Below are 64,982 nucleotides of genomic sequence, written 5' to 3' on the forward strand. Positions count from 1 at the left end.
GTTTTTCGATAGTGATAGGATTATTATTATAATCAAGGGGGAAGCGCTAAACCCAGAGGATTATACAGCGCCTGGGGGGGGGGGGATGTGGAAGGCATTCAGGCTTAATTTGGGAAACTGGAGCACAGATCCAATTCCCTAAATCAAGAGCCCCTCACCAACATCAAGGAACCTTCCTTGAGGGGATAGTGATAGGAATAGTATCGATATGTGAAAGAAGAGAAAGATCATGAGCTTGGGTAGAATTCTCGACTGTGATGATGCACGTACCACTCTTAAGAGCATAAAAGGAAATATCTCTACCAACGTGGCATAGGAGCGCTTTGGCAATACTATGGTCGGAAAGATAGGCAGTAGAAGAAGTCGGTCTTAATGTAAAGAATTTAGTCTATTGTGTGGTCCGAAACTGAGTGTGGAGAGGGAGTGCATGATGTGTCGGTCTTTTCCGAGTAGAATGGGAAGGTAACGAAGTAACATCATCAGGAGATTGTCGTTGGCATTTAGAAGTGGGACCAGAGTCGGTCCGATGTGGGACGGGCTGGCGATTCGAAAATCGCCGCATCATAGAGGGAGAAGCCGGAAGCATAGTCAAGGGAGAGCGGAGGTTAGACAAATCGAAGGAGTCAGTTGAAACCCCGGCACCTGAAGCGGGTGACGAAACAGCACCAGCAAGAGGTACAGGGGCCTTAGGAATGTCCGAAGAGTGGCCAAAAGACGAGGCGAGGTCAGAACGGGGTGCGGTAACAATAAGGGCCCCTGGGGTAGTGGGGTCATGGATCGGGTACTCCATGGTTAGGTTACTTTTTTTTTTTTTAAGAAAAAAAAGAAAGAAAATAAAAATAAAAAAAAATAAAAAAAAAAGGAGGGGGGACCAGGGAGGGATAGTTCCTAGGAGGAATAAAAGGGCCAGAAATCTCCCTCCGCGCCCAAGAGGACCTCAGCACCACAAGTAGCGCAGATGCAGCATGGAACCTGTGCCATACTCTACCCATCATGCCAGTAAACCAGCAATCCGGGATAGCAACCTCACATCTGCCGAGCTACCTCGGTGGACAAAAGAGAGGGTGGCCGGATATCCGCCACAAAGCATACCTCCTTCGGCCACCACCCCCGGAATCCGAAAGGTGGCTTCCAGAGATACACCCGTCGCCCGAAAGACACCCAAAGCCACCCTCCAGGATACTGGAGAGGGATCGGGACATCCCGAGGCGATCCAGATTCCACGGCAAACTACGCCACTGCCAAGAACCTCAACGGAATGGGATGGACCCTGGTACCCTTTCCCCTACCTAGGAACTAGCGTGCCTGTGGGAAAAAATCCCAATGCCAAAAAAGGAAGGGCAAAAGGGAGGGGTGGGGAGGAGGAGAAAGGAAAAAGGGGAGGATGGGATAGGGAAGGGGGGTTTGGGGGGTAATTAGGTTCGGTCTGAGGAAGGAGACCGACAGGTCTAATTTCTCAGACCAAGAGCCTCTTCACCACGCCAAGGAGCTCCCCTTGAAGAGGAGCAATCAGGATAGCAACCTCACATCCACCGAGCCACCTCAGCAGACGTGAGAGAGGGTGGCCAGAAACCTGCCACAAAGCCCACCCAGAGCAGCCACAACTACTAAGCCCATAATTCCTTAACAGATATGTAAAAGTAACTGCCATTAAGGCATAAAAAATGTAGAGCACAGCATGGAACAAGAGCAATATTATACCTACCTGCCATAGGCTGACATCTCATGAATGCTGAGGAAAGTTAAAGAAGGGCTACAGACTTTATTAGTATGAGAGGTAAAATTGAGTGGAGCAGATTCTCTGTACTTGTGTACATAATTTAAGGATAAAAACAAAACAAACAGAATTTTTTTTTTTTTTTATTTTTATCTTGCTTCAAAACCACCATATCCTGTGCCCAACCTTAATGCTCAAGTCAAAGGAGTATTTCTTAGAATGACTGGTGTGGGGTTGTTTTATAACCTCATATATAAATCACATGATATGTAAGAAATGACTATAGAAACTTTATCCATATGATATGCTACCAAGTGATCAAATAAAAATTGGGGAAAATGCTAAAATGCTCTTGAAATACACAATACACACACACACACACACACAAATATAGATATTTATTATATGGAATGATATATGTTTTTTATTAAGATATGGTTAATTTCAAATAAGTATTATTTATTGGATATGGCCTGCAGGACGAAATTCAAGAGGGAATAAGATTACGTTGAAGTCTCACGACACATGAAATCTAAGTAGTAATCCTTCTTATACATATTGTACCTTCCCTCATGAGCAGTTTTACTTAAATTTTATGAAAAATTAGCAATTCATTATTTAAAATCCTACCATCCAGTTAGTGAAGAAAAAGGTAAATTAAATACGAATGTTTAAAGCACACAATGTACTTAGACACTGGGTTATCTGGAAACTACTGTATTTATGAAGAAAGTAAAACTTTGAATAATTTCTACATAATCAACTAAACAGCAAATAAGCTTAAACTGTAACAGTAACTTGGCAACAAAATATTAACAAAAAATATTCAGGTTAAATTTCATTCAATTTACAGAATGAAATATATTAGATTGTAATCAAGTTTATATTAAAAATTGCACAAACTGAATAACTGAAGTTTGGAATACAAAAGTACTTCTCACTGCAGTAAACATTGGACATGGACATTGCATGTGCCTCAAGGCAAATCGTGACCAGATCCCTCTCTGTATTACCTCTTAAATATTGATAAACTTTTAATCTGAAGAAAAAATAAAACTTTCAGACAAAAAAAAAAATAAAAACAGGTATAACATTACTATTTTGTCAGCTTTAAATTAGTGAGATTTTTAGGTTATGTCTTGAGACTGTAGCCTCTAACCCCATATTGCTTTGTGTTACTGGTAGTTGCACTATTCTAAATGATATCATGTGACTGCGATATGGTACATCAGTGGCAGGATATGTGTTGGGGGCACAGGACATGCTGCTCATGAACATTTATAGCCATGGATCTACATTACTGTACTTGACTGAATGGTGCTCTTTAATTCATAATGACAATTCCTTAGTTAAAAATGCATTAATCTGATATAAATTTTTCCCATACAATACCCATGCCTGTTTATCTATTTTTTTTTTTTTAACAGAGTTCAATATGCAAGGCATTTTAAGACCAGGCAAGAGACTTAAATGATACAGTGCAACCTTAAATATGGCTGGTTACTTGAAGAGATTCTGATACTTTAGTGGCTGTATCATATTTTGTATTGAGAGAAAAACTGTCCACATTAAATTAAGTTATATTGCAACTGTTTGACCATACATCCAATGTCTTGATTTGTATTCATTGAAAACTTTTACTAAAATTAAATGAGACTAATGTTTCAGAGTACTAAAACACTACCTTATTCCATAAGATTTTAATAAATGTTGCTGCATGAGGTTTGTAAATATAAATTTAGTTTAAAAGGAAAACAATGAATTTCTTTCTTTCTTTGTCTTTGCCCATAAAGTAACCAGGGTTGCGTATCACCGGTTTTTCTTATCAATGAGTTTAAGAAATTATCATATATTGAGGTGATGTACAAGGATGCCACCATCATAAATCATTGATGGATACCATGACCCAAGTCCTTTTCTAATTGTTTATCAGCACATATTATATACAATGAATGGGCTATTTATAAATAAATAATGCAATACATGTCTTGCCTGTCATGTGGGAATGTTAATATAGAATCAGAAAGGGTCTACCACAATTTTACTATTAATAAACATAAAGCTATTTTATGGCCACATTCGATATATGACAGTGCATTGTTTATTACCTGTCTCAACTAAAACATCAGATGATTTACATGAAATATAAAGTTGAAAAATCCAAGTGATACTATCAAACTACAATAAAATTTCAGCTTTCACACATAAACTCTGAGAAAAGGAAACGTATCTGGACACCAGCTTTAAGATAACATGTGGGTTAAGGCACTACTAGGTGGAGGTGGAAAGTAGTCACTAAGCTGATTGTTCCCACCTCCACCTGTGCCCCTCCACTCAAAATAAAAAATCATAGTCACTATCTAAAGATTAGAATCACCCACTAGTGTGAACCATGAACTAGCTGTAAGTGTTTTACAATAATCCACATCTGGTATTCAAAATTTAAGAATATGCTACACTTTCATGACCCATTTTAAATATAACAATCCTTTAAAGAAAACATTGTTACAATTACATGCAGAATTAGGCAGAAATTATGAGATATTATCTAAAAATGCTATTTAAGAACAATGCAATTACTGTATAGTTGAAGACTAAGTTAATGCAAATTTTTCTTTAATCATTAAGCCTGTAGTTTCAAGTTACCTTCTTTTATAATTTTTTTTTGTGCAAGGATTAATCCCATACCCTGGAGAAAATTTTTTTTAATAATTAGACAAAATATCTAATCAGGAAAGATTTTTTATGGCCTTGTAATTTTAAGATTGCAATATTTCCGTTAATCATCAAAATAACATACCAGAGTGACCATAATGAGCACATAAAGGTGGAATGGAGACTTAACTTTAGATAGCAAATCTGTTCCATCTACTTAAAAAATATTCCTAGTTATCTCCACTTGCTTGATTTTTTGGAGAGTTCAAAAAATGAACACATGAACTTTTCCAGGTATCTAAAATGTCCTGGATTTCTTCCAAAATCTTTAAAATTAATTTTTTATTTATATATTTTCAATAGTTTCCCATAAAATTTAAAGCACAAAGAGAATTTCCACTTCCATACTAATCCAGTAATATTCAACAAGAAAAAACTTTTTGGAAAACCACCATTTTTCAAACAGCTGATGCCATTTTAGTGCCAAGAAAAATATTGCCAGTCAAGCACACAATTACACTGCAAACATTTAAATATGGATTACAACAATTATTTCAGTATTTAAAATTTTATATACTGTATTTTGCAATAAATCTAGAATACACAGAAAATTATAAAGCCTATAAAATAATTAACCTCTAAGGGCTGCAAAGCAAATAAATGACATTAATGCTCAGAAAAATTAAAATTAATGATATGTTAGCCAAGACTCTACAAAGATCAATGATGACTGCCTAGTTTCAATGAACTACATTTGTTGATATTAAGCAGTGCCATTATGATTATTGCTAGAAATTAATACAATAAAACCAACATTATTCCCCATAGTTTAAGATATTACTTGTAAACAAAGACTATAACAATATCAAATAATTTGTGTTGCTCTTAAAAAAATTAATTACTGTACATATAAATCTTACCATGGTTGAGCATTTAAGGCTGGTTTTACAGTATGTGTGTAATTACCTATTTGAATGTGTATGTAATTGCTTATTTGAGTGTATGTAATTACCAATACAGGTTGAGGGTTGTATGTATAATTAGCTGTAGGTAATTACTGTACCTGTTTAAGGGGGGAGTGTGCTCTAGCTCTTGGTCCTCCTCCTGTTAACTTTTGACAGACTGATGTGAAATAGCCTGTTATACATGCATGTGAATATTCTAAGGGAAGAAACTTACAGGTACACTTGCCTGTTCACTTAAAACCCATGGGATGTGGAGAGGACTTCCTACAATAAAAAGCGACGAGAGAAAAATGGCAATGCATTAGCAGTCTATGATGCAACTGTACCGGCTTCTCACTCATATAACAACATATCCTTTGGTAGCTAAGGGGGTAATACTCTGGATTCTATACATTAAGTCTTGTTCATACAACAAGGAAAACTCCCACATTATCTCACATGATACAGACAACATTTAAAGACATGCCAATGCCAAATTACGAGGAAAAAATATATAGTAAAAATCTGTAACACTGTCCACTTACACCTAAGCTAAAAATTAACAAAAATTTTCATTTGATGTAAACCATGTTATAAAATCTACAGAAACACTGTATCGCACACTAAAGTTTTTGTTTCTGGTCTGTACTAATTCACTAAAATGATCAGCCATTTTGTGTTTCACGCATGATTTCCTCTTAATTCTAGAAAAATGCTATTCTAATTGGTTAATGCCTTCATCCAATTAAAATAAAAGTGTGAAAATACTTTTTAAATTATAAAGTAACATCTGCATCCTCAATCTTTGGTCATGCCCAGAAAAAAATTGAGAGCCGCACTATATGTAAAACAATAAGAAAACTGTCCCACAGAAAGAAAGGCAAACTATACAATTACCCATAAGCTCACAGATATCACTTTCAAAATATTGTGACAAAAACTAAGCAAGAGAGAATTGGCAAGGTGCCAATTAAATATAATGTAAATGATTTTGCTGCACTGGTGAAAAAAGGGGCGCATTTAAGAACTTTTAAAAACCTACAATCTCTATGACTATACTGTTGCATAGAGGTTGGAAGAAGCTGAACTGCCCTTTATAAAACTATCAGGGTACTGGGGTCCGGGTTACCTTTTCAAATGCAAAACTTCGCAGAATGAAGCTAAGTGAAATAAATTATTCTGCTAATTTTTAAATTAAAGATTCTGAGCTTATTAATCTGAAGGTTAATTTCTACAACACAAACTGGAAAACAATTTAAATGTGACTGTTTTTAAAAAGATAATAAACAAGATTTAAATGAGCAAGACACTAGTGGGCAGAAGCAGTAAGTAAAGAACATTATTGCCAGCCAGACAACCCGGAAGAACCCCATGATACCTGGACGAAATGTTTTGAATGAACACTGTAAGGACTTGCTACCAGACCCATGTGGACGCAGCTAGACTGATCATCACATTACTCTATGCCAGTTTCCAAGGTTCTTGCTGAAAAGATTGGCAATTTTATGTCTCCAAGGAACCAATATTTTTTATAGCTAACTTAAGAATTTTTAAGACAAAAATTGCCAATCCTAACACATCCAATATGGATGGAATGTGGTTAGCTGAAGAAAAATAAAGATAAATATCTTTTTCTATATGCTGCAGCATCACAACAACCTACAGAATTATTGGACAAAACACTGTTGTTAGAACATTCCCATATCATACCTAGGTGAATGCTTAACTGTTATTTATGCATCTTGCAGATATTACATAGTTTTGAACTCCAATGTTAAACACATTATTCAGACTGCATATCTATGCAGAGTTTACCTAAAATGCCTACTAAACTTCTAAAATGCTTTAATTACTGGACCAAATATTCTCATATTAAAGTAATTTGCTTATGACCAGGTTATTAACTCTACTCTGCATTTTAACTAATGTGGGTTTTGATAACATTCAGGAAGACTGGGAATTCACATGATCTCAGCGGAGTAGAGTTGCCATTTACTGCCGCAAATGAATGTAGCTGCACCTTGCCTCATGGCATCACACGAGCTATGTTATACATGTACTTATATGGCACCCAAGCCCAGGCTGCTCTTTGTGAATTGTAATATTCAATTACTTGAACCAAAACATGCTGCCACATATTGTCTTGAAAAAAAATCTGGTGTCTAATACATATATCTGTGGCATTTATGCATGTTCAGGTTTTAGACCAGTACTGCTGACCTTTACTTGCAGTTTAATGGTAAGCTGTGTATTAATAAATTAAAATACCCTTTAAAGAAGTTTTTGCAAAACTGCAAATAATATATACTGCAAATCCAACAACAATATCAAACCTACCTCCCACTTGAAGCAACAGCCTGCAGTTTTGGCCCAAGACTAGGAAGTACACAGTTGAGGGGAGGGTTAAGGGGTAAATAATGCTATGAAAAGTATAATCAACTCAGACTTTAACATCAGGATTTTTTTTTGAAGTGATAATCAGGGCTATATTAAAAATGCCTCAAGGAGAAACTCAAGATGCCTAAAATGTACAAAACCATTTTTCCTAAACAGTATTCACCCCAGATCCTGGGGAGATCACAGCACCACCTCCACAATGAAGGTACACATGTGTCTGAGGGCTATTTTAGCTCTCTATAAAAAAAAAATGGCAGTAAAAACTTGACTGCAGAAGTCTTTAACCTTAAATAATTAAAAAACCCATGTCACAGTGGCTTTGGATTTCCTGGCTTCAGTTACTCATCTACATAAAGTTCAGTAACTATGATGCTCAAGAGAGGTGTACTAGAATACTTCTCACCACAAAAAAAAAAAAAAAAAAAAAGTACACATATAAAAGCCTCATCATTGCTGATTAGTGTGCACAAGTTTTTTTTTTATGAAGAATAGCTTACTTGAGGGAGCTGGTGCACCAAAAGAGTGCACTAATACAAAATGTGGCTTAATCCTCTTAATAACATACTAAGTATCATGATGTAATGAAAATACGCATTTAATGCTCTCTAGCAATAGTTTCCAGTGACTTAACGTGCTAAAATCGCATATAGTACACAAGCCATCACGCTAGCATGAGGTACATCAACAGGTACATCCTAAAAGCCTTTACACCACTTACTGCAGGTACAAGTGTCCTACATTACAGACATCTAAGAACGTGGCTTTTACAGGTCTCCATATGAAAACAGTAACCTTAACCTGCAATGAAGGATTAAACCTGTACCATTGAATGTAATACAAATTGTGATGGTCATCTTTGCCTACAACTTCTGCTATCACCAAATATCTTCAAGGAATGCCGCCTAAATACTTCAACCCAAATCTAAATTGGGGACAACAAGTGATTCAGCATGACCGAATCAAGTCAGTTATAATAAACAGTCATTCAACTATCAAATACACAACTACTTTTTTAAAGTAAGAGCAGCAGATATAAACTTTGTATGTCAAATTGAGATTTCTAACATAATAATTTCACACAAGAAAAAACTTAAGTAATCACAGAATAACTTTCATATCTATGGAAGATCTAAATCAAACAAACTCATTAATTAAAAAATGACCACAATAAAGACGCATCGACGAGTATATCTGCAGATGAATCTATGTGACTTCATCTTGCACAAAGATGTTTGTGAACTTTGAGCCAGACTAGGTACAGCAATCACTTAAGCAAAGTACATCACCCTGTTGGTGTCAACATGCACCGTCACTGCTCGAGCCATTGCTGATGGTGTGCGGTCCTCACTGTTACCAGACTGGTGAGATCCTTCTCCACTGTTTAGAGGAAGAGAAAAAGTTATATTAATGAAAAGTAATGGTTTATGTTAGACTTAAGACGAAATCAGCATTTAAAAATAAATGTTCACACTTTAGAACCATCGATTAAGACGCAATCTGTTAGGACATTTTAGCTATATGATGGTTGAAAAAAGTGTGCTATCATTTCAATCATGGTCATTTATGATGGCAAAAATTTAGGGGAAATATATGGAACCATGGGAGCTCTCCCTTCTGCCTGTTGACCAGCCTATAGGTCAGGCTATTACTGTCTTGGTGGGAAAGACCTAGTCACATTTAACCCTTTGACTGTTTTGGCCGTATATATGCGTCTTATGAGCCAATGTTTTCGACGTACAGTGGACTCCCAGTTCGCGATGCCATCAGTATCCGATAAATCCGGTATTCGATGCATTGTATCGCAAAAATTTTGCCTCGGTTCCCGTTACAAAACCTGGTACAGTGGACCCCCGAGTTTCGTGATTAATCCGTTCCAGAGAGCCCGCCGAAGGTCGAAATTCACGAAACTCGAAACCATTTTCCCCATAAGAAATAATGGAAATAAAATTAATCCGTTCCAGACACCCAAAAATATTAAAATAAATTTTTTTTTTTCAAATTAAATAAATATTTACAAAATGAAAACAATCAGAAATCAAGTACATGCATTTAAAAAAATAATAACAACATTACACTTACCTTTACTGAAGACTTGTGTGTGGATGGAAGACGGGAGGGGATAGGAGGAAGGTGTACACTATTGTTTGGAAGGAGAATCTCCTTCCATTAGGACTTTAGGTAGCAAGTCCTTATCTGGGGTTACTTCCCTTCTTTTAATGCCACTGGGAACAATTTGAGAGTCACTGGACCCCTGTCGCACAAAATATCTGTCCAGAGAGGTCTTTTTCTGGCGTTTCTTTAAGACTTCCCTGAAGTGGGACACAACACTGTCATTGTACATGTTGCAGATATGGCTTGTTTCAGCTTGGTCACAGTGATACTTTTCAACAAAACTTTGCAACTCATTCCACACATGTCCTTAATCACTGAAGAAGGCACCTCATCCACTCCCTCTTCCTCCTCCTCTGAAGCAAGTTCCTCGGTTGTGGTCTGATGCTGTTCCAGTTGAAGCTCTTGTAGTTCGTCAGTGGTTAGCTCTTCCCTGTGGTCCTCCACCAACTCTTCCACATCCCCGTCACTCACTTTATTTACCAAAGGGCTTGCACTAGCTTTCCTTGGGTCCATGATAACTTATTTAGCAGTTGCAAGCACAAAAAACAATGGATTATTATGAAATGTATTGTATGAACCCACGGGGTGATGGTCACGTGTTGGTAAACAATGGCACACCGAGCGTGAATGGCGTGGGAGACTGGCTTGGTGTGCACGGTGACGGGCAGTCGGGTACCGGACGGTCGCCGAAACACGAGTCTTTTCACGAAACTCGAGGCCAAATTCCCCCCCCCCCCAAAAAAAAAACTCGCCAAAGGTCGAATTTCACGAAAGTCGAGGCTGCCGAAACTCGGGGGTCCACTGTATACGCGATTTGTCCGAGATGTGTCCACGTGTGGCCTGAACTGCCCCGTGTGTGCCAGTGTTTACAAGCCAGCCAGTGTGCTCGCATCTAAGGACACATTCAGTCCATTCCATATTATCACAGTGTTTTTGGTGCTTGTTTCTGCAAAATAAGAGTGATGGGCCCCAAGAAAGCTTCTAGTGCCAACCCTTTGAGACCAAGGGTGCTAATGACTATTGAAATGAAGAGAGAGAATTGCAAAGTACGAGAGTGGAGTGCGTGTGTCGGAGCTGGCCAAGTTGTATACAAAACCCCAATCAACCATCTCTACTACAGCGAGCAGGAAAACGGCAATCAAGGAAGCTGTTGTTGCAAAAGGTGCAACTGTAATTATCAAACAGCGACCGCAAATGTTAGAAAATGTTGAGAGACTGTTACTGGTGTGGATAAATGAAAAACAGATAGCAGGAGATAGCATCTCTCAAGCGATCATTTGTGAAAAGGCTAGGCAGTTGCATGACGATTTGGTAAAGAAATTGCCTGCAACTAGTGGTGATGCGAGTGAATTTAACCCCTTGACTGTCGTGGTCATATATATATGTCATGGGAGATACCGTGTTAGACGTATCTATACTCATAAATTCTAGCGGCTTCAAATCAAGCGGAAGAGGGCTGGTAGGCCTACATGAGAGAGAATAGGTCTCAGTGGTGGGTGTGCACCCTGTGAAAAAAAATCTGGGACTCAGCGGTGCATTGTATGAACGCCATCTTGGTAGTCCATTTTCACCATGCCTCACGCTAAGAAGTTCCTCACTCCTTGGTGGATTGGAGGTCTTTTGTTCCCAAGTGATAGCTCTAACAGCGATGAAAATATCAGTGAAAGTGAATTCCCTGGTTTTGAAGCGGGTGTGATGGAAAAAAGTGCCCAGGATAACGTAATTAGTGATGAAAACCCAGATGACCCACAACCTTCCACCTCTGGTGCTGGGCCGGCTCGTTCATGTTCACCTGTACCAGGACGAAAGAGGAAACTATTTGCCCGTGTACAAGACTCAGATGTGAGCAGTGTAAGTGATAGTGATAGTGATTTCAAGGTTACTGAAAGCAGTTCTAGTTGTGACAGTGAGGGTGAATATTCCCCAGTGAAGCGGCAGTATATACGATGTCGCATGCGGTCTGGTAGTGTGCCATATGCTCTTCCAAGAGAAAGGAGTATATCTCGGAGCACATCCCGTGGCCCTACACCACGACCTGATAGTGAAGATGATATTGTTACGATGGGTATCAATGATGTGAGTGAGGCAGCAGGCGGTGGTGGTGATAGTGATGGTGGCACGAGTCATGTGACACCAGCAGCGGGCCACGCTACTACCCACGCTGATGACTCTGCACAACTACAACCAGCCTCACCCGACCCCACACTCCCACAACAACCACAACCACAACCTGCACAACCACAACCACGTTACAATATCCAGAACCCACCAGCTGACCGCATCTGGGATTGGCAGCAAGGTGACGAGTTTGTTCCCAGTCCCCATGACTTTGATGGAGGACAAAGTGGAATACGGCCATCATGTACACTTGGGAACAATGCCACTGAACTGGAATGCTTTCAGTTGTTCTTCGATGAACCCCTGATGGACACTGTCAGGGAAAGCAATACATACTTTGAGTACACCATGGCAAACACTATTCTTTCACCAAGATCACGCCTACACCAGTGGAAGGACAACTGTGGCAGAGCTGTATCTGTTCTTTGCCACAATAATGCTTATGCCCCAAGTGTATAAGCACAGTGTCAACACATACTGGACGACACACCGCCTGATTTCTACCCCTGCTTTCAGTGACATTATACCAGTGAATAGATTTGTGTTACTGTTACGTATGTTACACTTTTCAGACAAAACAAGGCCTGACAGAAGCGACAGGTTATATAAGATCAGACGTGTGTTTATGTACCTGAAACAAAAGTGCTGTATGTATTTTTATCCCTTCAGGAAGCTTGTTATTCATGAGTCTTCTATTTTGTTCAAAGGAAGACTCTCATTCAAACAGTATATGTATACCAAGCAAGAGGAAATGCTTTGGTATAAAGTTATTTGTTCTGTGTGATTGCAAAACTGGTCTGGTCTTGGATATAATTGTGTACACTGGCAGTAAAACACTGGAAGATACCAGAAACTTACTGGGTATCTCTGGTGATGTGGCTAGAACAATGATGGAGCCATATCTTGGTAAGGGGCATATTTTATATACTGACAACTGGTACACAAGCCCTTTACTCAGTGATTTCTTGCGAGTGAACATGACAGATGTGTGTGGCACAGTGCGTTGAAATCGTAAGCATATGCCTAGGTTCGATGCTGGCAGTCGTTGAGGTGAAGTGCAGGTGTTTGCTGCCAATGACATCATGGCATTTAGGTGGCATGACAAACATGATGTCACACTGCTGACATCAGTTCACCAACACGAAATGGTAGACACTGGCAAGCAGAATAGAGACCAATGAACCCACTGTAAAACCTACAGCTGTGATGGATTACAACCTGAATATGCACTTAGTGGACAAATGTGACATGCAGATTGGGTTTGCTGACTGTGTTCGCAAGAGTTATAAGTGGTACATAAAACTGTTTTTCCATCTTCTTGACATTTCCATGCTGAATGCTTATAATATGTACAAGTTGAAGACCAAGAACAAACACAAATATGGTGAATTTTGTTTGTCAGTCATCAGACAAATAATATTCAAGTATCAAGGAACAACATAGGTAGTAGGTTGGTAGACAGCAACCGCCCAGGGAGGTACTACCGTCCTGCCAAGTGAGTGTAAAACAAAAACCTGTAATTGTTTTACGTGATGGTAGGACTGCTGGTGTCCTTTTTTCTGTCTCATGAACATGCAAGATTTCAGGTATGCCTTGCTACTTCTACTTACACTTAGGTCACACTACACTTACATGCACAAGCACATATATACACACCCCTCTGGGTTTTCTTCTATTTTCTTTCTAGTTCTAATTCTTGTTTATTTCCTCTTATCTCCATGGGGAAGTGGAACAGAATTCTTCCTCTGTAAGCCATGCGTGTTGTAAGAGGCGACTAAAATGCCGGGAGCAAGGGGCTAGTAACCTCTTCTCCTGTATATATTACTAAATGTAAAAGGAGAAACTTTCGTTTTTCCTTTTGGGCCACCCCGCCTTGGTGGGATACGGCCGGTGTGTTGAAAGAAAGAAGACCAAGGAACAACACCTGCAATAGACCAGCGCCCACGAAATTATCAACACATGTCCTCTCGTCTGAAGCCTGGTGATCAATACCCCATACCACTGCCTGCTACTGCTCTCGAGAAAAATGCTCAGAAGAGGTGTTTTGTCTGTGGACATACCACAAAACGCCCACAAAAACGCAGACACACTCGTTTTATGTGAGGAGTGTAAAACACCGTTGTGCTTATACTCATGTTTCAAAGATTTCCACAAGCTGCAGCAGTTCTAGAAAAGTGTCCAGTGATTGTACATAGCTATATATATTACAGAACAATCGTAATAAAATTTTTTTATACTGTTTGTTTGTGTAAACAAGTTTTAGGAACATTATAATGATACGAGTGTTTTTGCTATAATTGTGTTACATTCAACGAGTGTATATTTGAACATTGCACAATAATTTGGTCTCACAAGCCACAAAAGTTATGTGAAAAAATAAAATAGTGAAAAAAGAAACCGTTGAATACAAGTAAATCAAAGTTTACCGGGTGAGCGGCAGTAACCGCTGTTGTCGTTCACAGCTCATTTTCGGCAAACTTCACGCCTCTATATCTCAGTAAGTACTGAGGGGAATTTTTTTTTTTTTTGGACTAAAACAATCAGAAAAATAATTTTAACATTTTCATAAGAATTTTTTTTTTTTTCCGAATATTTTGCGACACCAGGAGACACTTCAGGATTGGGCCTTTCGACAGTCAAAGGGTTAAGGCCAGCAAAGGTTGGTTTGAAAGATTTAAGAATCGTAGTGGCATACATAGTGTGATTAGGCATGGTGAGGCTGCCAGTTCGGACCAAAAAGCAGCTGAAAAATATGTGAAGGAATTCAAGGATTACATAGACAGTGAAGAATTTAAAGCTGAACAAGTGTTTAATTGCGACGAAACAGGCCTGTTTTGGAAGAAATTGCCAAGCAGGACCTACATTACTCAGGAGGAAAAGGCACTCCCAGGATATAAGCCTATGAAAGACAGGCTTACTCTTCTGATGTGTGCCAATGCTATTGGTGATTGCAAAGTGAAGCCTTTACTGGTGTATCACTCAGAAACTTCCAGAGTATTCAGGCAAAAAGAATATCGTCAAGGTTAATTTGTGTATGCTGTGGAGGGCAAACAGTAAGGCATGGGTCACTAGGGACTTCTTCTATGACTGGTTACACCATGCATTTGCCCCCAATGTGAAAAATCACCTAACTGAAAAGAAATTAGACCTTAAGTGCCTCCTGGTATTAGACAATGCCCCTGGTCATCCTACAGACTTGGCAGAGCGACTTTCTGGGGACATGAGCTTCATTAAGGTCAAGTTTTTGCCTCCTGATACCACTCCTCTCCTGCAGCCCATGGACCAGCAGGTCATTTCCAACTTCAAGAAACTGTACACAAAAGCTATGTTTGAAAGGTGCTTTGAAGTGACCAGAGATACTCTATTGACTCTTAAAAGAGTTTTGGAAGGATCACTTTAATATCCTCAATTGTGTAAACCTTATAGGTAAGGTTTGGGAGGGAGTGACTAAGAGGACCTTGAACTCTGCCTGGAAAAAACTGTGGCCCGAATGTGTAGACAAAAGGGATTTCGAAGGGTTTGAGGCTAACCCTGGGAATCCTATGCCAGTTGAGAAATCCATTGTGGCATTGGGGAAGTCCTTGGGGTTGGAGGTTAGTGGGGAGGATGTGGAAGAATTGGTGGAGGAGGACAATGACGAACTAACCACTGATGAGCTGCTAGATTATCTTCAACAGCAAGAGGCCAGACCTGAGGAAACTGCTTCAGAGGAGGGGATGGAGAAATTGAACAAGTTGCCTACTTCAAAGATTAGGGAAATGTGTGCAAAGTGGCTTGAAGTGCAAAGCTTTTTTGATGAAAATCACCCTGACACAGCTACTGCAAGCCGTGTTGGCAACCTGTACAATGACACTGTTGTGAAGCACTTTAGGAAAGTCATACAGGAACGAGAGGTACAGGCCTCTATGGACAGATATGTTGTGCGACAGAAGTCCAGTGACTCTCAAGCTGGTCCTAGTGGCATTAAAAGAAGAAGGGAAGTAACCCCGGAAAAGGACTTGCTACCTCAAGTCCTAATGGAAGGGGATTCCTCTTCTAAACAATAGGTTCGACACTCTCCCCTCCTCCCACCCCATCAATCACCACCAGATCTTAATTAAAGGTAGTGTCATGTATTCTATTGTTAGTAGAGTACATACTACAAACTGTGCATGTCTTCTTCAGTTTGTGTGCATTAAACTTAATATTTCATGTGGTAAAAGTTTTTTTTTTCATACTTTTGGGTGTCTTGCACGGATTAATTTGATTTCCATTATTTCTTATGGGGAAAATTGATTCGCTTTCCGATAATTTTGGTTTACGATAAGCTCTCAGGAACGGATTAATATTGCAAACCGGGGGTCCACTGGATTAATATGCCAAAATTCTAGCGGCTTCAAATCAAGCGGGAGAAAGCTGGTATGCCCACATGTGAGAGAATGGGTCTCTATGGTCAGTGTGCGCAGTATAAAAAAAAATTGGGGAGCCAGTGGTGCATTGTGGGAACGTCATTTCAGTAGTCTTTGTTCAGCATGCCTAGCGGTAAGAAATATCTGACTCCCTGGCGAATCTGGGACTCTTCTCTTCCCAAGTGATAACTTTAACACAGATGGAAGTGTCAGTGAAGATGAATTTCATGGTTTTGAGGAGTTTGTGACCGAAAGCAATGCCCAGGATACTAGAAGGAAGAGATAAGAGGAAGGAAGGTAGAAAGGTATGGGTAATGTTACAATTGGGATGGTATATACATGCAGTAGCAGGTGGTGGTGTAATGCTGTGTCATGTACCCATGATGGTAGCCTGGGTACATGACTCAGCACATCCACAAGAAAGGCCAGCTTCAACCACTCGCACACCACAATAACCTCCACAACAACCCGCACAACCACAACCACCTGCACAACTACAACAACTTGCACAACCACAACAACCTGCACAGCCACAACAACCTGTGGGGGGGGGGTGAAGAGGGTTGGAATAGTTTTAAAAATGCAGTATTAGAATGTGGGGCAGAAATTTGTGGTTATAGGAGGGTGGGGGCAGGAGGAAAGAGGAGTGACTGGTGGAATGATGAAGTAAAGGGTGTGATAAAAGAGAAAAAGGTAGCTTATGAGAGGTTTTTACAAAGCAGAAGTGTTATAAGAAGAGCAGAGTTTATGGAGAGCAAAAGAAAGGTGAAGAGAGTGGTGAGAGAGTGCAAAAGGAGAGCAGATGATAGAGTGGGAGAGGCACTGTCAAGAAATTTTAATGAAAATAAGAGAAAATTTTGGAGTGAGTTAAACAAGTTAAGAAAGCCTAGGGAAAGTATGGATTTGTCAGTTAAAAACAGAGTAAGGGAATTAGTAGATGGGGAAAGGGAGGTATTAGGTAGATGGTGAGAATATTTTGAGGAACTTTTAAATATTGAGGAAGAAAGGGAGGCAGTAATTTCATGCACTGGCCAGGGAGGTATACCATCTTTTAGGAGTGAAGAAGAGCAGAATGTAAATGGTGGAGGTATGTGAGGCATTACGTAGAATGAAAGGGGGTAAAGCAGCTGGAACTGATAGGATCATGACAGAAATGTTAAAAGCAGGGGGGGATATAGTGTTGGAGTGGTTGGTACTTTTGTTTAATAAATGTATGAAAGAGGGGAAGGTACCTAGGGATTGGAAGAGAGCATGTATAGTCCCTTTATATAAAAGGAAAGGGGACAAAAGAGATTGTAAAAATTATAAAGGAATAAGTTTACTGAGTATACCAGGAAAAGTATACGGTAGGGTTATAATTGAAAGAATTAGAGGTAAGACAGAATGTAGGATTGCGGATGAGCAGGGAGGCTTCAGAGTGGGTAGGGAATGTGTAGATCAAGTGTTCACATTGAAGCATATATGTGAACAGCATTTAGATAAAGGTAGGGAAGTTTTTATTGCATTTATGGATTTAGAAAAGGCATATGATAGAGTACATAGAGGAGCAATGTGGCAGATGTTGCAAGTATATGGAATAGGTGGTAAGTTACTAAATGCTGTAAAGTGTTTTTATGAGGATAGTGAGGCTCAGGTTAGGGTGTGTACAAGAGAGGGAGACTACTTCCTGGTAAAAGTAGGTCTTAGACAGGGATGTGTAATGTCACCATGGTTGTTTAATATATTTATAGATGGGGTTGTAAAAGAAGTAAATGCTAGGGTGTTCGGGAGAGGGGTGGGGTTAAATTATGAGGAATCAAATTCAAAATGGGAACTGACACAGTTACTTTTTGCTGATGATACTGTGCTTATGGGAGATTCTAAAGAAAAATTGCAAAGGTTAGTGGATGAGTTTGAGAATGTGTGTAAAGGTAGAAAGTTGAAAGTGAACATAGAAAAGAGTAAGGTGATGAGGGTATCAAATGATTTAGATAAAGAAAAATTGGATATCAAATTGGGGAGGAGGAGTATGGAAGAAGTGAATGTTTTCAGATACTTGGGAGTTGACGTGTCGGCGGATGGATTTATAAAGGATGAGGTTAATCATAGAATTGATGAGGGAAAAAAGGCGAGTGGTGCGTTGAGGTATATGTGGAGTCAAAAAACGTTATCTATGGAGGCAAAGAAGGGAATGTATGAAAGTATAGTAGTACCAACACTCTTATATGGATGTGAAGCTTGGGTGGTAAATACAGCAGCGAGGAGACGGTTGGAGGCAGTGGAGATGTCCTGTTTAACCCTTTCAGGGTCCGTCCCGTAGATCTACGGCTTTACGGTGAGTGTCCAAACCGTAGATCTACGCCATGAGCTCAGCTCACTCTGATAAACTGTGAGTGGTACATTTGGGCCTAGATATGAGAGAATACATCTATGTGGTATGTGTGCACCACATAAAACAGATCCTGCAGCACACTGTGTATAATGAGAGAAAAAAACTGAAATCATGATTTTTCGATTAAAACAGCAACTTTGCAGTGTTTTTTCGTATGTTTTTTATAGTTGTATTTGCGATTTCTTGGTCTCATTTGATAGAATGGAAGACATATTACAGAAATAGAGATGATTTTGATTGGTTTTAGCACTGGAAATGGCTTGAAACTGAGCTCAAAGTAGCAGAAATGTTAAATTTTTGCCGATATTCAAGAGTAAACAAACGACCTCACACATCTAATACACGTCAGCTGGTGGGTCTAATATACATTCACAAATATGGTGATGATATTTATACAATTATTACAGTATTGCATAACAGTAAATCTTCTATTTTTTGGTGTGAATAAAAATTCATTATGTGAATAAAAAATCAAAATGGAATTTATTTGTAAAGCCTCAAAACATAACTAATGAACAGAGGAAATGTTAGTTTAGTGCCAGGAATGCCTACATTGTTTATTCTGGACCCTATTTTGAAATTGGAATATTTTGAACTTTGTGTTAAATTGGCCAAATTAACAATTTCTGATTACTTTATTTTGTAGTTGAAACAGTTGACTTGGCGATTTCTTGTGCTCAATCGATAGAATAGAAGTAATACTAGTGAAATAGCTAAGAATTTGGTTGATTGGAATAATGTAATTGGCCTGAAATGGGAGTCAAAGTCGGCAAAATCGCCAATTCGTAAATATCGCTGACACATCAAAATTCGCGAGAGCATAATTTCGTCAATTTTCCACCAAATTTCGTACTTTTTGTTTTATTACCTTCACAAAAAGATTCTCTACGATTTCATAAGAAAAAATAACAATTTTGTCGGATTGGCATGATCACTATTGGGCCGTGCGGACGTGCTGTGCAGTAGCTCCTGATTGAGTTGGCTTTTGCGCAGTGTTGACGTGTACTTGGCTCTGTGAAGACCTGTTTGCGCGCTCTCTAGAATTGAAGCAAGATGCCCTCCATCGAGCAACTTTACCAACAGCTTAAGGAAGAACTGAGGTTGGCGAATATGGAAATTCGGCGACTGACCGAGGAAAACAAAAAGATTCGGAGTAGTCCTCCTGTTTTGAGTCCTCAGGTCAAGAAGGGAAACTGGTCAGTGGCTGGACAGCAGGGAAAGAAGTTGACGATCAAGAAGACGAATGGAAAGGTAGAAACGATGAAGAAGAAAGAGACTGCCGTGGAAACTGTTGTGGAAACATCCAATACATTCTCAGTGCTACCCGACGAATGTGAGTTGACTACTGGGAACGACACGACGAAAGACATTAAGGTAGGTAAGAATATTGTTGTTGTTGGGGATAGCCAAGTTAGGTATATGGATAGGGCGTTCTGTTTGAAGGACAGGAGTAGGAGACAGAGAGTTTGCTTTCCTGGGGCTGGGATGGAGGATATTGTTAGCCGTCTGGATGACATCATGAGAGGTAATGGGAGCAATCCTATTATCTGTCTCAGTGCTGGAGGCAACGATGTTGGCAGACGTAGGAGTGAGGACCTGATTAGCAGGTATAGGTCAGCAATAGAAATAATTAGAAGTAAGGGTGGGAACCCTCTCATATGTGGTATTTTGCCAAGGAGGGGAGTTGGAAATGAATGGTTGTCCAGGGCAATTGGTGTCAATTGCTGGCTGGACAAATACTGTAAGGAAAATGCGGTAACATTCATAGACAACTGGGACCTCTTCTATGGCAGAAATGACATGTATGCTAGGGACGGGATTCACTTATCTAGGTGTGGGGTGGGAGCACTGGCAACTGCAGTGGAGGGAGCAGTTAGGACTTTAAACTAGGAATAGTTAGTGGTATGGGTTTTGGCAGGAAAACAGTGAAGTCCCAGTGTAGTAATATTACGAGTTCTAGGGGAACTAGTAATAATAAGAACGAGATAGATATTGAAAAGCCAGGGACCTTGGGTGATAAGGACAGTAATAGGTTTAGTAGAAAAATAGAAATGAGCAGGAAGGGTAAAGAGAAAGGAGAGTCTTTCAATGTTTATTATGCTAATTGCCGTAGTGCTAGGAATAAGATGGACGAGTTGAGATTAGTTGCTAGTGTAGGTAACATTGATGTATTTGCCTTAACTGAGACGTGGTTTAATTCAAAAAGTCGGGACATGCCTGCGGAATGTCATATTCAGGGTTTTAAATTGTTCCAAGAAGATAGAAGTATTGGGAGGGGGGGTGGGGTGGCATTGTATGTCCGAGATCGCTTGAACTGTTGCATAAAAACGGGTATTAAGTCTGAAGTAACACATACAGAGTCTGTTTGGATAGAATTTTCAGAGGGGCATGAAAAACTGATTTTAGGAGTGATATACCGTCCCCCAAACTTAGATAGGGACCAAGGGAAACTACTATGGGAGGAAATTGTTAAGGCCACAAGGCACGATAATGTAGTAATTCTAGGAGACTTTAACTTTAGTCATGTTGATTGGAATTTCTTGACTGGGAATTTAGAATCATACGACTTCTTAGAAGTATTTCAGGATTGTTTTTTGAAGCAGTTTGTGACAGAACCTACAAGGGGAAATAGCCTGCTTGACTTAGTTATGTCAAACAATGAATCCCTTGTTAATAATTTAGAAATTTCAGAGGAACTGGGTGCTAGCGACCACAAATCAATCACATTTAGCATTGAATGGAAGTACGATAGTAGCGATAATTCAGTAACAGTCCCAGATTTTCGCTTAGCAGATTACGATGGGCTTAGAGAACACTTATCATCTGTTGACTGGGGTAACGAAGAGAGCTATCAATATGACAGTTTTCTGAACACTATACATGCTGCTCAAGGAGCGTTTATCCCATATAAAGAAATTAGATCAAATAGAAATGACCCAAAATGGATGAATAATAGGCTCAAATATCTACTAGGGCATAAGAAAGGAATTTATAGGCGTATCAAAAGAGGTGAGGGTCATCTTATGAATCAGTATATTGACATTAAGAGGGACATTAAAAAGGGGATAAGAAAAGCTAAAAGGGACTATGAAATTAAAGTTGCTAGGGATTCTAAAACTAACCCAAAAAGTTTTTTCCAGGTCTATAGAACAAAAGTTAGAGATAAGATAGGTCCCCTTAAAAATAACTATGGGCACCTTACTGACAAAGAGAATGAAATGTGCTTGATTTTAAATAATTATTTTCTCTCAGTTTTTACACAGGAAGACACTAACAATATTCCAGTAATTAATTTTTACAGTGGGCTAGAAGAAGATAAATTATGTAACATCACAGTCACTAGTGAGATGGTTGTGAAGCAGATAGACAGACTGAAGCAAAATAAGTCGCCGGGTCCTGATGAGGTTTTTTCAAGGGTTCTTAAGGAATGCAAAATGGAACTCGGTGAACCATTAACTAATATTTTTAATTTATCTCTTCAAACAGGTGTAGTGTCTGATATGTGGAAGATGGCTAATGTAATTCCTATTTTTAAAACAGGGGACAAGTCGTTACCGTCAAATTATCGCCCAATAAGCCTGACCTCAATTGTAGGCAAATTACTAGAGTCAATTATAGCTGAGATTATAAGAAGCCATCTCGATAAGCATAGCTTGATTAATGATACTCAGCATGGATTCACAAGAGGCCGGTCTTGTCTAACTAATTTATTAACTTTCTTCAGTAAAGCTTTTGAGGCTGTTGACCACAATAAAGAATTTGATATTATTTACTTAGATTTTAGTAAGGCTTTTGATAGAGTTCCGCACCATAGACTGTTAAAGAAAGTGGCAGCTCATGGCATTGGGGGAAAAGTGCTCTCGTGGATCGAGTCATGGCTCACTGACAGGAAGCAGAGAGTGTCCATAAATGGGGTTAAGTCCGAGTGGGGATCTGTAACAAGTGGCGTTCCACAGGGATCAGTCTTGGGCCCGTTGTTGTTTATAATATATATCAATGATCTTGATGAGGGAATTACTAGTGATATGAGCAAATTCGCCGATGACACAAAGATAGGTAGGATAATTGATTCAAACGTAGATGTTATGGAACTTCAGGAGGATTTAAACAAACTCCATTCTTGGTCAGAAAAGTGGCAGATGCAGTTCAATGTAGATAAATGCAAGGTTCTGAAGCTTGGGAGTGCCCATAATCCTAGTACTTATAAGTTAAATGATGTAGAACTTAGCCATACAGATTGCGAAAAGGACTTGGGGGTTATGGTGAGCAGCAACCTTAAACCAAGACAGCAATGCCTAAGCGTACGTAATAAGGCAAATAGATTACTGGGATTTATATCAAGAAGTGTAAGCAACAGAAGTCCAGAGGTCATACTGCAGCTTTATACATCATTAGTAAGGCCTCACCTAGATTATGCAGCTCAGTTCTGGTCTCCGTATTACAAAATGGACATAAATTCGTTAGAAAATATTCAGCGTAGGATGACTAAATTAATACATAGCATTAGAAATCTTCCTTATGAAGAAAGATTGAAGACTCTTAAGTTACATTCACTTGTTAGACGAAGAATGAGGGGAGACCTGATCGAAGTGTATAAGTGGAAGATAGGTATTAATAAAGGGGATATTAATAAGGTCTTGAGGATGTCTCTCCAAGAGAGAACCCGCAGTAATGGATTTAAATTAGATAAGTTTAGATTTAGAAAGGACATAGAAAAGTATTGGTTTGGAAATAGGGTAGTTGATGAGTGGAACAGTCTACCTAGTTGGGTTATTGAGGCTGGGACTTTGGGTAGTTTCAAATCTAGGTTGGATAAGTACATGAGTGGGAGGGGTTGGATTTGAGTGGGACTTTCACATCAGAGCTTATTTCTTGGGTGGCATTGAAAATTGGGCAAATGTTTTGTTAGTGGGATGAATTGTAAAGGACCTGCCTAGTATGGGCCAGCAGGCCTCCTGCAGTGTTCCTCCTTTCTTATGTTCTTATGTTCTTATGTTTTTTTTTTTAAAATTCTTGGACACTGGTGCGTGACTCCAGATTTGGGCCTTGGACCCTGAAAGGGTTAAGGGCAATGTGTGGTGTAAATATTATGCAGAAAATTCGGAGTGTGGAAATTAGGAGAAGGTGTGGAGTTAATAAAAGCATTAGTCAGAGGGCAGAAGAGGGGTTGTTGAGGTGGTTTGGTCATTTAGAGAGAATGGATCCAAGTAGAATGACATGGAAAGCATATAAATCTATAGGGAAAGGAAGGAGGGGTAGGGTTCGTCCTCGAAAGGGTTGGAAAGAGGGGGTAAAGGAGGTTTTGTGGGCGAGGGGCTTGGACTTCCAGCAAGCGTGCATGAGCGTGTTAGATAGGAGTGAATGGAGACGAATGATACTTGGGACCTGACCATCTGTTGGAGTGTGAGCAGGGTAATATTTAGTGAAGGGATTCAGGGAAACCGGTTATTTTCATATAGTCGGACTTTTGTCCTGGAAATGGGAAGTACAATGCCTGCACTTTAAAGGAGGGGTTTTGGGATATTGGCAGTTTGGAGGGATATGTTGTGTATCTTTATACGTATATGCTTCTAAACTGTTGTATTCTGAGCACCTCTGCAAAAACAGTGATAATGTGTGAGTGTGGTGAAAGTGTTGAATGATGATGAAAGTATTTTCTTTTTGGGGATTTTCTTTCTTTTTTGGGTCACCCTGCCTCAGTGGGAAATGGCCGACTTGTTGAAAAAAAAAAAAAAGTATAATTTTCAGAGTACAGTGGACCCCCGCTTAACGATCACCTCCAAATGCGACCAATTATGTAAGTGTATTTATGTAAGTGCGTTTGTACGTGTATGTTTGGGGGTCTGAAATGGACTAATCTACTTCACAATATTCCTTATGGGAAAAAATTCGGTCAGTACTGGCACCTGAACATACTACTGGAATGAAAAAAGTTCGTTAACCGTGGGTCCACTGTATATATAAAATATTAGGTAGTATGCTGATAGACAGCAACCGCCCAGAGAGGTACTACCGCCCTGCCAAGTGAGTGTAAAACGAAAGCCTGTAATTGTTTTACATGATGGTAGAATTGCTGGTGTCCTTTTTTCTGTCTCATAAACATGCAAGATTTCAGCTACATCTTGCTACTTCTACTTACACTTAGGTCACACTACACATACATATACAAGCATATATATACTACACACACTCCTCTGGGTTTTCTGCTATTTTCTTTCTAGTTCTTGTTTATTTCCTCTTATCTCCATGGGGAAGTGGAGCAGAATTCTTCCTCCGTAAGCCATGCGTGTTGTAAGAGGCGACTAAAATGCTGGGAGCAAGGGGCTAGTAACCCCTTCTCCTGTACAAGTTACTAAATTTAAAAAGAGAAACTTTTGTTTTTCTCTTTAGGCCACCCTGCCTCGGTGGGATACAGCTGGTTTGTTGAAAGAAGATATAAAGTACCAAATAACTTTTAAAAACACTTGAAATTTTGGAGTTTCCAGACATAATGGAGAGATGTGGTGCTTACGGAGCTCACGGAGAATGTAAACTGGGTGGGGCGCAGTGACCATATTAGAAAGTCAGGTGGGGGGGAGCCGTATAGAGAGTTTTGGTCATAATTTAAAATGTCCGTATCAGTAGAACGCCATAAAGTGAAATGCCGTAAAGAGGGGCCCTACTGTACACACACAAAAAAAGATGCAGAAACTTGTTGCACCAATGGATGCTGACTCAGACCTTGGAGTACCAGACTTTTGCCTTAAATTTAGCAGAGCAGATGCCATCAGCAACGTTAAAAGTGCACGGAACTAAGTGCACCAATTAACATTAAATGAAGATTGGGAAAAATTATGACCTAGAGTGGTGAATAATTTCACAAGTTTTTCCTCAGTTGAGAGCCAGGTGCAAGATATTGTTTAACTGGCAAGGAAATTGCCAGGTAAGAGCTTTGAAGACATGCAGGAAGACATGAATGAGCTCTTCAAAGATGAATAGGAAGGCAGAAATCCAGAAGAAATGTTGGCAGAGTTCAGTGCCCAGATACGAGGAAGACAGATAGCAGACAATGATGAGAAAGAACTTGAAGAAAAACAGTTACATGAGTAGTTCCAAGTCATCGGTAAAGCTGCAGAACCTTTCAACTAAGACGATTCTGATAAAAATGTAAGTACTCCTCTGAAACAGTGTCTGGAGCAGCTGATGATGAATTTAGTCAGTTGTAGTGTACTGCAGGGTAAAACAGACCAAAGATGCATTACAGAATTCCTCAGTACTCCAGTGCAACCATCAACATCAGTGCAATAACCTCAGGCTTCCACCTCAGCCCAGTAGGGCCACGCCATACCTCTCCAAACCTTTCAAATTCATCGACATACATCAGCAACCAGAATTTAAGGTAAGAAAAATTATTTATGCAACCTTTGTAGCCATAAGCATTGTATTAAACGTAACACATCACTACATTCAAATACAATCTTTTTTTTTTTCTAGAATTTCGAGACCTAAAAAAAAATTGTTTCCCATTTCTAGGGGTTCTGAGACAAGTAACCCTATTTTTACCACATGTTCTCCAGTTCATTGTAGACAATTTTTTTGATTTGACAATATTTTCAAGAACATACCAATCAACTTAATCAACAGTCAACTGTATATGATCAACCAGTATAAGGACACAATGCATACTCAAGAACATATTCAGCACCTCCAGGATGGAACCGCCAAGTTCACCTGCGACCCAACTAACCCAACCACCACTGAAGACATGATCAGACTACTCACCAAGTACCCCAGCTTTGCCAGACTTGACTACACATCAAAGAAGAAATTCGGGACTCTTCAGACTGGAACTCTTAAAGACGGTACCCTCCTCTAGCACGACCATCAATGACCACTCACCGAGAACACAAGTTTCCCCAGCACTTTGCTTCCTGCTAAAGCTGGGGTGTAGCTCCAAAACGAACCCTGTAATTGCTGCCTTTGCTCGATTGTGCTGCTGCAGATGCTAAGCAAGAAGACACTCCCCACTTGGGGAGTCAACGCAAGACAGAAGAAGTTGCCCTCCAACTGGAGGGCCCAAGAAAGAAGACAGAAGAAAGATGATGATGAAGCCACCCCCCACCCGAGGGGCCACTGCCGGGTCAGCATCTGGAGAAGACCCGGGCCGGAAGCACAGTACTAAAATCTCTCATATGCCTCCAGCAATTACTTTACAGTCCATATCAACTAATTGTGTCCCTTTCATACTACATTCAGAATTAAGAAAAACAGCCATGATATGAACAAAATATAAAAAAGCTAATTGATCCTTCTGCCTATACACAGAAAAAGTTAAAACAGCTCACCCAAATAACATTTAGCTAAAGGAAAAAATCTCACCTGTCATGCTCTTTCTCGACGAGATGATAACGCGCTCTGAATGCAACCAGGTGCGCATAATAAGCTGGAGCAGGAATGGAGACTGACCGAGTACAACGAACATATGTGTGGCACAGCTGGTAGGTCAGGCACTGCAGTTCATCACTATCAAAATGGTTATCATCCCACAGTACATGATAGTGACTTGGACGACTAGTGCCCTGATGAAGAGGAAAAAATGTAAGATGTAACCCGATATACAATACTACCTTGATACTTACAGTTTTAAACATGGATATACTGCTAATGATATCTGTTACATCCTCAGTGGTAAATGAAGGAACACATCTTCACTCTTCCTATTTTCATGTTTTGAGGATGAAAACTATTAAAGGAAGAAAGAGCACTGAAAGATCCATGTTAACAGTAACAGGATGAATTTCTGATGATCATTAATATTTGTAATACTATATTTCAAATAAATATTAAAACACTACAAGATCTGAATGTATGAAGTACATATAAAACTAAAAAGTGAGTAGTGTCAAGGGCATCCAAACTTGGTGTACAAGAAGGTGACTTTAATACCATACAGATTATTTCATTTTGAATCTACATTCTGTTATTTATCATGCTAATGGCATAGTTTGAACAAATAATTCACTTATTTTTTTCAACACGTCAGTCATCTCCCACCAAGGAAGGGCGACCTAAAAAGAAAATCCTGAAAAAGAAAATACTTTCATCATTATTCAACACTTTCACCTCACTCATACATAATCACTCTTTGCAGAGGCACTCGAATACAACAATTTAGAAGTTCCTCCAAACTGCCAATACCCCAACCCCTCCTTTAAAGTGCAGGCAATGTACTTCCCATTTCCAGGACTCAAGTCAGGCTAACCGGTTTCCCTGAATCCCTTCACAAAATATTAACCTCCTCACACTCCAACAGCTTCTTGGGTCCCAAAAACCATTTCCTTCTATTCACTCGTATCTAACACATTCACGCATGCTTGCTGGAAATGCAAGCCCCTCACCCACAAAACCTCCTTTACCCACTCCCTCGAACCTTTTCGAGGACAACCCCTACCCAGTCTTCCTTTCCATACAGAGTTATACACTCTCCAAGTCATTCTACTTTGATCCACTCTCTCTAAATGACCAAACCACCTCAATAACCCCTCTTCAGCCAACTCCTAATTTCCACACTCAGAAATCTCTGTTTAATATTTACACCACAAACTGACCTTAGACAGGACATCTCCACTGCCTCCAGCCACCTCCTAGCTGCAGCATTTGCAACCAAAGCTTCACACGCACATGAGAGTGTTGGTACCACTCACTATACTTTCGTACATTCCCTTCTCTGCCTCCATGGATAACGTTTTGTTTTTTTCCACAGATACCTCAATGCACCACTCACCCTTTTTCCTCCATCAATTCTATGGTTAACCTCATCCTTCATAAACCCATCTGCTGACAAGTCAAAGCCCAAATATCTGAAAACATCTACTTCTTCCATACTCCCTCTCTTCAATGTGATAACCAATTTTTTTTTTTTTTATCTAAATCGTTTGATACCCTCATCACCTTACTCTTTTCTATGTTCACTTTCAACTTTCTACCTTTACACACCCTTCCAAACTCGTCCGCTAACCTTTCCAACTTTTCTTTAGAATCTCCCATGAGCACAGTATCATCAGCAAAAAGTAACTGTGTCAACTCCCATTTTGTATTTGAATCTCCATAATTTAACCCTTTGACTGTTTCAGGCCCCTCTCTGAAACTGTCATTCTATGTCGCTCAATTTTTGAAAAAAAAAAAATTATTTTTTCTTATGAAATGATAGAGAATCTTTTCCCGATGGTAATGACACCAAAAGTTCGAAATTTGGTCGAAAACTCATGGAATTATGCTCCCGAATTTAGCGGTCTCGGCAACATAAGCGTATCGGCGATTTCGCCGACTTTGAGCCCTATTTTCAGCCAATTCCATTGTTCCAGTTGACCAAACTCAGCTATTTCTTTAGAACTCCATTTTATCTATCAGCTGAGTACAAGAAACCTCCCATTTACTAATTTGGACTACCCAATATGGTGTTCAGAAATTGGCAATTTGGCCAATTTCATGCAAACTAAAGAAGATGCCAATTTCAAAATAGGGTCCAGAATAAACAAGGCAGACATATGTGGCACTAAAATAACATATGCTCTGTTCATTAGTCACATCTCTAGGCTCCTCTTATATTATTATTGCTTTCTATTTTGATTTTTTATTCATACAAAAAAATACAAAATTTACTGTTATGCAGACTACTGCATTATTGTAAAAATGGTATAAATAATATCAGTGCACTAGTGAAAGAATATTAGACTCCCCAGTTGACGTGTATTGGACGTGTGGTGTGATTTATTTACTCCTGAACATTGGTAAAAATCGAACATTTCCGCTACTTTGAGCTCAGTTTAAAGGTCGTTTTCATCGTCAAAGTAATGAAAATCATCTCTATTTCTGTAATATGTTTTCCATTTTATCACCTAAGACCATGAAAACGCGAATACAACGATAAATACTATACGAAAATACACCTCAAAGTCAGCGTTTTATTAAAAAAAAAACGATCAGTTTTTTTTCTCATTACGCAATGTGTGCTGCAGGATTTTTTTTATGTGGTGCACACTGACCACACAGACCCAGTCTCTCACATGTGGGCCTACCAGCTTTCTCCCGCTTGATTTGAAGTCGCTAGAATTATTGAGTATATATACGTCAGAAACACTGGCTCGTAAGACGTATTTATACGTCGAAAACAGTCAAAGGGTTAATCCTACTCCTCTCCCCAACACTCTAGCATTCATTTCTTTTACAACCCCATCTATAAATATATTAAACAACCATGGTGACATTATGCATCCCTGTCTAAGGCCTACTTTTACCGTGAAGTAATCTCCCTTTCTGCTACACACCCTAACCTGAGCCTTACTACCCTCAAAAAAAACTTTTTACAGCATTTAATAACTTACTACCTATTCCATACACTTGCAACATCTGCCACATTGCTCCCCTATCCACTATCATATGCCTTTTCTAAATCCATAAATGCAATGAAAACTTCCCTACCTTTATCTAAATACTATTCACATATATGCTTCAATGTAAACACATGATCTATACATCCCCTACCCACTCTAAAACCTCCTTGCTCATCTGCAATCCTACATTCTGTCTTACCTCTAATTCCTTCAATAATAACTCTACTGTACACTTTACCTGGTATACTCAGTAAACTTATTCCCCTATAATTTTTACAAACTCTTTTGTCCCCCTTCCCTTTATATAAAGGACCTATACATGCTCTCTGCCAATCCTTAGGTACCTTCCCCTCTTTCATACATTAATTAAACAAAAATACCAACCACTCCAACACAAAATCCCCCCCTGCTTTTAACATTTCTGTCATGATCCAGTCAGTTCCAGCTGCTTTACCCCCTTTCATTCTACGTAATGCTTCATGCACCTCCCCCACACTCACATCCTGCTCTTCTTCACTCCTAAAAGATGTTATACCTCCCTGGCAAGTGCATGAAATTACCGCCTCCCTTTCAGCATCGACATTTAAAAATTCCTCAAAATATTCCCACCTACCCAATACTTCCAGTTCCCCTTCAACTAACTCCCCTACCCTGTTTTTAACTGAGAAATCCAGTTGTTCCTTAGGCTTTCTTAACTTGTTTATCTCCAAAATTTTTTTCATATTTTCAGCAAAATTTCTTGAGAGTGCCTCTCTCACTATCATCTGCTCTCCTTGTGCACTCTCTCACCACTCTCTTCACCTTTTTTTTTTACTCTCCATATACTCTGCTCTTTTTATAACACTTGTGCTTTGTAAAAACCTCAAATAAGCTACCTTCTTCTCTTTTATCACACCCTTTACACAACCTGCACATAGAAGAGAGAAGCTTACGACGACGTTTCGGTCCGACTTGGACCATTTACAAAGTCACACTAACCAGAAGTGGAGCAGGACGGCTATATATAATCAGGAAGAGGTAGCGGCAGCGGCAGCAGCGGTGGCGGCGGCAGCAGCAGCAGCAGTAGTAATAGTAGTAGTAGTACAGTGGACCCCCGCATACCGCACTCATCGCATACCGTACAATCCTCATACCGCTCACTTTTTTCGCAAAAATTTTGCCTCGCATACCGCCCAAAAACCCGCTCACCGCCCTTCGTCCGAGACGCGTCCAATGTGCGGCCTGAACCACGCTCACATGTTCCGCCGGTGGCATTGTTTACCAGCCAGCCTCCGCGGTAACATCCAAGCATACAATCGGAACATTTCGTATTATTACAGTGTTTTTGGTGATTTTTTCTGGAAAATAAGTGACCATGGGCCCCAAGAAAGCTTCTAGTGCCAACCCTACAGCAATAAGGGTGAGAATTATTATAGAGATGAAGAAAAAGATCATTGATAAGTATGAAAGTGGAGTGCGTGTCTCCGAGCTGGCCAGGTTGTATAATAAACCCCAGTCAACCATCGCTACTATTGGTGGTACAGCTGCTGCTGCTGCTGCTGTACCACCGTCAGCTGCTGCTGCACTGTCAGCTGCTGCTGCTGTTGTACCACCGTCAGCTGCTGCTGCTGCTGCTGTAGCATCGTCTGCTGCTGCTGTAGCATCGTCTGCTGCTGCTGTAGCATCGTCTGCTGCTGCTGTAGCATCGTCTGCTGCTGCTGTAGCATCGTCTGCTGCTGCTGTAGCATCGTCTGTTGCTGCTGTACCACCATCAGCTGCTGCTGCTGCTGTAGCACCGTTGTTGGTGTGGCTTATTGAGAATACCAAGAAACCATTAACCCCAGAGGATTTGCCACCCAGGATAACCCAAAAAAGTCAGTGTCATCGAAGACTGTCTAACTTATTTCCATTGGGGTCCTTAATCTTGTCTCCCAGGATGCAACCCACACCAGTCGACTAACACCCAGGTGAACAGGGAAAAATGCCTGGAACTAGTGCTCATATTGGTGAATTTAAAGCCAGCAAAGGTTGGTTTGAGAGATTTAAGAATCGTAGTGGCATACACAGTGTGATAAGGCCTGTTCTGGAAGAAAATGCCAAACAGGACCTACAGTACTCAGGACGAAAAGGCACTCCCAGGACACAGTGTCTCATCAGTCATTGCTGCATCTTCAATAAAGGTAAGTGTCATTTATTCTTCATTTAGTAGAGTAGTACATGCACAATATATATTGTGCATGTACTACTCTACTATTGTGCATGTATCCTTCTCTTTGTGTGTAGGAAAATGTATATTTCATGTGGTAAATTTTTTTTTTCATACTTTTGGGTATCTTGCACGGATTAATTTGATTTCCATTATTTCTGATGGGGAAAATTCATTCGCATACCGAACATTTCGCATAACAATCAGCCCTCTTGCACGGATTAAGGTCGCTATGCGGGGGTCCACTGTAGTAGTAATAGTAGTAGTAATAGTAGTAGTAATAGTAGTAGTAATAGTAGTAGTAGTAGTAGTAATAGTAGTAGTAGTAATAGTAGTAGTAGTAATAGTAGTAGTAATAGTAGTAGTGGTAGTAGTAGTAGTAATAGTAGTAGTAGTAGTAGTAGTAATAGTAGTAGTAATAGTAGTAGTAGTAATAGTAGTAGTAATAGTAGTAGTAGTAATAGTAGTAGTAATAGTAGTAGTAATAGTAGTAGTAATAGTAGTAGTAGTAATAGTAGTAGTAATAGTAGTAGTAGTAATAGTAGTAGTAGTAATAGTAGTAGTAATAGTAGTAGTAGTAATAGTAGTAATAGTAGTAGTAATAGTATAGTAGTAGTAATAGTATAGTAGTAGTAGTAGTAATAGTAGTAATAGTAGTAGTAGTAGTAATAGTAATAGTAGTAGTAGTAATATAGTAGTAGTTATAGTAGTAGTAATATAGTAGTAGTAATATAGTAGTAGTAATATAGTAGTAGTAATATAGTAGTAGTAATATAGTAGTAGTAATATAGTAGTAGTAATATAGTAGTAGTAATATAGTAGTAGTAATATAGTAGTAGTAATATAGTAGTAGTAATATAGTAGTAGTAATATAGTAGTAGTAATATAGTAGTAGTAATATAGTAGTAGTTATAGTAGTAGTAATAGTAGTAGTAGTAATAGTAGTAGTAGTAATAGTAGTAGTAATAGTAGTAGTAGTAATAGTAGTAGTAATAGTAGTAGTAGTAGTAATAGTAGTAGTAGTAATAGTAGTAGTAGTAGTAGTAGTAGTAATAGTAGTAATAGTAGTAGTAGTAGTAATAGTAGTAGTAGTAATAGTAGTAGTAGTAATAGTAGTAGTAGTAGTAATAGTAGTAGTAGTAGTAATAGTAGTAGTAGTAGTAATAGTAGTAGTAGTAGTACACTTGCTCTCCCTCTGTGGGCACCTAGCTCCCTTGCAGTGCTCCCCTTTCTTTGTATTTGACTGGCTCCTCCTCCTTATTCCCCACTACCACTGCTACTTCTACTACTACCACTACTACTACCTCTACTACTACTACTACCACCACTACCTCTTCCTGCCTACATATAGCCGTCCTGCTCCACTTCTGGTTAGTGTGGCTTTGTAAATGGTCCAAGTCGGACCAAAACTTCGTCGTAAGCTTCTCTCTTCTATGTGCGGGTTATTTGTGTATCGCTCCAGTCACAGTATTGTGCCTTTTTTCATTTATCACACCCTTTACTTCATCATTCCACCAATCACTCCTCTTTCCTCCTGCACCCACCCTCCTACAGCCACAAACTTCTGCCCCACATTCTAATACTACATTTTTAAAACCCTCTTTAACTCCCCCACCCACACTACTACTACTAGCACTATCCCACCTTTCTGCCAATAGTTGCTTATATCTCACGCTAACTTTCTCCTCCCTTAGTTTATACACTTTAACCTCTCTCTTACTTGCTGTTGCCATTTTTCTTTTGTCCCATCTACCTCTTACTCTAACTGTAGCTATAACTAAATAATGATCCAATATATCCGTTGCCCCTCTATAAACATGTACATCCTGAAGCCTACTCATCAGCCATTTATCCACCAATACATAATCTAACAAACTTTCATTATGTGCTATATCATACCTTGCACACTTATTAATCCTCTTTTCATAAAATATGCATTATTTATTACCAAACCTCTTTCTACACAGCTCAAGTAAAGGCCCCTCATTTTCATTTACCCCTGGCACCCCAAATTTACCTCCTACTCCCTCCATAACATTTTTACCCAGTTTAGCATTGAGATCCCCAACCACAAGTACTCTCTCACTTAATTCAAAACTCTCCAAATGCTCACTAAACATTTCCCAAAATCTCTCTCTCTCCTCTACATCTCTCTCTTCTCCAGGGGAGGCTGAACGCTTACCCAGCATGAACGAAAAAAAAAATATTTGAAAAAATATGCAAATTGAGTTAATCATATATAAAAATAGCTTAACTCTCTGGCAACATACTGGTACAAGAATCATTGTTCTACGACATTCCTACAAGGAATTATAGTCATTTATAACATCTAGGGTGACGTCACCACCCGTGGCAGGCTTGTTCACCTGTTGTCGATTTTAATTATTTTTCCCCCAATTTTTTTTGGTGTATTTTTGTATTATTCTAATACAATAATTGAAGATTTGGCATCATAAGAGAGTGGGCAGGACTTACATGACTTCTAATGACTTACAGCCAATCAGGAACCTTCTGGGAACATTTGCTTATGTCAGCAGAAATTCCTCTCTCAGGATAGCCAGGGAACATGCTTCAATATAAAGCTATTATCGCTACTACGGCATATTTATCTATCACAACTGATCTAATATGAAATATAGTCCCTTTATATAAAGGGAAGGGGGACAAAAGAGATTGTAAAAATTATAGAGGAATAAGTTTACTGAGTATACCAGGAAAAGTGTATGGTAGGGTTATTATTGAAAGAATTAGAGGCAAGACAGAATGTAGAATTGCAGATGAGCAAGGAGGTTTCAGAGTGGGTAGGGGATGTGTAGATCAAGTGTTTACATTGAAGCATTTATGTGAACAGTATTTAGATAAAGGTAGGGAAGTTTTTATTGCATTTATGGATTTAGAAAAGACATATGATAGAGTGGACAGGGAAGCAATGTGGCAGATGTTGCAAGTACTATATGGAATAGGTGGTAAGTTACTAAATGCTGTAAAGAGTTTTTATGAGGATAGTGAGGCTCAGTTTAGAGTGAGTGGAAGAGAGGGGGACTACTTCCCAGTGAAAGTAGGTCTTAGACAGGGATGTGTAATGTCACCATGGTTAATATATTTATAGATGGGGTTGTAAGAGAAGTAAATGCTAGGGTGTTCGGGAGAGGGGTGGGATTAAATTATGGGGAATTAAATACAAAATGGGAAGTGACACAGTTACTCTTTGCTGATGATACTGTGCTTATGAGAGATTCTAAAGAAAAATTGCAAAGGTTAGTGGACGAATTTAGGAGTGTGTGTAAAGGTAGAAAGTTGACAGCGAACATAGAAAAGAGTAAGGTGATGAGAGTATCAAATGATTTAGATAAAGAAAAATTGGATATCAAATTGGGAAGGAGGAGTATGGAAGAAGTGAGTGTTTCCAGATATTTGGGAGTTGACGTGTCAGTGGATGGATTTATGAAGGATGAGGTTAATCATAGAATTGATGAAGGAAAAAAGGTGAGTGGTGCATTGAGGCATATGTGGAGGCCAACAATATTATCTATGGAGGCAAAGAAGGGAATGTATGAAAATATAGTACCAACACTCTTACATGGGTGTGAAGCTTGGGTAGTAAATGCAGCAGCGAGGAGACGGTTGGAGGCAGTGGAGATGTCCTGTCTAAGGGCAATGTGTGGTGTAAATATTATGCAGAAAATTTGGAGTGTGGAAATTAGGAAAAGGTGTGGAGTTAATAAAAGTATTAGTCAGAGGGCTAAAGAGGGGTTGTTGAGGTGGTTTGGTCATTTAGAGAGAATGGATCAAAGTAGAATGACATGGAAAGCATATAAATCTATATGGGAAGGAAGGCGAGGTAGGGGTCGTCCTCAAAAGGGTTGGAGAGAGGGGGTAAAGGAGGTTTTGTGGGCAAGGGGCTTGGACTTCCAGCAAGCGTGCGTGAGCATGTTAGATAGGAGTGAATGGAGACGAATGGTACTTGGAACCTGACGATCTGTTGGAGTGTGAGCAGGGTAATATTTAGTGAAGGGATTCAGGGAAACCGGTTATTTTCATATAGTCAGACTTGAGTCCTGGAAATGGGATGTACAATGCCTGCACTTTAAAGGAGGGGTTTGGGATATTGGCAGTTTGGAGGGATATGTTGTGTATCTTTATACGTATATGCTTCTAAACTATTGTATTCTGAGCAATTCTGCAAAAGCAGTTATTAAGAGTGTGGTGAAAGTGTTGAATGATGATGAAAGCATTTTCTTTTTGGGGATTTTCTTTCTTTTTTGGGTCACCCTGCCTCGGTGGGAGACGGCCAACTTGTTGGAAAAAAAAAAAAAAAAAATCTAAACTGTTGTATTCTGGGCACCTCTGCAAAAAACAATGATATGTGTGAGTGAGGTTAAAGTGTTGAATGATGTTGAAAGTATTTTCTTTTTGGGGATTTTCTTCTTGGGTCACCCTGCCTTGGTGGGAGACGGCCGACTTGTTGAAAAAAATAAATAAATAAATAAATAAATAACAAAGAAATATGATAAATACTCTACAATGAATAGTATGTAGCATATACCCTGAGCAGTCCCCCAGGAGTATCATAGTGCTTACCAGAGGCCAGGGGTAACCCTACCTCTCCTACCCCCTCCAGGGTATTTGTATTAGAGAAAACGGACAGGGATAACTACGATATACACTTTTAATGCACTATAAAACTAAGAAAAAATGTTTTCTCGGAAAAAAAAAATCGGTTTACCGACCGTTTTGCGGATTATCTCGGAAGTAAGTTATTCACATATATACTAACTTTCTGTCATTATTAATAATGATAGGAATGCAATGAAATTTATAAACAACATAAAGGAAAGATTGTTTTATAAACTGGTGAATTTCATTTTGAGATATAATTTGCTTTTGATTTGGGTGGGGGCAAAAGTCAGATACAGTGGACCCCCGCTTAACGATCACCTCCAAATGCGACCAATTATGTAAGTGTATTTATGTAAGTGCGTTTGTACGTGTATGTTTGGGGGTCTGAAATGGACTAATCTACTTCACAATATTCCTTATGGGAAAAAATTCGGTCAGTACTGGCACCTAAACATACTACTGGAATGAAAAAAGTTCGTTAACCGGGGGTCCACTGTATTTGGATGAATGTAAAAACCATACAAACTTTATTTTTTTTTTTTAAGAATGAAGATAGGATATATTACACAAAAGATAATCTGGATAAATACAGATTAGCATTGTTTTATGCGTAGATAATGCCGTAGATACTTGACGTGCTGTTGGAGTGTGAGCAAAGTAACATTTATGAAGGGGTTCAGGGAAACCGGCAGGCCGGACTTGAGTCCTGGAGATGGGAAGTACAGTGCCTGCACTCTGAAGGAGGGGTGTTAATGTTGCAGTTTAAAAACTGTAGTGTAAAGCACCCTTCTGGCAAGACAGTGATGGAGTGAATGATGGTGAAAGTTTTTCTTTTTCGGGCCACCCTGCCTTGGTGGGAATCGGCCAGTGTGATAATAATAAATAAAAAAAAATGCCAAAACAGCTTCTGTAAGTCCCACTACGACAGTAGCTCACACTATACAGTAGGGCCCCGCTTATAGAGCAGATTAGGTTCCAGGCTACTTCCGGAAAGCAGAACGCCCTTTTTTTCCACTTATAAATGCATATAAATGTCAGATAACAAGTTTACACCAACATAATAAGTTAGCAATAGAACTAGGCATTAAAAAACAATGAAAAGTATAATACACACACAGTATACTCATTATTTACCTCAAAATATTCATAGTCTTAATGTAGGGCAAAAGGTGAGTAGTACAGGTCTCCCTCAACATTCGCGGGCTTCACACATTTGCGAATTCTAAACTGCCAAATCATATTTATGTTGAGGACTTTGAAGTTGATGAACGACACAGAGAGGCATAATTCCCTACAAAACTGTTTGTAGATATGAAGAAACGGTCTCAGGTTGGATAAAAGCATAAGTGAGAGGGGTTGGATTTGAGTGGAACTTGCATGCGAGTACTGTAAATAGAATTATCAAACTTTATTGCTTGGGTAGCGTTTATTCTGTTAGTGGGTTGGATTTGTGAAGGACTTGCCAAGTATAGGCCAACAGGCGTACTGCAGTGTTCCTTTCTTATGCTGATGAGTGGAACGTCTGCCTAATATGGTTATAAGAATATGTGAACAAAAGAAAGGAGGAACACTGCAGTAGACCTGCTGGCCCATACTAGGCAGGTCCTTCACAATCCATCCCACTACCAAAATATCTGCCCACCCCAATTTTCAATGGTACCCAAGCAATAAGAGAATAAGTAAGGAGGAACACTGCAGTAGGACTGTTGGCCCATACTAGGCAGGTCCTTCACAAATCCAACCCACTAACAGAATAAACTCTACCCAAGCAATAAGCTTTGACGATTCTATTTATTCACGTGCAAGTCCCACTCAAATCCAACCCCTTTCACTCATGTACTTATCCAACCTAAATTTGAAACTACCCAAGGTTTTAGCTTTGATAAGTTGTGACGTGTACTTAGCTCAGTGGTGGCGTGTACTTTGCTCTGTGAAGACTTGTTCATGTGCTCTCTCCGAATATGAACCAGGATGCCCTCTCTTGAGCAACTCTACCAGCAGCTAAAAGAGGAGCTTAGGGTTGCTAAGCTGGAGATACTGTGATTAACAGAGGAGAACAAGAGGATTCGTAGTAAACCTGTTGTGAGTCCTTAGGTTAAGAGAGGAACCTGGTCAGTGGCTGCACAACATGAAACCAAGCTGAGGATCAAGAAGACTGTTGGAGAGGCAGAAACAACGAAGAACCAGAGGACTACTGTGGAAACTTCCAACCCATTTTCGGCGCTACCTGATGAATGTGGGTTGTCTACTGGGAACGTCACAACGAGCACCAAGGAAGCATTGGCAGACGTGAGTAAAACATCCCCAAAAACCCCAATGAAGACTATCAAGAACGTCACGACGAATTCCACAAGTGAATGTAAGAACACTGTTTTAGTTGGAGACAGTCAGGTTAAGTTTATGGATAGGGTGTTTTGTCTTAGGGACAGGAAGAGGAGGCAGAGGGTATGTTTTCCTGGGGCTGGGATGGGAGATATTGTTAGCCATCTGGATGACATCATGAAAGGTAATAGGAGCAATCCTATTATCTGCCTCAGTGTGGGAGGCAACGATGTTGGCAGATGTAGGAGTGAGGACCTGATTAGCAGGTATAGGTCAGCAATAGAAAATTAGGAAGAAGGGTGGGAACCCTGTCATATGTGGTATTTTGCCAAGGAGAGGAGTTAGAAACAAATGGTTGTCCAGGGCAATTGGTGTCAATTGCTGGCTGGACAAATACTGTAAGGAAAATGCAGTAACATTCATTGACAACTGGGACCTCTTCTATGGCAGAAATGACATGTATGCCAGGGATGGGGTACACTTGTCTAGGTCTAGGGTGGGGGCACTGGCAAATGCAGTGGAGGGAGCAGTTAGGACTTTAAACTAGAAATAGTTAGTGGTAGGGATTTTGGCGGGAAAACAGTGAAGTCCCAGTGCAGTAATATTATGAGTTCTAGGGGAACTAGTAATAAGCAGAACATGGTAGATATTGGAAAGCCAGTGGTACTAGGTGACAAGGACAATAATAGGTTTAGTAGAAAAACAGAAATGAGCAGGAAGGGTAAAGAGAAAGGAGGGTCTATCAATGTATATTATGCTAATAGCCATAGTGCTAGGAATAAGATGAACGAGTTGAGATTAGTTGCTAGTGCAGGTAACACTGATGTATTTGCCATAACTGAGGCATGGTTTAATTCAAAAAGTCAGGACATGCCTGCAGAATGTAACATTCAGGGTTTTAAACTGTTCCAAGTAGATAGAAGTATCGGGAAGGGGGGTGGGGTGGCATTGTATGTCCGAGATCGCTTGAACTGTTACATAAAAACGGGTATTAAGTCTGAAGTAACACATACAGAGTCTGGATAGAATTTTCAGAGGGGCATGAAAAATTTATTTAAGGAGTGATATACCGTCCCCCAAACTTAGATAGGGACCAAGGGAGACTACTATGGGAGGAAATTGTTAAGGCTACAAGGCACGATAACGTAGTAATTCTAGGAGACTAACTTTAGTCACATTGATTGGAATTTCTTGACTGGGAATTTAGAATCTAACGACTACTTAGAAGTAGTTCAGGATTGTTTTTTGAGGCAGTTTGTGACAAAGCCTACAAGGGGAAATAACCTGCCTGACATGGTTCTGGCAAACAAGGAAACCCTTGTTAATAACTTAGAAATTACAGAGGAACTTGGCACAAGTGATCACAAATCAATTACCTTTAGCATTGAATGGAAGTATGACAGTAGGGATAATTCAGTAATGGTCCCAGATTTTCGCTTAGCAGATTACAATGGGCTTAGAGAACACTTATCATCTGTGAACTGGGGTAATGAAGAGAGCTATCAGTATGACAGCTTTCTTAACACAATACATGTTACCCAGAGAACATTTATCCCATATAAGGAAATTAGATCGAATAGAAATGACCCAAAATGGATGAATAATAGGCTCAAATATCTTTTAGGGCAGAAGAAAGGAATTTTTAGATATATCAAGAGGCAAGGGTCATCTCATGAATCAGTACATTGACATTAAGAGGGACGATAAAAAGGGGATAAGAAAAGCTAAACGGGAGTACGAAATTAAAGTTGCTAGGGATTCTAAAACTAACCCAAAAAGTTTTTTCCAGGTGTATAGAACAAAAGTTAGGGATAAGATAGGTCCCCATAAAAATAATTTGGGGCATCTTACTAACAAAGAGAATGAAATGTGCTCCATTTTAAATAATTATTTTCTCTCGGTTTTTACACAGGAAGGCACTAACAATATCCCAATAATTAATTTTTATAGTGGACCTAAGATAAATTATGTAACATCACAGTCACTAGTGAAAAGGTTATGAAACAAATAGACCGTCTGAAACAAAATAAATCACCAGGCCCTGATGACCTTTTTTCAAGGGTTCTTAAGGAATGCAAAATGGAACTTTGTGAACTGTTAACTAATATTTTTAATTTATCTCTTCAAATAGGTGTAGTGTCTGATATGTGGAAGATGGCTAATGTAATTTCTATTTTTAAAGCAGGGGACAAGTCGTTACCTTCAAATTACCGCCCAATAAGCCTAACCTCAATTGTAGGCAAATTACTAGAGTCAATTATAGTTGAGATTATGAGAAGCCATCTGGATAAACATAATCTGATTAATGATACTCAGCATGGATTCACGAGAGGCCATTCTTGTCTAACTAATTTATTAACTTTCTTCAGTAAAGCTTTTGAGGCTGTTTATCATGACAAACAATTTGATATTGTTTATTTAGATTTTAGTAAGGCTTTTGATAGAGTACCACACCAAAGTGTGTTAAAGAAAGTGGCAGCTCATGGCATTGGGGGAAAAGTGCTGCCATGGATAGAGTCATGGCTCACAGACAGGAAGCAGTGTGTCCATAAATGGGGTTAAATTCGAGTGGGGATCCGTAACAAATGGCGTTCCACAGGGATCAGTCTTAGGCCCGTTGTTGTTTATAATATATATCAATGATCTTGATGAGGGAAATACTAGTGTAATGAACAAATTTGCCGATGACATAAAGTTAGGTAGGATAATTGATTCAAACGTAGATAGCAGGGAACTTCAGGATGATTTAGACAAACTCAATAACTGGTCAGAAAAGTGGCAGATGCAGTTCAATGTAGATAAATGCAAGGTTCTGATGCTCGGGAGTGTCCAAAACCCTAGCACTTATAAGTTAAATAATGTAGAACTTAGCCATACAGATTGCGAAAAGGACTTGGGGGTTATGATAAGCAGCAACCTTAAACCAAGACAGCAATGCCTAAGCGTATGTAATAAGGCAAACAGATTACTGGGATTTATATTAAGAAGTGTAAGCAACAGAAGTTCAGCGGTTATATTACAGCTTTATACATCATTAGTAAGGCCTCACCTTGATTATGCAGCTCAGTTCTGGTCTCCATATTACAGAATGGACATATATTTGTCAGAAAACATTCAGCGTAGAATGACTAAATTAATACATAGCATTAGAAATCTTCATAAGGAAGAAAGATCGAAGACCCTTAAATTACATTCACTTGATAGATGAAGAATGAGGGGAGACATGATTGAAGTGTATAAGTGGAAGATGGGTATTAATAAAGGGGATATAAATAAGGTCTTGAGGATATCTCTCCAAGAGAGAACCTGCAGTAATGGATTCAAATTAGACAAGTTTAGATTTAGAAAGGACATAGGAAAGTACTGGTTTGGAAATAGGGTAGTTGATGAGTGGAACAGTCTACCTAGTTGGGTTATTGAGGCTAAAACCTTGAGTAGTTTCAAATTTAGGTTGGATAAATACATGAGTGAGAGGGATTGGATCTGAGTGGGACTTGCATATGAGAGTGGATAGAGTTATCAGAGCTTTTTCTTGGGTGGCATTAAAAATTGGGTTGGGCAAACATTTTGTTAGTGGGATGGATTGTAAAGGACCGGCCTAGTATGGGCCAACAGGCCTGCTGCAGTGTTCCTCCTTTCTTATGTTCTTATAATTCTATTCACGTGCTAAAACCTTGGGTAGTTTAAAATTTGGTAATAGGATGGAAGACAGCAACCACCCAGAGAGGTACTACCGTCCTGCCAAGTGAGCGTAAGACGAAAGCATGTAATTGTTTTACATGATGTTAGGATTGCTGGTGTCTTTTGTCTGTCTCATAAATATGCAAGATTACAGGTACGTCTTGCTACTTCTACTTATACTTAGGTCACACTATACATACATGTACACGTTTATTTATACACACTCATCTGAGTTTTCTTTGATTTTATCTTAACAGTTCTTGTTACTTTTCCTTTTATATCCATGGGGAAGTGGAATAAGAATCTTTCCTCCATAAGCCATGCGTGTTGTAAAAGTCAACTAAAATGCCGGGAACAATGGGCTAGTAACCCCTTTTCCTGTAATAATTACTAAAAAGAATAAAATTGTCCAAGTGGGATGTCTGAATGTGCGTGGATGTTGTGCGAATGATAAGAAAGAAATGATTGTGGATGCTATGAATGAGAAGAAGCTGGATGTCCTGGCTTTAAGTGAAACAAAGCTGAAGGGGGTGGGAGAGTTTCGGTGAAGAGGAATAAATGGGATTAGGTCAGGGGTTTCAAAAAGAGCTAAATAAGGAGTAGCAATAATGTTGAAGGATAAGCTATGACAGGAAAAGAGGGACTATAAATGTATTACTCCAAGGATTATGTTGAACAAAATAAAGGCTGGATGTGAAAAGTGGGTTATAGTAAGCATATATACACCTGGAGAAGAGAGAAGTGTAGATGAGAGAGAGAGAGAGAGATTTTGGGAAATGTGTGAATGCTTGGGGAGTTTTGAACCAAGTGTGAGAGTACTTGTGGTTGGGGATTTCAATGCTAAAGTGGGTAAAAATGTTGAGGGAGTAGTAGGTAAATTTGGGGTGCCAGGGGTAAATGTAAATGGGGAGCCTTTAACTGAGCTATGTGTAGAAAGAGGTTTGGTAATTGGAAATACAAATTTTATAAAAAAGAGGATAAATAAATATACAAGGTATGATACAGCACGAAATGAAAGTAGTTTGTTAGATTATGTATTGGTGGATAAAAAATTGATGGGTAGGCTCCAGGATGTACACGTTTATAGAGGGGCAAATGATATATCGGATCATTATTTAGTTGTAGCTACAGTTAGAGTAAGAGGTAGATGGGACAAGAGGAAAATGGCAACAACAAGTAAGAGGAAGGTGAAAGTGTATAAACTAAGGGAGGAGGAAGTTCGGGTGAGATATAAGCAACTTTTGGCAGAAAGGTGGGCTGGTGCACGTATGAGTAGTGGGGGGTTGAAGAGGGTTGGAAGTTTTAAAAATGAAGTATTAGAATGCGGGGCAGAAGTTTGTGGTCATAGGAGGGTGGGTGCAGGAGGAAAGAGGAGTGATTGCTGGAATGATGAAGGAAAGGGTGTGATAAAAGAGAAAAAGGCAGCTTATGAAAGATTTTTATAAAGCACAAGTGTTATAAGAAGAGTAGAGTATATGGAGAGTAAAAGAAAGGTGAAGAGAGTGGTGAGAGAGTGCAAAAGAAGAGCAGATGATAGAGTGGGAGAGGCACTGTCAAGAAATTTTAAAAGAAAAAATTTTGGAGTTAAACAAGTTAAGAAAGCCTAGTGAACAAATGAATTTGTCAGTTAAAAACAGAGTAGGGGAGTTAGTAGATGGGGAGATGGAGGAATTGGGCACATGGCGAGAATATTTTGAGGAACTTTTAAACGTCGACAAAGAAATGGAGGGGGTAATTTCATGCACTGGCCAGGGAGGTATACCATCTCTTAGGAGTGAAGAAGAACAGGATGTGAGTGTGGGGGAAGTGTATGAGGCATTACATAGAATGAAAGGGGGTCAAGCAGCTGGAACTGACGTGATCATGACAGAAATGTTAAAAGCAGGAGGGAATATAGTGTTGGAGTGGTTGGTATTTTTGTTTATAAATGTATGAAAGAGGGGAAGGTACCTAGGCATTGGCAGAGAGCATGTATAGTCCCTTTATATAAAGGGGGACAAAAGAGATTGTAAAAATTATAGAGGAATAAGTTTACTGAGCATACCAGGAAAAGTGTACGGTAGGGTTATTATCCAAAGAATCAGAGGTAAGACAGAATGTAGGATTGCAGATGAGCAAGGAGGTTTTAGTGTGGGTAGGGGATGTGTAGATCAAGTGTTTACATTGAAGCATATATGTGAACAGGAGATAAAGGTAGGGAAGTTTTTATTACATTTATGGATTTAGAAAAGGCATATGATAGAGTGGATAGGAGAGCAATTTGGCAGGTGTTGCAAGTGTATGGAATAAGTGGTAAGTTACTAAATGCTGTAAAGAGTTTTTATGAGGATAGTGAGGCTCAGGTTAGGGTGTGTAGGAGAGGGGGACTACTTCCCAGTGAAAGTAGGTCTTAGACAGGGATGTGTAGTGTCACCATTGTTGTTTAATATATTTACAGATGGGGTTGTAAAAGAAGTAAATGCTAGGGTGTTCGGGAGAGGGGTGGGATTAAATTATGGGGAATCAAGTACAAAACAGGAATTGACACAGTTGCTTTTTGCTGATGATACTGTGCTTATGGGAGATTCTAAAGAAAAACTGCAAAGGTTAGTGGACGAGTTTGGGAGTGTGTGTGAAGGTAGAAAGTTGAAAGTGAACATAGAAAAGAGTAAGGTGATGAGGGTATCGAATGATTTAGATAAAGAAAAACTGGATATCAAATTGGGGAGGAGGAGTATGGATGAAGTGAATGTTTTCAGATATTTGGGAGTTGATGTGTCAGCTTATAGATTTATGAAGGATGAGGTTAATCATAGAGTTGATGAAGGAAAAAAGTTGAGTGGTGCGTTGAGGTATATGTGGAGACAAAAAACGTTATCTACGGAGCAAAGAAGGGAATGTACGAAAGTATAGTAGAACCAACACTCTTATATGGGTGTGATGCTTGGGTTGTGAATGCAGCAGCGAGGAGGCGGTTGGATGCAGTGGAGATGTCCTGTCTAAGGGCAATGTGTGGTGTAAATATTATGCAGAAAATTTGGAGTGTGGAAATTAGGAGATGTGGAGTTAATAAAAGTATTAGTCAGAGGGCTGAAGAGGGGTTGATGAGGTGGTGTAGTCATTTAGAGAGAATAGATCAAAGCAGAATGACATGGAGAGCATATAAATCTGTAGGGGAAGGAAAGCGGGGTAAGGGTCGTCCTCGAAAAGGTTGGAAGGAAGGGGTAAGGGAAGTTTTGTGGGCGAGGGGCCTGGACTTCCAGCAGGCGTGCTTGAGCGTGATCGATAGGAGTGAATGGAGACGAATGGTATTTGGGAGCTGACGAGCTGTTTAATGTGAGCAGGGTAATATTTAGTGAAGGGATTCAGGGAAACTGGTTATTTTTCTATAGCCAGACTTGAGTCCTGGAAATGGGAAGTACAATGCCTGCACTCTAAAAGAGGGGTTCGGGATATTGGCAGTTTGGAGGGATATGTTGTGTCTTTATAGGTATATGCTTCTAAGCTGTTGTGCCTGAGCACCTCTGCAAAAACAGTGATTATGTGTGAGTGAGGTGAAAGTGTTGAATGATGATGAAAGTATTTTGTTTTTGGAGATTTTCTTTCGTTTTGGGTCACCCTGCCTTTGTGGGAGACAGCCGACTTGTTAAAAAAAAAAAAAATGCAACAGCTACTTGGGTCCAAGAGTTGGAGTTCAAACTCCCTCACTCCATCACCCCCACAATTAAATAGATACCAGTGTAAAGGTAGAATTTTGAAAGTGAACACACAAAAGGGAAAGGTGATGAGGGTATTAAACGATTTTGATAAAAACTGGATATCACATTAGAGGAGACCCCCCGATCCTAAACTTGTTCTCAGGGTCGAAAAATATTAGAAAAAAAAAAATCTTACGAAATTATAGAGAATGTCTTTGTGAGTGTCATAGGCCCCCCAAATTTTTTTTTGCGATCAATGCTTACCGAGATATGGAGGCGTGAAGTTGACAGAACATGAACAATTTACAGCAACATCACTGACTGCAGGTCATTCAGTAATTGTTTCACAAATAACCTGCACATAGAAGAGAGGAGCTTACGACAACATTTCAGTCCGACTTGGACCATTTACAAAGTCACAGTGTGACTTTGTAAATGTTCCAAGTCGGACCAAAACGTCGTCGTAAGCTCCTCTCTTCTACGTGCGGGTTATTTGTGTATCGTTCATGTCACGGTATTGTGCTTTTTTTTGTTATTCAGTAATTGTTTATTTATTTTTTCTACCTTTTTTCTTCTATTTTTTAACATTTTATTTTTCAATTAACTTTCATGGCCTGTGAGACCAATATAAGCCATATTTTGTATATATTCACTTGTTGTATGCTATACAATAGCCACATAAACATTGTCATTATATTGTTTGCAAAACATGTTTACACAAACCAACAATAAAAAATGTTTAGTACTATTTTTCTATCATATATATACACATATAGTTGCTGGACACATTCCTAGAACTGTTAGACCTTCTGGAAACCTCTTGTTGTGTGTGGGTGGACTTATAAATATGCTGAGCCAGCAGCATGGATAGTGTCACAATGACGCATTACACCTTCACTCACTAACCCTTACTGCCTTCCACAACACACATGCCTTCCCCACCCCACCAACCCCATGGAAATAAGTCACAATCTGACTTTTCGGGTTATCCTAGGTTGATGGTCATCCTTCCTGCCTGACTTCCTTCCTTTTGTCCTTCCTTCAACTTTTATGGCTTGTGAGACCAATATAAGGTATATTGTATGTATATTCACTCATTGTATGCTACATAATAACTGCACAAACTTTGTTGTCATTATATTGTTTACAAAACATGTTTACACAAACCAACAATAAAAAATGTTGATTACTATTTTTCTATCATGTATATACACATAGAGTCACTAGACATGTTCCTAGAACTGATAGAGCTTCTGGAAACTTGTTGTTGTGTGTGGGTGGACTTGTAAATATGCTGAGTGAGCAGTGTGGCTAGTGTCACAATGAAGCATTACACCTTCACTCACTGCCTTCCACAACACACATGCCTTCCCCACCCCACCAACTCACATGGAAACAAGTCACTGTCTGACTTTTGTGGGTTATCCTAGGTTGAAGATCTTCCTTCCTTCCTTCCTTCCTTCCTTCCTTCCTACCTACCTACCTTCCCTCCTCCCTACCTACCTTCCCTCCTTCCTTCCTCTCTTCTCTTCCTTCCTTCCTTCTGGTTTCCTGGGCATTGCTTTCAGGCACAAACTCCTTAAAACCATGAAATTCTTCAAAAACACTTCCATCTGTGTTAGAACTGTCATTTGGGAAAATATGAGTCCCAATTCGCTGGGGAGTGAGGAGTTTCTTACTGAGAGGCAAGGTAAACAAGATGTACTGAAATGGCATTCCCACAATGCAATGCAGGTACCTTGATTTTTTTCCTACTGCACACACTCACCATGCAGACCCATTCTCTCACATGTAGGTCTACCAGCTTTCTCCCACTTGGTTTGAAGGTACTAGAATGTACGCGTTTAATTACGTGACCAACCCCAGCTGTTAAAACATACAAGTACATGACCGACCCTAAAAGGGTTAAGAGGGCTGAAGAGGGGTTGTTGAGATGGTTTGGTCATTTAGAGAGAATGAAACAAAGTAGAATGACTTGAAGAGTGTTTAAATCTGTAGGGGGAAGGAAGGCAGGGAAGGGGGTCATCTCCAAGAAGGTTGGAGGGAGGGAGTAAAGGAAGTTTTGTGGGTGAGGGGCTTGGAGTTCCAGCAAGCGTGTGTGAGCATGTTAGATAGGAGCAAATGGAGACGAATGGTTTTTGGGACCTGACGAGCTGCTGGAGTGTGAGCAGGGGAATATTTTGTGAAGGAATTCAGTGAAACCAGTTAGCCAGATTTGAGTCTTGGAAATGGGAAGTACAATGCCTGCACTTTAAAGGAGGGGTTTGGGATATTGGCAATTTGGAGGGACTTCTAAACTGTCGTATCTGAGCGCCTCTGCAAAGACAGTGATAGTGAAAGTGTTGAATGATGTTATTTTTGTTTTCTTTCTTTTTGGGTCACCCTGCCTCGGTGGGAAACTGTTTAATAGCATGATAATATTTAAAACTGAGGAATGTTTATTCCATGAGAAGTATGGGAATATTAAATTGGAAATTTCTAATAAACATTTTATTTTTTCAACAAGTCGGCCGTCTCCCACCGAGGCAGGGTGACCCAAAGAAAAAAAGAAAATTCCCAAAAAGAAAATACTTTCATCATCATTCAACACTTTCACCTCACTCACACACAATCACTGTTTTTGCAGAGGTGCTCAAAACACAACAGTCTAGAAGCATATACGTATAAAGATACACAACATACCCCTCCAAACTGCTAATATCCCAAAACCCCTCCTTTAGAGTGCAGGCATTGTACTTCCCATTTCCAGGACTCAAGTCCGGCTATATAAAAATAACCGGTTTCCCTGAATCCCTTCACTAAATATTACCCTGCTCACACTCCAACAGATCGTCAGGTCCCAAATACCATCCGTCTCCATTCACTCCTATCGAACACGCTCATGAACGCCTGCTGGAAGTCCAAGCCCCTCGCCCACAAAACCTCCCTTACCCCTTCCTTCCAACCTTTTCGAGGACAACCCCTACCCCGCCTTCCTTCTCCTACAGATTTAAATGCTCTCCATGTCATTCTACTTTGATCCATTCTCTCTAAATGACCAAACCACCTCAACAACCCCTCTTCAGCCCTCTGACTAATACTTTTATTAACTCCACACCTTCTCCTAATTTCCACACTCCGAATTTTCTGCATAATATTTACACCACACATTGCCCTTAGACAGGACATCTCCACTGCCTCCGACCTCCTCCTCGCTGCTGCATTCACAACCCAAGCTTCACACCCATATAAGAGTGTTGGTACTACTATACTTTTATACATTCCCTTCTTTGCCTCCATAGATAACGTTTTTTGTCTTCACATATACCTCAACGCACCACTTACCTTTTTTCCTACATCAATTCTATGATTAACCTCATCCTTCATAAATCCATCCGCCGACATGTCAACTGCCAAGTATCTGAAAACATTCACTTCTTCCATACTCCTCCTCCCTAATTTGATATCCAATTTTTCTTTATCTAAATCATTTGATACCCTCATCACCTTACTCTTTTCTATGTTCACTTTCAACTTTCTACCTTTAAACACACTCCCAAACTCATCCACTAACCTTTGCAATTTTTCATTAGAATCTCCCATAAGCACAGTATCATCAGCAAAAAGTAACTGTGTCAATTCCCATTTTGTATTTGATTTCCCATAATTTAATCCCACCCTTCTCCCGAACACCCTAGCATTTACTTCTTTTACGACCCCATCTACAAATATATTAAACAACCATGGTGACATTACACATCCCTGTCTAAGACCTACTTTTACCGGGAAGTAGTCTCCCTCTCCTCTACACACCCTAACCTGAGCCTCACTATCCTTATAAAAACTCTTTACAGCATTTAGTAACTTACCACCTATTCCATATACTTGCAAAATCTGCCACATTGCTCCCCTATCCACTATCATATGCCTTTTCTAAATCCAAAAATGCAATAAAAACTTCCCTACCTCTATCTAAATACTGTTCACATATATGCTTCAATGTGGTATAAACCTTGGTAATAAATACCGACAAGTTGGTTTAGAAAGACACATAAGCAAACACTATGACATATTTATTAGAAAACGTTTCGGTCCTGGGACCTTGATCACTTCTAACATACAGAGGTAGAAAGGCATTATATATATAGGCGGAGAGTGAGGTGTGACGCACATGACCTGAGGAATGTCATAAGAACATAAGAATGGAGGAACACTGTAGAAGGCCTACTGGCCCATGCGAGGCAGGTCCTTATCAAAACAACCTCTGCCTATGATGAAGAGGTAGACGTTGAAATCATGTGACTCCTGTGTTGTTGGGTTGGTGGTGCTTAAGTATCATGCATGCCAATGTTTTTGAAATTTTGTAGTTTCCAGTGTTGCGTTCTATAGTGTCGGTGATGGCGATTAGTGAGGCTCCTAGGCACCGTCGGCGTCTGAGGTCTGGTTCGGTGAGAACGAGTTGTGCCTCATTCAAGTTCATCAAATGTCCCGTGGAATCTCTGTGGAGGACACAGGCGTACCTTACATCGTCTCTGTTAGAGGCATTTCGATGCTCATTCAAGTGGACTGCAAGATCTCTGCTTGTCTCGCCTACATATTTCTTGGGACAGAACCCACAGGGGATAGTGTAGACGCCTGCTGTAGAAGTTAGAGGTGTGGGGCTGCGTTTCGTAGTGAGGTCTTTGATAGATGATGTGTTTATGGTGGAAACGTTGATGTTACTCATAGCAAGTGCCCTACCAACAAGGACGATCTTATACACTTTTATTCACACCAAGACACCCGCACTAAGAGAGGAGTCCTCATTGGCTTCTTCTTGAGAGCTCTTCGCATCTCCAGTCCTTGTTTTCTAGAAGAAGAATGCACTTACATAACACAAGCCTTTACATGTCTTCAGTTCCCATCTTTCTTCATCCGAGATTGCAGACTTAAGGCACAAGCTATTCTCAACAAACCGCCCATGGAACAGCCCCCTAAGCAGTTCATAGTACTCCCATGTGGTGATGTTGCCACGAATACTCGCCTGGCACTTGCTATGAGTAACATCAACGTTTCCACCATAAACACATCATCTATCAAAGACCTCACTACGAAACGCAGCCCCACACCTCTAACTTCTACAGCAGGCGTCTACACTATCCCCTGTGGGTTCTGTCCCAAGAAATATGCAGGCGAGACAAGCAGAGATCTTGCAGTCCGCTTGAATGAGCATCGAAATGCCTCTAACAGAGACGATGTAAGGTACACCTGTGTCCTCCACAGAGACTCCACGGGACATTTGATGAACTGGAATGAGGCACAACTCGTTCTCACCGAACCAGACCTCAGACGCCGACGGTGCCTAGAAGCCTCACTAATCACCGTCACCGACACTATAGAACGCAACACTGGAAACTACAAAATTTCAAAAACATTGGCATACATGATACTTAAGCACCACCAACCCAACAACACAGGAGTCACATGATTTCAACGTCTACCTCTTCATCATAGGCAGAGGTTGTTTTGATAAGGACCTGCCTTGCATGGGCCAGTAGGCCTTCTACAGTGTTCCTCCATTCTTATGTTCTTATGACATTCCTCAGGTCACGTGCGTCACACCTCACTCTCCGCCTATATATATAATGCCTTTCTACCTCTGTATGTTAGAAGTGATCAAGGTCCCAGGACCAAAACGTTTTCTAATAAATATGTCATAGTGTTTGCTTACTTGTCTTTCTAAACCATGCTTCAATGTAAACACTTGATCTACACATCCCCTACCCACTCTGAAACATCCTTGCTCATCCGCAATCCTACATTCTGTCTTACCTCTAATTCTTTCAATAATTACCCTACCGTACACTTTTCCTGTTATACTCAATAAACTTGTTCCTCTATAATTTTTACAATCTCTTTTGTCCCCCTTCCCTTTATATAAAGGGACTATACATGCTCTCCGCCAATCGCTAGGTACCTTCCCCTCTTTCATACATTAAACAAAAGTACCAACCACTTCAACACTATATCCCCCCCTGCTTTTAACATTTCTGTCATGATCCCATCAGTTCCAGCTGCTTTACCCCCTTTCATTCTCCATAATGCCTCCTGTGCCTCCCCCACACTTACATTATGCTCTTCTTCACTCCTAAAAGATGGTATACCTCCCTGATCAGTGCATGAAATTACTGCCTCCCTTTCTTCCTCAACATTTAAAAGTTCCTCAAAATATTCTCGCCATCTACCTAATACCTCCCTCTCCCCATCTACTAACTCCCATACTCTGTTTTTAACTGACAAATCCATATGTTCCCTAGGCTTTCTTAACTTGTTTACCTCACTCCAAAATTTTTTCTTATTTTCATTAAAATTTCTTGACAGTGCCTCTCCCACTCTATCATCTGCTCTCCTTTTGCACTCTCTCACCACTCTCTTTACCTTTCTTTTACTCTCCATATACTCTGTTCTTCTTATAACACTTCTGCTTTGTAAAAACCTCTCATAAGCTAACTTTTTCTCTTTTATCAAACTTATGAAAGTCACTAAACAAAAACCACACACGAGTGCATGTACCAACCTGAATGCCTTGATGTGAACACAGATAAAAATCAAATTCTGTTGGGTGTGTGATGCCTACATCAACTGTAGTTCCTGCAGGGATGTTACCACTCTTCCCACTCTGCTCCTTCTTGTCAGAACAAAACAATCTGGATGAAGACAACAATATTTAAGTTCAGAGTATGGGGAAAAAAAATATAGGGAAATTCCAATAAAATAACACTAATTAAATTTTACACATTTTTAAACATGTTGTCCATTTCCCACAAAAGGCTGGGTGATCCACACACCTTGTCAATACATGTATATTTGTTAACTGGCCTATGAAGTTTTCCATTTAGCAATGGCCTTGACATGGTTTTATTCACTCTATTTTTCTGTTCTCTACATACATCTGATTTTCCAATATGAGAGACATAAGAAAGGAGAGAAACAGTGGGAAACTGAGGAAATGTTAAAAAAAAAAAAGAGGGGGGGGGGGGGGGCGGAACACTGCAGCAAGCCTACTGGCCCATACTGGGCACATCCTTCTTGACTTCAAACCCACTAACAAAAATATCTGCCCAACCTATTTTTAACCTGTTAACTGTCCAAACATAGATCTACGTTCTCTCACCCAGCGCTCTGAATACAGTGGTATCTCAGTATACATCCTTAATCTGTTCCAAGACCTTGGACTTGTTCTAAACAGGAAGTATACCAAATGAATTTTCCCATAAGTAATACAGTGGACCCTCGGCTAATGAACGCATCCCGTAACGTTAAATCTACCCAACGAAGCGTTTGAGCGTAAAAAATTTTGGCCTGGCTAACAATAAAAAACTCACCCAACGTGATTCGTCCTGAACCTGTCCGTCCAGCCTGAGCACCTCAGCTGCCCTGCCATCATTGTTTACAAGCCAGGGTGGCTGGTTTCATACATACATTCAATACATTTTGTATTATTCCATTGTTTACAGTGCTTGTAACTGCTAAATAAGCCACCATGGGCCCAAAGAAAGGTTTTAGTGCCAACCCTGTGGTAAAAAGGGTGAGAAATACTATCATACCAGGGTCAGCTGCTGCTGCACCACCGTTAGCGGTACTACTCGAAGATGAGGAGAAACTGTTGTTGGTGTGGCTTAACGAGAAACAATTAACCCCAGAGGGTTAGCCACCCAGGATAACCCAAGAAAGTCAGTGAGTCATCGAAGACTGTAACTTATTTCCATTGGGGTCCTTAATCTTGTCCCCCAGGATGCGACCTACACCAGTCGACGAACACCCAGGTGAACAGGAAAAAATGCCTGGAACTAGGGCTCATATTGGTGAATTTAAGGCCAGCAAAGGTTAGTTTGAGAGATTTAAAAATCGTAGTGGCATACAGTGTGATAAGGCATGGTGAAGCTGAAAAATTCCAACCCCAACAAGTGTTCAATTGTGACAAAACAGGCCTGGTCTGGAAGAAAATGCCAAACAGGACCTACATTACTCAGGAGGAAAAGGTACTCCCAGGACACAATCCTATGAAAGACAGGCTAACTTTCTTGTTTTGTTGTAATGCTAGTGGAGATTGCAAAGTGAAGCCTTTACTCATATATCACTCTGAAAATCCCAGTGTTATCAAGAAAAACAGTCTCATCACTCATCAATACTCTTCAATAAAGGTAAGGGTCATTTTAACATTTATTTATTTAGTTATGGAACAGATTAATTGGATTTCCATCATTTCTTATGGGGAAAATTAATTCGGCTAACGATAATTTCGTCTAACGATGAACTCTCAGGAACGGATTAATATCGTTACCCGAGGGTCCACTGTATAGGGAAAATGATTAATCCATTTCCATGAAAAAAAAAAAATCCTATTGTAATTGGCATATTATACATTGATGGGGTTGCATAAAATAATTTAAACACTGCTTAATACTAAAATATGTAATTTAAACACCGCTTAACCCTTTCAGGGTTTCCGACGTACTAGTACAGCTTATGCACCAGGGTTATTGACGTAATAGTATGCCTAAATCCTAGCGCCTTCAAATCTAGCAAGAGAAAGCTGGCAGGCCTACATATGAAACAATGGGTCTATGTGGTCAGTGTGCGCAGTATAAAAAAAATCCTGCAACACACAGTGAGTAATGAGAAAAAAAAAAACTTTGACGATGTTTTTGGTTTTAAACATCGATTCTGCAGTATTTTCATATGGTATTTATGGTTGTATTCTAGTCTTCCTGGTCTCATTTTATAGAATGGAAGACATATTACAAAAACTGAGACGATTTTGATTGGTTTCACAATGAAGAGTACCTTGAAATTGAGCTCAAAGTAGCAGAAATGTTTGATTTTTGCCAAAGTTCAAAAGTAAACAAATCATGCCATGCGTCCAATACACGTCAACTGGTGAGTCTAATATTCTTTCACAAGTGCACTGATATTATTTGTACCATTTCTAAACTAATGCAGTAGTCTGCATAACAGTAAATCTTCTATTTTTTGTGAGAATAAAAATTCAGAGTGGAAAGCAAAAGAAATGTAAGAGAGGCCTGGGGACATGACTAATGAACAGAAAAAATGTTATTTTAGTGCCAGGAATGTCTATCTTGTTTATTCTGGACCCTATTTGGAAACTGGCATCTTTTGAAACTTGTGTGAAATTGGAAAAATTGTCAATTTCTGACCACTTTACTGGATAGTTGAAATCGGTAAATGGGTTGTTTCTTGTACTCCTTCGATGGAAAAAATGGATTCTAGCGAAATAGTTATGATTTTTGTGGACTAGTACACTGGAATTTGCCGAAAATAGGGCTCAAAGTGGGCAAAATCGCTGATGCATAAACATCGAGACCGCTAACTTCGCGAGAGCATAATTCCGTACTTTTTCCATCAAATTTCATACTTTTGGTGTCATTATGATCGGGAAAATATTCTCTATCTTTTCATAAGAAAAAATAATTTTTGTTTTCCAAAAAATTTTCGACCCTGAGAACACATTTAGGAGAGGGCCTCTCGGCCCTGAAAGGGTTAATACTAAAATACATACATAAATACAAAAGAATAGATGAAAGAAATACAAATTTATGTAGGCAGTAGGGTGGTAGACAGCAACCGCCCAGGGAGGTACTACCGTCCTGCCAAATGAGTGCAAAACGGAAACCTGTATTGTTTTACATGATGGTAGGATTATTGGTGTCTTTTTCTCTCTCATAAACACGCAAGATTTCAGGTATGTCTTGCTACTTTTTCTTACACTTAGGTCACACTACACACATATGTACAAGCATATACATACACATCCCTCTGGGTTTTCTTCTATTTTCTTTCTAGTCCTTGTTCTTGTTTTTCTTTCATCTCCATGGAGAAGTGGAACAGAATTCTTCCTCCGTAATCCATCAGTGTTGTAAGAGACGACTAAAATGCCGGGAGCAAGGGGCTAGTAACCCCTTCTGTACAAATTACTAAATCTAAAAAGAAAATCTCTTATTTTTCTTTTTGGGCCACCCTGCCTTGGTGGGATACAGCCGGTTTATTAAAAAAAAAAATGCAAATTTAACCTCATTTTACTTTGCTAGTAGTACATAACAATAATCACTCTTGGGTACATTAAATGTCTAGTTTTATGTCAATATAGACATTTTCATTAACCCATCTATGATATTTTCTTCAAAATTATAGAAGAAACACATCATATAGCAACTAAACATGCTATATTTATGTGCTATGGAGGTGTGGTTGCCGGGCGGAGGGAAAACATTACGTAATACTAATAATAATCTTGGGCACATTAACTTTTATTTTACGTTAATAAAGACATTGTAAAAATTATAGAGGAATATATTTACTGAGCATACCATGAAAAGTGCATGGCAGGGTTATAACTGAAAGAATTAGAGGTAAGACAGAATGTAGGATTGCAGATGAGCAAGGAGGTTTTCGAGTGGGTAGGGGATGTGTAGATCAGGTATTTACATTGAAGCATATATGTGAACAGTATCTAGATAAAGGTAGGGAAGTTTTTATTACATTTATGGATTTAGAAAAGGCATATGATTGGATTGGAGAGCAATTTGGCAGGTGTTGCAAGTGTATGGAATAGGTGGTAAGTTACTAAATGCTGTAAAGAGTTTTTATGAGGATAGTGAGGCTCAGGTTAGGGTGTGTAGGAGAGGGAGACTACTTCCCGGTAAAAGTAGGTCTTACACAGAGATGTGTAATGTCACCATGATTGTTTAATATATTTATAGATGGGGTTGCTAAAGTAGTTAATGCTAGGGTGTTCGAGAGAAGGGTGGGATTAAATTATGGGGAATTAAATACAAAATGGGAAGTGACACAGTTACTTTTTGCTGATGATACTGTGCTATTGGGAGATTCTAAAGAAAAATTGCAAAGGTTAGTGGTTGAATTTGGGAATGTGTGTAAAGGTAGAAAGTTGAAATTGAACATAGAAAAGAGTAAAGTGATGAGAGTATCAAATGATTTAGATAAAGAAAAATTGGACATCAAATTAGGGAGGAGGAGTATGGAAGAAGTGAATGTTTTCAGATATTTGGGAGATGACGTGTCAGTGCATGGATTTATGAAGGATGAGGTTAATCATAGAATTGATGAAGGAAAAAAAGGCGAGTGGTGCATTAGGTATATGTGGAGGCAAAAAATGTTATCTATGGAGGCAAAGAAGCGAATGTATGAAAGTACAGTAGTACCAACACTCTTATATGGGTGTGAAGCTTGGGTTGTAAATTCTGCAGCAAGGAGGCAGTTGGAGGCAGTGGAGATGTCCTGTCTAAGAGCAATGTGTGGTGTAAATATTATGCAGAAAATTCGGAGTGTGGAAATTAGGAGAAGGTGTGGTGTTAATAAAAGTATTAGTCAGAGGGCTGAAGAGGGTTTGTTGAGGTGGTTTGGTCATTTAGAGAGAATGGATCAAAGTAGAACGACATGGAGAGCGTATAAATCTGTAGGGTAAGGAAGGCGGGGTAGGAGTCGTCCTCAAAATGGTTGGACAGAGGGGGCAAAGGAGGTGTTGTAGGCGAGGGGTTTGGACTTCCAGCAAGCGTGCGTGAGCGTGTTAGATAGGAGTGAATGGAGATGAATGGTATTTGGGACCTGACGATCTATTGGAGTATGAGCAGGGTAATATTTAGTGAAGGGATTCTGGGAAACCGGTTATTTTATATAACCGGATTTGAGTCCTGGAAATGGGAAGTACAATGCCTGCACTCAAAAGGAGGGGTTTGGGATTTTGGCAGTTTGGAGAGATATATTGTGTATTTTTATACATATATACTTCTAAACTGTTGTATTCTGGGCACCTCTGCAAAAACAGTGATTATGTGTGAGTGAGGTGAAAGTGTTGAATGATTATGAAAGTATTTTCTTTCTGGGGATTTTCTTTCTCTTTGGGTCACCCTGCCTCGGTGGGAGACGGCCGACTTGTTAAAAAAAAAAATGAAAAAATGGAAAAAAAAGATATATCGGCAACACTTCTGCAAGTGGCAGTGCTCCATATTGCCGCCAGGTGATCTCCAAGTGCCAACTTTGTGGCCTCATATCTCGGTAAGTGCTGACCCTAATTTTTTTTTTTATCCTATAATACTTAGAAAAAATGTGCTTTTTTTCAATAAAAAAAGTGATTTTTTTTTATTTTTCAAAATATTCGGGGCACTGGGGTAGTGAACGTATATATACGTTTGGACCGTTAACGGGTTAAATCATCTTGCGTTAAAAATCAAAGTGAATTAATATAATACAAACCTTGTATGATGGCGCTTTTGTACAGCAATGTAAGTGATACCAGGTTTGTAATCTGCCTCTAGCTTAATACAAGCCTCTCTCATAGCAGTCAATTCATGTTGCAACACAGTTTGGAACTGGCCCTCACTTACACCATCACGATAAAGAATAATTCGATTTGGCTTAAATCGCGTTGACTTGTAAAACTGTATGAGAAGCTCCTTTACCATAGAAGACAACTCCTGGATCACCTCCTGTTAATATGATAATTATCAGATTTGGTGGAGAAAACACAAATATTATCTAAGTAAAAAGCTCCCTATGTTTAATTGCAATAAGATTCATCTACAACAAGATTATCACACATGCACTGCAAAAATAAATACCTTAATCAATCTTGACAGATGAAATCATTATATTTAACGAATAGTATATACTGTAATCACATTTTTAATAAGCAAATAAATGTGAGCAAAATTATACAAGATACTGAAACAACACACTTTAAAACATTTATTCTACAACAGCATCCGTATATCTAACCGTGATTATCTTGGTGGTAACAAGTAACTTAACTACATAAAGTCTCATGAAAGAGGACTGGACCTAAGACAAATTAACAATACAAACACTGACAATTATTAAATAACAAATGTATATTAAATGGGAGAAGGATATCCAAAAATTAATGGTATTTGCTTTCTGGATTTGCCAACAGGATAAAATGGTCTTTCCATGACATTTTAGATTTCACTGCCAATAAGGTCCATATTATCTGTAATGTAGAAATCTAAAAAAAATTTAAATCTTGACAAGTAGCTAAAATTCATTAGTGTATTACCAATGGTTTAAAAAAGGAAAAATACTTGCGTCATGTGCTGTCCTCGCGAATGTCAGTTGTCTGGGTCGCGAGCCATCACTGGCACTTTGGCCTTGTGTTGTTGATCCATTCTGTCAATGGCAAATTCAACGCTTATTGAATTTCACTGGCAAATCAATTTTTCTACAATCAACGACTTCTTTAAATTAAAATTACAAGATTATTAATTTATATACTTAGGTTAAAAAATTTCATATCACTGAAGTAGTTTTTTTGCACCATATTCACGATTAATATAGAATATGCCATGACAACAACACTGGGGCTCATGTACACAATATCTTCACTTTCACCTTCATAAAATGGAAATAAAAAAACGCAATTGTTCAGAGGATATTACTGTTTGTTAAAGAAATTCTTGACTGAACTCTACCTTTTTAAGCAAGTACTTAAATTCAAACAGCAATTATTAAACTGGACAGTAGCAGAAAATAATCTGTAACAGATTCCCTAAGATTCAAAAGAATAATATAACGCTTTAAGATAAGACTTATTTAAGGGAAATAGAGGTGTGTAATAGGAGGACAAATTATCAGTTGGCAACCATGCAAATGATAACTTACTGTATGTGAAATTATTTCATATAATTTCATTATATTATTAGCCAAATATAATGTTCTACCCACACCTCACTTCAACAAAGGCTGTGTTGATTTGAGTCTATCCCCTCTTCGGTACTTGTTCAACGCACAAATCTCAAAGGAACTGACGCATTTGAAAGATTCAGTTTTTTTTTTTTTTTTTGCACAATCAGATATTCAAATAATATTCTGTTTCATTATATATCCCAAAATAAGGGTAATGATAAAGATTTCTTAATATAGTTGCAATATATTTGCAATAAAAAATCCAGAAACAAAAGACCATTTGTATTTCATGTGGCAAATCCAGAAGACAGACACAAGTCAACCCATCTTTATCTCCTGCATATAACTGCAATTCCATAAATCCCAGACAGTATAAAATGCTCCCATTATCTACTGATATTTATCCAACAACAACTAACGGATTTAGTAAGAAAAGAACTTAGACATGCTTTATCTACAATAAGGCTTCAAACCAGTGGTGCAGCCAGGTTTTCATTTTGGGAGAATGATTAAAAATCATAAGATGCTGAAAAAATCAAATAGTTTTAAAAAACATATGTTTTCCAGTATGTATGTGAAATTTCTTAAACTACTGTGCTTCTGTTGTCAATGGTCTATATAATGCAATGAAAATTGGCCATTAATTAAAAAACTACAAAACAAATATTTGCATCTATGAGGGCTTTAGCCCAATTAACCCCTTCTAAGTGGCTGCACCACCGCTTCAAACTATAATAAAAGAAAAACTTCACTATACAGCTACCACAATATATATAGCATCAGATACATTCAATCATTACTGATACACTTCCTTAAAAGATTACGATACAGAATTAAATAATACAGTAAGAGTTGAAAAATTGCCCACTCTCATAAATCATGAGTTTAATAGACAGAATGAATTACATTTTTAAGCATTTAAGCTGTACTGGTACTACACATGAATTCAAATAACTGCAAACAGAAACTAAGAAACTATATATTTCAATGTTTCTACCTATACTGCCAATGAACTTGGCTAATATAGTTTATAAGAGACACCCTGCATGAATTATTATTTGTCCTTGCATAAACAATTCCAAAGCAAAACATGTCTTGGCAGAGTATTATGTGTCGAGAAAATTTCAAGTTTAGAATAAATAAACCGATACTACCATGAGGGTAGGGTGACCCAAAAATGGAAAAAATTTTCACCATTCAATCAACAGCTCTCTTGTTGTGTACACATCAAAATTCAAATGCACATCCGAACTATAACATGCCCACCCGTCTTTCAGAGTGCAGGCACTGTACTTACCACTGCCAGGATTTCAAGTTCAGTTTACCCTGAATCTTTCTAGAAAGCTCTGGTAATATATGTCAAAAAACATCAGTAAACTTGTTTCTCTCCAAGATGCATCCTTATATGACTACAGGTGCCCCAATATATTGTAGGGAAATATAATACAATACTGCTTCCTTAACTTGTTGAACCGTGAACAACCATAAAATACATGAAAACGTCGTAAATTGTACTAAATATATACAATGCCTGCACTTTAAAGGAGGGGTTTGGGATATTGGCAGTTTGGAGGGATATGTTGTGTATCTTTATATGTGTATGCTTCTAGACTGTTGTATTCTGAGCACCTCTGCAAAAACAGTGATAATGTGCGAGTGTGGTGAAAGTGTTGAATGATGATGAAAGTATTTTCTTTTTGGGGATTTTCTTTCTTTTTTGGGTCACCCTGCCTCGGTGGGAGACGGCCGACTTGTTGAAAAAAAAAAAAATATACATGTTATGCTTTAATAACATGTATGTTATTAAATACCATAAAATACATGAAAACATCATAAACTGTACTAAAAATATACATGTTATGCTTTAATAACATGTATGTTATTAAATACCACAGACTCCACCATTGCCTCCACAACTTCCTCAACCACTGCGAGTCCTTACTACCCTCCCTCCGACCCCCGCAACTATCAGCCAGCCCTCCCACCACTCAGTGTGGTGAGTGTTTTGTTTGTTCATTATTTGCTATTAAACTACAGTATAAATAATGTAAACCCATTCATGACTGCATATTGGAATGGCTATTCGGACAGGTATTGGACGGTGACATCATGTGTTTACTCTTGAACACAGCAAAGAATCAAGCATTTCTGCTACTGCTAATAACAACAACAATAATAATAATAATAATAATAATAATAATCTCCATGGGGAAGTGGAACAGAATTCTTCCTCCGTAAGCCATGCGTGTTGTAAGAGGCGACTAAAATGCCGGGAGCAAGGGGCTAGTAACCTCTTCTCCTGTATATATTACTAAATGTAAAAGGAGAAACTTTCGTTTTTCCTTTTGGGCCACCCCGCCTTGGTGGGATACAGCCGGTGTGTTGAAAGAAAGAATAATAATAATAATAATAATAATAATAATAATAATAATAATAATAATAATAATAATAATAATAATAACAATAATAATAATAATAATACGAAATAATTGAAGAAGGAAATTGTACAAAAATACGAGGGAGTGGTTGACACATCGTCAGTGTGGCTTTATTTATGCTGGAGTGAGCATTAGTCTCCCTGCTCTTCCAAACATTTCACAATAATTCAGCAGTTGAGGCAGTGGTATTTAATAACATATATGTTATAAATAAAAATAGTACATATTATTAATAACATGTATTATTATTATTAACAACATGTATGTTATTAAATACCACTGCCTCAACCGCTGCCTCAACAGCTGCCTAAATCGCTGCCTCAACAGGTGCCTCACCCACTGCCTCAACAGCTGCCTCAACAGCTGCCTCAACCACTGCCTCAATCGCTGCCTCAACCACTGCCTCGATTGCTTCCTCAACAGGTGCCTCACCCACTGCCTCAATCGCTGCCTCACCCACTGTCTCAACAGCTGCCTCAACCACTGCCTCAATCACTGCCTCAATCGCTGCCTCAACAGCTGCCACAACAGCTGCCTCAATCGCTGCCTCAACAGCTGCCTCAACCACTGCCTCAATCGCTGCCTCAACAGCTGCCTCACCCACTGCCTCAATCGCTGCCTCAACAGCTGTCTCACCCACTGCCTCAACAGCTGCCTCAATCGCTGCCTCAACAGCTGCCTCACCCACTGCCTCAATTGCTGCCTCAACAGCTGCCTCAACCACTGCCTCAATCGCTGCTCAGCAGCCTCACCCACTGCCTCAATCGCTGCCTCAACCACTGCCTCAATCGCTGCCTCAACAGCCTCAATCGCTGCCTCAATCGCTGCCTCAACCACTGCCTCGATTGCTTCCTCAACAGGTGCCTCACCCACTGCCTCAATCGCTGCCTCACCCACTGTCTCAACAGCTGCCTCAACCACTGCCTCAATCACTGCCTCAATCGCTGCCTCAACAGCTGCCACAACAGCTGCCTCAATCGCTGCCTCAACAGCTGCCTCAACCACTGCCTCAATCGCTGCCTCAACAGCTGCCTCACCCACTGCCTCAATCGCTGCCTCAACAGCTGTCTCACCCACTGCCTCAACAGCTGCCTCAATCGCTGCCTCAACAGCTGCCTCACCCACTGCCTCAATTGCTGCCTCAACAGCTGCCTCAACCACTGCCTCAATCGCTGCTCAGCAGCCTCACCCACTGCCTCAATCGCTGCCTCAACCACTGCCTCAATCGCTGCCTCAACAGCCTCAATCGCTGCCTCAACAGCTGCCTCACCCACTGCCTCAATCGCTGCCTCACCCACTGCCTCAACAGCAGCCTCAACAGCTGCCTCACCCACTGCCTCAATCGCTGCCTCAACCACTGCCTCAATCGCTGCCTCAACAGCTGCCTCAATCGCTGCCTCAACCACTCCAGTCGCACTCAATCTACAAGCACCAAACAATGAATTATTGTGAAATGGAGACTAATGCTCACTCCAGCATAAACAAAGCCACACTGACGATGTGTCAACCACTCCCTCGTATTTTTGTACAACTTCCTTCAATTATATCGTATTTATTATTATTATTATTATTACTATTGTTATTATTAGCAGTAGCAGAAATGTTTGATTCTTTGCTGTGTTCAAGAGTAAACACATGATGTCACCGTCTAATACCTGTCCGAATAGCCATACCTATACTGTAGTTTATACTATTTATACTGTAGTTTAATAGCAAATAATGAACAAACAAAACACTCACCACACTGAGTGGTGGGAGGGCTGGCTGATAGTTGCGGGGTCGTTGGGAGGGTAGTAGGGACTCGCAGGTGGCGGGAAACTTGAATATGATTTGGCGGCTGGGAATTTGGTGGCTGGGAATTTGGCAGTTGGGAATTCGCAACTGTGTGAAGCCCGCGAAAGCTGAAAACGTGAATGTTGAGGGAGACCTGTACAATATATACTTAATTTATTCAAGTTTGATTTAATCCATAAGCATTAGCTAAACATTTATTAATAAAATTTTAGCTTCCTAAATTTTTTTTTACTGCATTAGGCATTTCCCACAAATGTAAGGTTATCCAAAAAAGAAAACACATTCACCATCACTCATTCAATCCATAAATTTTCTATTTGCTTTTGTAGCAGATGAGCTACATGCCCTTTCAACTCACTGATATAATTGAGACCTGTCCTATCTATTTTTGAACCCATATATGAAGGAGGGGTTTGGGATATTTGCTGTTTAGAGTGACATCTAAACTGTTGTATCTGCATGCCTCTGGCAAGACAGTGATAGTGTGAATGAT

At 39.4% G+C, this 64,982-nt stretch overlaps 1 protein-coding gene across 1 annotated transcript; it reads right to left on the reverse strand.

Moving 5' to 3' along the window:
* Positions 1-8,119: 8,119 nt before the first annotated feature.
* AGO1 (protein argonaute-2) lies at positions 8,120-59,754 on the reverse strand. The gene is made up of 5 exons (XM_070087532.1): positions 59,661-59,754; positions 58,812-59,044; positions 53,095-53,224; positions 27,061-27,260; positions 8,120-9,090 (listed from the first exon to the last, which is right to left on the reverse strand). The coding sequence occupies exons 2-5, from the start codon at positions 59,018-59,020 to the stop codon at positions 8,982-8,984; spliced, it is 648 nt and encodes a 215-aa protein (XP_069943633.1). The 5' UTR covers positions 59,021-59,044; positions 59,661-59,754; the 3' UTR covers positions 8,120-8,981.
* Positions 59,755-64,982: the final 5,228 nt, after the last annotated feature.

Source organism: Cherax quadricarinatus, chromosome 22 (assembly GCF_038502225.1).
Source record: "Cherax quadricarinatus isolate ZL_2023a chromosome 22, ASM3850222v1, whole genome shotgun sequence".
In the NCBI taxonomy this organism is placed as follows: Eukaryota; Metazoa; Arthropoda; class Malacostraca; order Decapoda; family Parastacidae; genus Cherax; species Cherax quadricarinatus.

Coding starts and splice junctions, on each gene's coding strand:
- AGO1 (XM_070087532.1), bottom strand. CDS start 59,020: ATGGTAAAGGAGCTTCTCATACAGTTTTACAAGTCAACGCGATTTAAG. Junction 53,225..58,811: donor CAAAAGCGCCATCATACAAG/GTTTGTATTATA, acceptor GTCTTCATCCAG/ATTGTTTTGTTCTGACAAGA. Junction 27,261..53,094: donor GTTCACATCAAGGCATTCAG/GTTGGTACATGC, acceptor CCTCTTCATCAG/GGCACTAGTCGTCCAAGTCA.